This window comes from Nycticebus coucang, chromosome 6, assembly GCF_027406575.1.
Source record: "Nycticebus coucang isolate mNycCou1 chromosome 6, mNycCou1.pri, whole genome shotgun sequence".
NCBI lineage: Eukaryota > Metazoa > Chordata > Mammalia > Primates > Lorisidae > Nycticebus > Nycticebus coucang.
In genome coordinates, this window is record NC_069785.1 from 88,418,984 (window position 1) to 88,490,774 (window position 71,791).

A 71,791-nucleotide genomic window follows, 5' to 3' on the forward strand; every position below is an offset into this window, starting at 1 on the left:
CTTCGGAGTCTGGCCTCATGGGACTAGCTTTTATGGGCAGCATAGGGCTGTGGGTGGGCAGGTACCAGATGGCTGGACCACAGGTCAGTGTGGCAAGAGCCTGGTACTGGGGATTGACAGTGTGGAAAGGACCACCCTGAGTCAGCTGTGACCAGCCCCAGCTGAGCATGGAGATGAGGAAAAGGATACATGGGGCCCCAGAAGGGCACTGGCCAGCCTGCTTCTTACTCTCCACCCTCATGCAGAGGCATTAACACAGCACAGGGCAGGCAGGTACCCACGAGGCCTCAGGCCCCATCACTCTGGGGAGCAGTTCCCATGGGTGACATGATGGGCCTTGGTACTTGGCGGATACATGTGGTTCAGTTTCTGGAAAATACAGGCTTCCGAGGACCTCAGAGTGGGAGGCCCTGGGCAGGACTGGGGAGCCTAGGCGAGAGGCACCAAGCAAATCAGGGGTGTGGTAGGAGCACTGGCCAAGCTGTACACCCTGTCTCCATGGTCCAGCCCTCTGCAGACAGGCCTTCCCTTGGAAAGCCACCCACCCTGGCTTCTGAGCCCTTCCATGTCCACATTAGGCACCCTCCGTCCCCTCATGGGTCAGGTCCCCTGCTAACCTACCCTGAGGGCAGCAGCCTTTTGGGGGGGGTGTGGGGGAGGCAGCTTCTAACTTGAGATTCCCCAAACCCACGATGGAGCCAAGCTGTCCTTTGGAATGGTAGACGCTTATTTATGTAAAATAATAATAAATGTTACACAACTGTCAGAATAAAAAAATACCTTTTCTGAGGGGGACAGGAGGAGATTAGCACCATTAGGGCACAGGGGCCCATGGTGGGCACTGAAGTCTGTGCGTCAAACAGTTGGTCTGTGGGTCCTGGTGCTGGTTCAGGCTGGGGTTCGGGTCAGCGGCGGGCAACCCGCTGCTGGCCCCGGGAGGGGGCACTGTGTCCGGGCAGGGGGCACGTGTGACAGCACTGGGTGCGGACGGTGGGCAGCTGGCAGCGGCCCAGGAGGCGCAGGGTCTCACAGAACCCGAAGGACAGACGGTCACACTCACAACCTGCGAGGGAGGCAGGAGCAGGTGGGACAGGGATGCACGGCCCTAGAGTCTGGCTCCCCACAACCTCACAGAGGCCTCAACAGCCCCTCAAGGGCAGAGGGCCCTCCGTTCCTGGAGGGGCTCTTCTAAACCAGGAATTGCAAACCTGTCCCACCTCTCTTAGGCCTCTGGGCTCATGTTTCTGGAGAAAAGGCCCTGAGATATCCCACCACCACCACCCCAGCCACCTCACATGCCCATGAGAAGAGAAGAAGCCAGCCCAGACAGTGCAGAGTAGGTCTCAACCCTGGCCATCTAAGCCATCAGCAGGGACTGGGACTGAGCCAGGTCTGCTGGGATGGAGGGAGGCTGCAGGCCACTTGGCAGGGATAGAGGCCTGGCTGGGCCCTCCTGCCCCATGTCTATTTGGGGAAAAGGCTTGCTGCCAGCCTCCTGGCTTTGTTCCCAATGATGATGCTGCTGCTGCTGACAGCCCCCAGCTGCTGCCCAGGCCATGCTCACTCCAGCAGACCTCCTGGGGCAGGGAACAGGAGGGCAATAGCCAGCCCTGAGCCTACACATCCCCTGGGCCCTGCAGAGGGCACGAGGGAGCAGCAGGCTCCTCAGCCCCGCCTGGCGGCAGCTCCCAAATACATAGCTGCAAACCTGCCTCCCAGTGACACGGGCCACCTGGGACAAGCCACTTCACCTCTTAGGCCTCAGCTCCCTCCTGTTGATAATCCCATCTCCCAGGGCAGACAGATGCTGTGTCAGCTGCCCTGCCATGGTGACCATACATCCTGGAGTTTCCAGGCTTTGTGCATGTCCTGCCACAGACCATCTAAACACTCTGGGAATTCTAGGGCCTCAGGGTCCAAGATCCCTCTCCGGATGCCCCTCCACCATTCACCAGTGGCAGAAATCCTGTCACCGTGGACAGTTCATAGTGCTGTCCAAACTCCTTACATGCCCTCCCTGTAGCCCAGCCCAGGACCTCTTGGCCAGGCCCGTCCTTTGTTCTAGGCCTGGGGGCCCTCAGTTCCTGTGCTGAGCCTCACCGCCTGTGTCAACCACTTTGGATCTATAACTACCTAAGCCCTAGCCTTGAAGGCAAGAACAGTAGGCCCAGCACTAGGGCACGGTGGGGGCATTTCCACCAGGCCTTGAGGTAACGGGATGGGAGGCAGGGGTACAAGGTGCAGCAGTGGCCACTCTGGGCCTGAGCCAGTGCTGCAGGAGAGAACACTTGCAAGGGCCAGGGGATGGGCAGGCAGGTGGGCAGGGGACGGATAGCCCCTAGAGACAGGCTCTTCACAAACAGTGCTGAGCCTCTGGGTGCCCTAGACTGGAAGATGCCAATAGTGCGATGGGGGACAGTGGTGACTGTGAGGGGGGTACCCATGCAACACTGGGTTCTACATAGACAGACCTTGATTCTGCAGTGATGGGGGTTACAGGAGGCAATGAGGGCGCAAAAGGAAATGGAGCCCAAGGCCACAGCGGTTGTGTGACCCAAGGCCAGCCCAGGTGTGATCCAGGGCCATGCAGTTTCCTGCAAACAGCACTGCTGGGGTGGCCGGGCCAGACGAAGTGTGTGTGTATAGGGGGTGTCCAGAGACACCTCCAGCTCAGGCCTTTCTGCCAGGAGGTCCCAGCTGGCCCGGAAGCCACCGGCAGCTGGGAGCTAGCAAGACCCTGGGAGGGGCCCCTTCCTGCAGCTCCACTGTTCACCTCCAACCATCCTCCTCTGGCCAGGAATGGACAGGTCAGAGCTGGGGATGGGGTCTTAGCCAGGCCCAGCCCTCACACAGCCTTGGGGCCATCTCTAGTTTCACTATGGGGACACTAAGACCCAGAGGGAAAGAAAGCTTACACAAGGTCACACAACCACCAGGGGCCAAGGCCTGTCCTTATGCTCCCAAAAGGCTAAAGACAGCTGCCTGCAGGACACCCAGGTAGCTGAATTTCCCTCTGCTGACTCCTGGCACAGCCCCAGCTTCTGCACGGTGTCCTATGCCTTATATTGCAACATGGGCCAGCAAGTGCCATTGGGGTGATGGTGTCTCCCCACTTCCCCGTGTCCTTCCCAACCCACCATAACCCTGGGAGGGGGCACTCACGTGGAGGCTCAACCAGCTCACGGTCCTCGGTGCCACATGGCCGGGAGCTCTCAGGCCAGACCTCCTGGCCACACTGGTCACTGTCTTCCTCAGGCAGCCCTGTCTGGGTGTTGACACACTTGACCAGGTGCCGCTGGATGCCACCGCCACAGAGGGCTGAGCACTGCACAGAGTGGGCAAAGGAGTGAGTGTCCCACATGTCCCCCACCATGGGGAATCAGGCATCCTCAGGGGCAGTGCCACTCCTCTAAGAAGCTGTCCTTGAGCCCTGTTCCTGACTGGCCTCCCAGCCCCAGCTCTCTGCCTCCATGGAAGGCCCAGTCCTGCTCCCAGGGCCCACTGGTCACTGCCACCCCCTTTACTGCACAGTCTGCTCCTGCAGAGGGGTAGACATAGGGACAAGGGCAGCCCTCAGGGTCAAGCTCCTCACACAGGACATGCCTGATGAATCTGGGCAGGGGCCCTAGATGGAACCTGGATGCACCAGTGGGCAGAGACTTGGGTGGGACCCCTTGTGCCCAAGGGACACAGGGGAGGTGGTAGAAATTTTTTATTCTTTTCAACTAGGGTCTGATATTTTTAAAAAGCCTTAAAAGTAAGTTTAATCTGCCAGTGTTTTGCCAAGCCTTTACTTCACTGTGTTACTTTATTAATCCTTGCAACCCTCCCATCCCATTCTACAGATGAGAAAACAGTGGCCTGGCAAGGCCAAGCAACCTGCCCAGGGTCACTCTTGGGCCTGGGTCAGGGCCAGACCTGTGATTCTTGATCCGCTCAGCAATAAACAGGCCTGGCAGGAAGGTCCTGCCCACCTGAAGCCCCTTTGCCAGTTCACCATTCCTGCCTCAGGAAGAGATGTACCAGCTGAGGCAGGGCTGGGCCCGACAGCGCCGGTGGGCAGGTGGCTTGGCAGGCCCTGGCTGGCAGTGGAAGGGCCGCAGTGGCCGGAGGTCCCGTGTGTCCACACACTGTACATCCCGCACTGAGGATCCTCCACCACAGCTGCGGGAGCACTGTAGACCAAGGGACACATGTGACACACCCTGTGTGCATGCCACACACACCACAGCCAATCCCCCTCCCCCACCCAGGAGAATCCCTGAAAAGCCCCAGGGAGAGGCTGGCTCAGGCAACAGGTGGGATAGGACAAAAGGAAAAGACAAGCAAAGGACAGCTGGTGAAAGAAGTCTAGAGGAGGCCGAAAAATGCAGAGAAACACACCAGGCCAAACAAAGATGAAACAGTTCCCAAGAGATTAGGAATCAAATACGATCTGGTGCAAAGTCGTCCCCTGCCACGGAGAACACAGGTCACAGGGACGTAGGGCTCCACCCTGCCCAGGGCTGCCCGCCTAGCTCCATCCTCACACACCCACCTTACTCCAGTTGCCTGGGTGCCAGGCGGCACCGGGCCGCAGGTGGCAACGGCGGGCAGGCTGGGGCCGGCCAGCGGGAATGCAGTCCTCCTCCCGGCCTGAGCTACAGCGCAGAGGCCTCCAGGCAGCGCCCAGGACGCAGGTGGTAGAGCACTGCAGGGTGCAAAGGCTGTGAGGGCCACGTCCCCTCCAGGCCTTCCTCACCAGCCAAGCCAGGGCCCTTTTTTAGGACCTTTGTTCCTTATCTGTGAATTGGACTCTTCCACCCACCTCCCAAGGACACCGTGAGAATAAAAAACGAAATCCTCCCAGCAACTAAGTGTCCCTAGGGACCCTGTAGCACCAGCTATCCTGATTGCTCCCCACATGTGGTAGGCAAGGAAGTCTGGGTTGTAGTCCCAGACACCAAACTGCTGGGTAACCCAGAGGCACAACCAGCCCTAGTGGCCTCAGCCTGCCCCACCCAGCTCCAAACAGAAGGGGCTGAGTTTTCCCACAGAGACAATCTGGGGACTCCCTGTCTGACCCTCATGTGTGCCTGCCACTACCTTCCCAAAAGCCCCTGTATCGCCCCTCCCCACTACTCAGAAGGGTAACTGAGGCCTGATGGGCAGATTGGCCCCAGGGGCCTCTGGAGGGCAGAATAGTGAGCTGGACAGTGTTCTTCCCACCTCACCGGGCCTCCACCCACCACGGGCGGCCAGTTCCCTGCCCCCCCAGGAGACAGAATGGCCAGGGCCTGTGTCTTGCTCTGCTCATTTTCAGATGAGGAGGTTGGACTGTTGGAAGTCTAGCACAAACACACAGCCCTCCTGACCTATGCCACTTCCCTGGCTCCAGTTTCCTACTTGCCAGCTGGCATTCCTGGCAGCTACCAGGTCCATGGGAGACCCCTCCTCGGCCAGGCTGGGGTCCAGAGGCTGGGCCTCAGGGGCTCTGCTGCTGTCGGTGATACTGTTCTGATCTAGTGTGGACAGTAGCCCAGAGCTCAGGGTTGCCTCAGGGCTGGGGGACTCAGCCTAGCACAAAGGTCCTGGGCTCAGGGCAGTCAACCAGGGCATGTGCCCTGTGCCAGTCAGGGTTGTCCCAAGGAAGGTCCCCGGTGTTGCCAGAGTCTGTAGGTTCCATAAGCCCAGTCCTGAGGGTGAAGAAGTGGGAGTCCCCAGCCCCAGGGGGCTGTCCCCACTCTTAATCTCTGGTAGACCAGCTGTGGAAGGAAGGAGGTGAAGAGCCACAGTGGGCCACAGCTCATTGTCCACAGGCCCCGGAACACCCTCCAGAGCTGGCTTCCAGGCCACAGTGCCCCCTGTCCACAGCTCTGGCACATCAGGTCTAGGAGAGGAGGGCGTGGGTCCAATGGTAGGCAAAGGGGGCAGCATGGGGCTGGGTCTCGGGGGCAGGAGGGGTACTCTATGGCCCACGGGTTCCTCATCATCCTTGGAAACCTCATTGGTCCTGTCCTGCCATGGAGGGGGCAGCTGGCTCTGGCTGTCCTCCTCTAGTAGGAGCTCATCTTGGCCCCCAGGGGCAGCAGGTGTAGGCATGCCAAGGACTGAAGCAGGAGGCCAGGGCAAGCTGGGGAGCCCAAGGCCCGGGGCCCCCATAGGGGTGCCTTCCTCAGGCAAGAAATTGGCCAAGGGGATCTCAGGGGTCTGCTCCAAGGGTGGGGGCAGAGTGGGGCTGGCTTGCCTGGGCCAAGGGCTAGGGGACTGAGATCCCAGCACTCCTTCCTCCCCAGCCACAGGAGGCTCTGTAGCAGGCATGGGGGTGCCCACAAGGGGCCCTGATGTCCTATGCCCTGTTCCCACTGGGACTATATGGGGCTCCTCGAAGGGATCATAGGACAGATCCTCATGGAAGTTAATGAAATTGTAATCATAGTAGAAGTAATCGACAAACACAGGCCCTGGCAGGTCCAGGTCGTCCTCCTTGATGGCATTGCCCATGCTGGCTGGCTCAGGGGATGAGCGAGGCACAGGGCGTGGGGCCAGGTGGCGTGGGATGAAGTCGACCTCACTGAAGAGCTCATGGCTGGAAGAGCCGCTGCCTGAGCCTTCAGAGCCCAGCATGTCCGGAGGCTGAGGGCAGGGTGGCAGAGGGCAGGTGGCTTCGCTTGCTGGCTGAGCCTCATCACAGGGGACGCCGGTGTCATTGGTGCAGAGGACACTTTGGTGCTGAGTGCCCACCCCGCATGTCACTGAGCACTGCAAAGGAGGCCAGGGTGAGGGGCTTAGGCCAGCAGGGGCCTGCTAGGGGACACTAGGGCAAGGCAGGGTAGTCTGTCCACTGCCCCGTGGCAGAGGCTTCAGCCAGCTCTCTCTGGCTCTTCCCAGCTCAAGACCATGGCTTGTGGCCATGACTTGCCTAGAGCTTCCTGATCCTGGAGGCTTCAGGGTCAGGGGCTGGGTCCTAAGGAACCAGGCAGTAATGACGGCACAAAAGCTGTCTGCCTGCCTGTAGCCCAAGACCAGGTCAGAGCCAGGTGCTGGACTCTCCCACCCTAGCACTCACCTGAGACCAGTTCCCTATGGCCCAGGTGGCTGGACAGGGCACATGGCGGTTGCAAGGGGTTTCGGCGGGGGGCCGGGAAAGGTGTTCACAGGCCAGTGGCTCCAGGGCGCTCTATTCATCCAGCCCCACGCTGCGGATGCAGAGCACAGTCCGGTGGGAGAGGCCCCTAGGCCCACAGGAGCTGGAGCATAGCTGCCACTCACCTGCCCACCACCTGGCAAGGGGCACACGGGTGACATCAGACAGGTGACACTGATAGGCCCACAGCAAGGGCCAGGCCAGGACCACAGGTACTCAGGGTGTAGGCAGAGCCTGGACTCGGTCTGGCGTATGGCTCTTCAGAGCCCCAGGCCCAGGTCAATGGCCTGCCCCCGAAGCCTGGTGAAATGGCACACAGCCTCCTCCATTCTACTACCCTTACCCCAGGGGAGGTGGTCAAGACCTGAGACCAATGTCCACATCCAGGGACCCAAAGAGTAGTGACCAGAGGTATCCAGTCTGGTGCTGGCTATACAGGGGCATTCCAGGTCCTAGATGGGGCAGGGGGCAGCCAGCCCTGGGGGTTTAGCCTGGAGAAGAGGCCAGAAGCCTGGCTGCCACAGGTGCCCATGGCAAGCTCAGGATGCCTGGGAGTCAGGGGCCTGGTGGGGCCTGTGCTTGGGGGTGTCACCTGGCAGGGCAGGGTTCCTCACTGCACTTCCGCTGGTGGTCATCTGGCCGGCCCAGGGGGTCACAGTACTCCTCATCCACGGGCCCCACCTGCCGCTCTGTGCAATACACACTCTGCCTCTGCACACCTGGGAGACATAGGCGTGCAGAGCTGGGACCTGGGCACCCACTGTCCAAGCTGCACTGTATCCAAAGACACCCTCTGCCCAGAACCCTCCCAGAACAGGGCCTCACTGCATATGCCAGGATGAAAGCAGGGCCCTTCCTCCTCCTTACTTCCCTCCCAGGGCTCACCCCTAACCCACCCCTGGCAGGTGGCAGGGTGTGAAGGTTTAATGGGGTGGGTGCCCAGCCCCACCTCTTCCTAGCTGAGAGGCCTTGGGCAGTAAGCATGGCCTCTCTGAACCTTAGTATACTCATCTGTGAAATGGGAGCAACAATAACACCTGCCTCAAAACTGTGGTGTGATCATGCCCGTGCAGGCTCAGCCTATGCCTGGCACATCCTACAAGCTCAGGTTACAGGAGCATGCAAACCCACCCATGGCATCAAGGCCGCTCTATTGTCTACACCCCTCCCGATGCACTCAGAAAAAGTCTGGAGAAAAACCTCAACACCCAGCTGGCCATGCCTCTGCAGCCCTGAAGCCCTGTAGCCCCCCAGTTTTGTGACTGTTCCTGGCCTTCACAGCCTTTTCCAGGGCCCGCCCTAGGTCTTTGCAGACCCTTCACCTGGGATAATCACTTCCATATTGCCCATTGAAGCCCAGTGGCAGGACCACCACTAGCAGGATCTGTCTTCACTCTGCCCCCTGCTCAGGGAGCCCTCCCTGAGCTCCCAGCCCCACATCCACGTCCCTCCTTCCTCCTGCTCAGGGAGCCCTCCCTGAGCTCCCAGCCCCACATCCACGCCCCTCCTTCCTCACCAGCAGGAGGACTCTGACTTTGCCCTGGGCAGTAAGGGGACCTACTGATGCCATGCCCCACTGCAGCTCCTTTGCAACTACAGGGTCTGGGACACAGTCCCAGCGCGGGAGAGAAAGGCCTGAGTCCCTTTCCGGGGACCCCTTCTCTTCTTCTTGCTCCTGTCTGGAGCATCACAAGAGGCAGGGGGAGGACAGCCCAGCAGCAGGGAAGGATGATGTGGTGATGAGCTGAGTGTGAGGGTTAGGTCCCTAAAGGCACCACCAGTCCCGCCAGTGTGGACTGAACACGCTGGCATGCACTTCCTGAGACAAACAGCCCTCATCTGCTCCAGCACTGGGCAGGTTTTAGAACTTACCTCTAAACACATTCCTAATTGGTCTACATTCAAAGCTACCAATTTGCTGAAAGAGAAGCCCTCTAACTTCTGGTGCATCAAAGGTAGTTGTTGGTTTTGACCTCTGTAAATTTAAAGACAGAGAGGAAGACCACAAAGAGGGGGAGAGAGCAGGAATGAGCGGAGACCCAAGGACAGAGCAGGAGACACAGGTACACAGCGACCTGTGTGTGTCAGGGGAAGAGATCAGGGGCAGTGGGAGACTGGGGTCATGAGGGAATATTGTCAGATGGGGGAAGACCAAGGGTCTGGGGAGACTGAGGGCACTATGGGGAGGGAGTAGGACCGTTGGTATACTTTTCTCAAATGGTCAAGGACTAAGTCAGTGTGGGAGGGTCACGGGGGTGAATCTGTAGTTGGGTGGGGACAGCCTTGCCACTGTTCTTCCTCTTGCTCCCTGCAAGCCTCCCCGGGGCAACGGGAGGTGCCTCAGGTTCTAGGCCTCCGGAGGGCAGGGACAGCCTCAACTATGGCTTGGGGGGATGGGTCAAGTGTCCGATGTGGAGCAGAAGTACAGGCATGAGACCAGTCACCAGTGAGTGGGGAGCGCAGAGGGGGAGGACACCAGCAGCTGAGCCCTCACCACATGCCCACACTGTACCTCTTCCTATCTACCCTCCCTGTGGACCTATGAGCTGGGACCATCGCTAGCCCCATTTTACAGATGGGGAACTGAGGCTCAGGGAAGCAAAGTTCCAAACCCATGATGGCCTGACAGATAAGCAGCGTCCCTGCCCGAAGACAAAGCCCTTGCTGGCAGCAGCTATGCCTGCCCCTCTTCTCACCTGTGCCACAAGTGACCGTGCACTTAGTCCAGGGCCCGTAGTACCAGGAGAACTCTGGCGGTGTGGCCTCGCCATGGCCATGGACTTCCCTGTGGATGGTGTACTCATAGCGCACCCCGGGGTTGCTCTCCTGGAACAACAGCTGGGGCGGAAGGCAGGGACCCCATGAGTGCTGGGCAGCCTCACCATCGGCCCTCCCAGTCCTGCCACCTAGGCTGAGCACCCTAAGGGACCTGATCCCAGACAACCCTGGCAACTGGGGCTACACACAGGGCTGCTTAGAGATGAGGAAGCCAGGCCAGAGGTTCCAGCAGTAGGGCTGCCCCAGGGCTCACCCCTCCAGGGTCACACCCTGCCCCAAGGGGCTGGGTCTAGGGACTGCACCTCTGCTCCCTCCACTTGGGCCTCAGGAGCAAGTACCTGGATCCAGACAGCTTCGTTGGTGGGTCCCGGGGACGTGAGGTTCTCCCAGTTGCCCATGCGTGAGTAAGTGAAGGTGGTCCCTGCCACCTGGTAGTCCCCATTCCACTGGATAGTCCAGCCACCATTGAGGAAGTACTTATCTGGGTCCTCACTCTGCAGCGCTAGGAAATTGGCAGCCTCGGCTACCTCCACAACGCGCGCCAGCTGGGATCAGCCCTATGTCCACATACCCTGTGGCCAAGGGTAATGCACAGGTTGTGCCCAAGGCCAGAGGGTTGGCTGCCTCCCCCCTCCTTTGCCTCTCTCTCCACCTGCCACCTGCTGATGCCACTGATTCCACTATTTGAGCTCCCCTAAAACATAGATGCTCAAATCTATCTTAGGTCACCAAAAGCTCACAAAGGTCCCCAAATCCTGCCTCTATGGCTCATACCCCACCACCCCTCTCCTGGGGACCTAAACTAGTCTTATTGTCATAGGCTGGGTTCATCTCCAAACTCTGGGCCAGTAGAACCTTAATAAAGGTTCTGGGCCTCAGGACATGCTCCGCATCCCTGCACTGCTGCTTTTGTCCCTTCGTGGAACGCCCCTTGGGCATCTGATACCACACTAAGCTCTTTAGGTGTGTTAGCTCATGTGTAATAACCCACAGTACAGGTATCCTGTTAGCCCCATTTTACAGATGAGCAAACAGGCACAGAGACATCCTGCTGGGATATGATGCAGCCTCCACACTGCACTGTTATATCCAGGATGAAATCTACGTTTGTTGGCTTGGCAGTCAAGGCCTCCCTTGCAGCACCCAGACAGGGCACATGTTTTCTGATCTCCAGGCTTTGGCACAAGCTCTTTCCTAGGTTGGAATGCCCCTCCCGACCTCGTCTGAGCCCTTTATGATTCAGCTCAACCTCCACCTCATATAGGAAGTCTTCCCTGACTCAGCGCTCTCACAGCCCTCTGGGCCTACCTCCACTGCCTTTGTCACACTAATGGGCTATCATCCTGCCAGGCTGCAAAGTCTTCACCATTGTGTCCCCACCACCCAGCACACAGTCTGGGGCAATGTCTGCAAAACAGGCCTGAGCCCAGGGAGTAGAGCTGGAGGGTTTCTGAAGAGTCACAAGAAGAGAACAACCCCCTAGGGGCAAGGAGTCAGGGAAACACAAGCCTGGCTGGCTCTGCCTGGGGCCCTTAAGACAGCAGGACACCCCATGAGAACAAGTCTCTGCACCTGGGCCAGGGAACCCCTGACTCCTATAAGAATCCAGACCATGCAAGGAGGCTTCCCTTTGCCATCTCTAGCCCTAGTGGGGCCACAGGGCCAAAGGTTGGGGCTTGGGAGAGGCAGGGAAGGGCCACCCAGTTAAGAGAACACCCATCCCCTGCAGTGGTCCCCCTCATACCTAGGCCCTCAGCTTCCTCAAAGGTCCTGCTCACGGTGTGACAGGTAGAGCCGTTGCCATGGCACACACCACAGCGGTCCTCCATGGCGCCCGAGTCAATCTCAAAGTCACAGCCCACATTCTGCAACACACAGGGAGGGAGGCCCTTGTGCTGGACTGAAGCCAGCCTCAGGGGACTGCCCCAGCCTCAGGGGCCTGCCAGGGGCAAGGGGAACCTCCACCTTCTCTTAACTGGGTGGAGCCCTCACCCTGACCTGGGCCCTGCCCTGCCACAGCTGTGTCCTCTGACCCTCAGTTTCCTCAGATGTGACCAAGATCAATCCGTCCCTTAAAAGCGTGTCATGACACTTGTACTAGACTGTTTATTGAAGCTCAATTTACAATCGCCAAAATGTGGAAACAGCCTAAATGCCCACCAACCCAGGAATGGATTAACAAGCTGTGGTATATGTATACCATGGAATACTATTCAGCCATTAAAAAAAATGGAGACTTTACATCCTTCGTATTAACCTGCATGGAAGTGGAAGACATTATTCTTAGTAAAGCATCACAAGAATGGAGAAGCATGAATCTTATGTACTCAATTCTGATATGAGGACAATTAATGACAATTAAGGTTATGGTGGGGGAGGAAAAGCAGAGAGAGGGAAGGAGGGAGGGGGCGGGGCCTTGGTGCGTGCCACACCTTCTGTGGGCAAGACATGATTGCAAGAGGGACTTTAACAAATGCAATCAGTATAACCTGGCTTATTGTACCCTCGATGAATCCCCAACAATAAAAAAAAAAGCGTGTCATGAGCAACATGAGACAAGAAATGGGGAAATTTTTACAGAAGGCTGTGGGTGGGTGGGGAGTGGGCACACCATTGGCTCCTGAGCAGAAACAGGATTCAATGTCCAAAGCACTGGGTGTGAGACTCAGGAGCTGGTGCTCCTCTGAGCAGAGGCCTCACACCCCTGTGGCTTATAGAGCAAGAAAGGGGCAAGTAGGTGGCTGGGGATGTGAGCAAGGAGCAGTGGCCACCACTGTCACTAAAAATAAGAATAGGAATTGTTACCAAATGCTGAGCACTTCTCTGTGGCTCAGGGCCCTGCCTGTCACCTGGACTACCTCACTTCACCCCTTTCTGTCCCCCAAAAAACTGCTGCCCAGGGTCAGCCAGCCCAGCAAAAGGTTGAGCCTCTGCCTATTTCCTGGTGTCCTGGTGGGGCTGTGCCAGCACAGGCTTACAGGGAAAAGCTGGAGGCAATGGCGGGGGTGAGGTGGGAAGGCAACGTTGCAGAGGCAGAAGCGGGGGGCAAGGGTGTGAGGCCCGACTGGGCGGGTCTCCAATGCCAGCTTTGCCTTAGATGTCGCGGTGAGGATAGGGTTGGCTGGAAAGCCCAGTGGTACAGCCTGGGGAGGGTAGCCAGAGGGGGACCAGAAGGGACCAGAGGAGAACAAGCAGACCTGGGGCAGTGGTGCTGGGAGCCCTCTTCCCACCCAGGCGCACCTTGCAGATGCCATTGATGCAGAGGTCCCGACTGGCCTGGCCCTGGTAGCAGGGTGTGCCATCAACCACGGCATCCCTCAGCTTCTCAGCAAAGTACTCGTTCAAGGGCCGGCAGTGTAGCTCGCAGGGGTTCACTGTGGGCCAAGTGAGGAGCCATGAGGGACAGCCAGGGCAGGAGTTGTGGAGCCACCTGAAGACCTTCCATGACACACCTCAACCAGAGGCTCCCGAGCCGGGCTGCAGTCTGGCTGGGCTGGTGGCTCTCTACAAGGCTAAAGCCCCGGCAAACAGTGGGAACAGCCCAGGGCCAGGCAACTGGGCCTCCCGCCTACACCAGCCCTCTGAACCTCAGTGTCCCTGTGGGCAGCAGGACTCACCGTCACTGACCACAGGCACCCATGTGTGCAGCTGGCCCTTGTAGAGCATGGCGTCAAACTGGCTGCACTGCATGTGGCAGAAGGATGGGCGGCCAGGGGGGCAGGCTTGCAGGTTGCAGAGGCGGAAGCGTTTCCGCTCACCCACGCAGTATTTGCCCTTGTTCTTGGGCCTGTGGGGGGAGCCAGGTGGGGGCCCAGTGAGTGCACAGTGGGTGCCTCCCACGTGGCCAGACCAGGAGTGAGCAGCTCCCTTCTGCATCCCTCACACCCAGAGGCCTCTGCTGCCTGTCCCTGCTCAGTCCTTGCTCATGCTGCCCACCCTCTGCCCCCCACCTGCTGTGTGACCATGGGCAAGCATTCAGCCACCCTCTGGGCCTCAGTTTCCTCATCTATAAAATGCAGCTGGGACTGCCTGGGCAGAGGGCTGCTGAGACCTGAGACAAGCAGTGGACATGACCGGCACCGGCTGAGGGGGCTTCTCTGTGTCTCCAGCCAGAAGATCCAGTGTCCCAAAGACCCCTGGAGTCCTCACACTCGCTGCTGGTGGCAGCACTCCAGCTGGGTCAAAAGGAGTCCCCCAGCCAGCCAAGAGGTCTGCCAGAGCATGGTACCTGAGCTCTCTGTCCCCCTAGGCCAGGGCAGCTGGCCCAACCCAGGTCCACACCTGGAGGCCAGCAGGCAGGGACGGGAAAGCCACTGTCTTTGCCAAGCACCAGGCCCCAGGTGGGCTGGTTCTGAACCATGTGCCTGCCCAAAGCAGCCTAGTGAAGAGGAGCTCAGCCAAAGGGGCTGGCAGCCCTCTGACACATGACACTGCTGGCCACTCACTGCATCTTCATAGCAAACCTTTCATATGGGGAAACTGAGGCCCAGAGAAGTGAAGTCACTTACCTCAGGCCACACAGCCACCTATCAGTGCTATCCAATCTCATCCTGGACCCATGGTGGCAACTCTGATGCCACTAAGCAGCCCCAGCTGTGTGTTGCCTGTGGCCTAGGTGCAGGGCTAGACACCTTTGCTGTGTCAACTGCATTTATACCTGATAATGACTTCATCTGCTCCATTAAACAGACAGGGAAACTGAGGCCCAGAGAAGGGATGCAGAAGGCCCTTGCCCAAGGGGTGAAGAAAGGATTTGAGCCCTGATCCATCCAGGGGCTATGCTCCTAACCACTGCCCTCTCCTGTCCCTCCAGCTGCTGCTTTGTTGAGTGACCTCTGGATGAGTCCCTCCCTTCTCTAGACTTCAGTGGTCGCAGACCTGCAAGGGAGACCCTGTCAGCCTCCGAAACACTCCCTGGAAGTGACCAAATGTGGCCTAGACACTCCAGGCTTGGCCATTATAGGGACACTCCTAAGAGCTGGTGGCTGGGACATAGCAAGCTCCACACAACTGGCTGACTCTGCTTGAGTCCCTCGATCCCACACTCTGGGTGCCCCAGGGCCCCACACTCACGCAGGCTGTGTGCACTGCCGCTCAGCGCTCTGCACACCCACGCCACAGCTCCGCGAGCAGACGGACCAGGCACTCCAGCCAGACCAGCCACCGTCCACAGCCTCGGGCCGGGAGCCCACAGGTACACGTTCCCCATTGAGACACCACTACCGAGACAGACAGAGGTAGAGCACCCTCACTCCCAAGCCTGTCAGTCACCTGGATCACCAGTGACCCTAGTGAGAACAAAGTGTGAGGGAAGGCCCCAAAAGGCACAGAGGAGAAGGATCAAAGGCGTGAGAGAGGCCTCCTCACAATCACCCGTGCCCCAGGCCACACGGTGGAGCTGAGCAAGGAATAAAATAAGGTCCACATCCTGACTCTGAGCTGAAGACTTCTCAGAGAGTCATGGAATCAAGCCCTGCCCGCAATGCCTCAGTTTTGCAGATGGGGAGTTGGGCCATAAAGAGCTGGGGTCTGCTGAGAGCACAAGCAAGATCGCAGGGTAAGGTTGACCTGAGGTACAGACATCCCCACAGCTGGGGTTGGGGACATCCCCTACCTTGCTCTCCCCGCACCTGGTGCCGTCCACGGCTGCATCCAGCTTGGAGTGACAGGTGGTCCCCACGGAGCACCAGAGTGTGTGGCAGACATTCTGTGAGGAGGAGGGCACACTCTCACCCCCTCCCCTGGGTGCCCCAGGGCCCCGCACTCACGCACGCTGTGTGCACTGCCGCTCAGCGCCCTGTCCCCTCCCTGTCCCCAAGAGAGTCCTCTAAGCACCCCTCCACATGGTAGGGATCTGCTGCGGACATGAGCACCCCCAAAAGCCCCCACTTACTTTCTTTTTTTTTGAGACAGAGTCTCACTATATCGCCCTCAGTAGAGTGCTGTATCGTCACAGCTCACAGCGACCTCAAACTCTTGGACTTAAGGCAATTCTCTCGCCTCAGCCCCCCAAGTAGCTGGGACTACAGGCACCCACCACAATGCCTGGCTATTTTTTTGTTGCAGTTATCATCATTGCTTTAGCTGGCCTGGGTTGGGTTTGAACCCACCAGCCTCGGTGTATGTGGCTGGCATCCTAACCACTGAGCTCCGGGCACCACCATCCCCCACTCATTTTCTGTCTACTCCCACCTCCCACCCACTTCCTTTCTAGACCATGTGGGTTGTGGGGTCCCTGGGCTGGGACTGAAGCAAACCCGAAGAGCAGGTTTGCAGCTCAGAGTAGCCCTGCCCACTCCTCTAGAGAGACCCCATTAGAAGACCCCTTCAGGCAGTCTCAGGACCCACAGCACAGCTTGTCCTTCCCTCTGCAGGCCAGCACCAGCAGGGTTAAGGGACTTCCCCTAAGTCCCACAGTTCGCAAAGGATTGACCCAGAATTCAGACCTGTGGCCACTCATCCTGGGCCTCTCCTGCAGGCCACTTTGTGTCTTGAGTTGTCATACAGGGGGACTAAGCCCAAGCCAGACAGGGCTCCTCCCAGGCTGGTACGTGTAGGCCACTGAGGGCTATGATCGGAGGCTCCTGTCCTTTGGGTCCCCAAAACCCCCCATGCCAGATGTGCTCACTCACATCCATGTCATCACAGAAGGCAGAGTAGGCCCCGTACTGAAGGCGGCACTGGTGGCTCACATCATAGAGGACACCAGGTGGTACTGCAGGGAAGTCAATGACGTCCTTGGCAGGAGGGTTGTCCAGGCACAGCCCCCACCCACGGCTAGAGAGGTCAGATGGGAGAACATGGTGAGGGGACAGTCTGTGAAAGCTGCAAGAGGCCTCGGTGCCCAGGAGAGCAGGTGAGGTGAAAATGGCAGAGCCCTGAACTTTTTGGGGACTTCCAGGCATTCTTGCCCCCTCTATGCTGCCCCCAAGCCCAGTGAAAGGCTGGACACAGGCTATTTACGTACCCTTCTCTAGCCCCACTGACGAAGCCTCTCTCCTTGAAATGCAGCCAAAGGGCTCTTCTCTCAGAAGGCCTCCTAGACCATCAGGCCCTCACATGGCCTCGCTCTGAGTCTCTGAAGCTCCTGGCCCCAGCCTAGACCTTGGAGCCAGGCCAGACAAGGGTCTGGAGAACATCATGTCACAGCTGATTTGACAGAGAGCTTCTGACAGCTCCACCCGGGCAGAGGCCTAGGGCCATCTGTGGAAGGACAAGCTCCCTGCCCTGGGAGAAAGCCCACGGGCCATTGTGCCGACCCCTAGCCAACCGTGGGGCTGGCCCCTGCCTGCCACCCCCTGCCTTCCTCTAGCCAATGATCCCTGGCAGCAACAGGGGCAGGGCAGACCTGAGCAGGCACAGTTTGCATCCATCACAAACTCCAGCTGGTAGGGTGGTGTGAGACAACGCTGCTCAGACAACGGTACAGAGCAGGGAGTGTGGAGGTGAAGGGCCTGGCCTATGTCTGCTTCTGCCACTGCCCCGCCCTGTGCGCTCAGGAACAACTACTGCCTCTGGGACCAGGGACCATCCTGCTATCCTTGCTGGGTCCCGGGCAGGCCCCACTATGGTGACACTTAGGAGCAAGAGTGCCCTGGCACGCTGACCAGCCCACCCAGGACTCCCTGCTGTCCTGAAGAAATTGGAGGGTCTGGGAACCTTCTGGAGGCTGCACTGACTATGGAGAATTGAGCCAGGAGGACAGTCAGGATTTGGGGGAGACCCAGGCAGCAAGGACGTGGACAGAAGCAACAGAGGGAGGCAGGACTTTTGGAACTTGAGGCCCATGGTTGGGCAGGGGTGGGCAGCACAAACCCTCTGGTTCTCTAGGTTGGGAGGCCTGAGGGCAGCTAGTGCCAGGCCAGCAAGCCAGGATGCGCATACACTCATGGTTGGGGCAGGCAGGGCTAGAGGAGGCACAGATAAGGAGGGTAGGGGGACAGATCCTGGGGTCTAGCAGGGAGAGGAGATACCACAGGGTGCAGAGAGGCTTGGGAGAAGGTGACGGGGTCAAGAAGCAAGGCCAGTGCTGCTAGCAGCAGGTGTGGGGCCAGGCTGGGGGGAGGCCAGGCCCTGGAATCCTAGATTCCAGGTTTTAGCCTGGAAGCTGGGAGGCGAGGGGAGGGCTGGGAGTTTTGTATGGTCTCTAAAGTCCCCTAGCCAGTGACAGGCCCCTGGCTCCCAGAGATACAGGGAACAAAGCCAGGTGACTAGACTCTGAGTCTAGGGGATCCTCCTGGAATTAGCCGGACCTGTGCTGGCTGGAAATGGATCCCTCTAACATGGGAGTAGGCAAATGACATGGGATGTAGCCCTTGTGTCTCAGGTGAGCACAAGCTAGGCTTGGTGTGTACCCTCCCATTTGCGCCTCACAAGGTCCTGAGCAGAAGACTCTAATTAGTATCTTTTCTACACACACAGGGCCCAGAGCAGAGTCACTTGGCCCAGGTCACATGAAAGGAAAACGATGGCCAGGATCTGAAGCCAGCGCCACATCGTGTCCATCTCTGGGCTGCCCCCAGCACAGGGCTCCTCCCCTCTAGCCACAAACCCACCTCAAATACTTCACCCCAAATATAAGTTCAGATGTGTGCCAACTGAGGCCTGGAGCTAAGAAGGGAGTATCCAGGGTGTTCCCAAAGCTTGAGGCTCCCAGGGCCTGGACCCAGGACAGAGTGTCAGCTGTGGGTGGTGGGGTCAGCACAGCCCTGGGTTTCCTCCTCCCCTCTAGTGAACTGTGACTCAAGGATGTGGCCCGAGGCTCACCCTCTGTGACCCAGATCCAGCCAGTGGGCTACCTGACACACGATGAGATCTCTGATGTGCCCCAGCCCAAAACCACCCTTTGCTTAGGGCTGGACCCAGTGCGTAAGGGCCTGTTCCTAGGCAGCTGGAGTGACAACCTGTCAGGCCCACGCTGCATGTGTGAGAAGGGAGGGGGCATGAGGCAAAGACTCTAACAGGCCCCACAGGACCCATGGCCAGAATCAGGGCCATACTCAGGACCAGGTACTGCTTGGGACACTGGAAACCCAAATTTCACTCTCTGCTCAGCTGTGGATGCCTGCAGCCCTGGGCCACCCCTCACCCTCTCTGGGCATTCAACTACTCATCTGAAGAGTATAAGAGGCTGATTCCAAAATAAAGATATAAATAGCACTGTCTCCTTGGGAAAAATCACACAGGCAGCCAGCAGCCGGCCCTTCCTTCCTGTGGCTGGCCCACTGCCAGGTTTCTCATGCTGCTGACACATGCCAGGGTCCCCAAGCCAGTCAGCCTTTCCCCTCTGCCCCTCTCCTCATGCTAATTATAGTGGGGCTGGGCAGTCCCACAGAGATCACAGAGTCGCCCACCTCCTATAGGAAAGACCTGAGTGCCTTCGTCTCTCACCACTCCCGGTTCTGAGTGTGGAGTTGTAGGTGGTGAGGCCACAGGGCCCCACACACGATTGGGCCTGCCTCTTTCCCTCAGACACCCTGCTGCCAGGGCCTCTCCTCCACAACCCCCATCCTAGCTGAGGCTCAGGAAATGCTGTGACCTCTTCCCTTAAAGCAGTTCTCAGCCCAGAAAGGTTCTTGGAGTTTTTCAGGCTAACCTAGGACTGGCTCTGGAAGCTTCCCTCCAGGCCTCTACTGCCTGCTGAAGATGCTTTATTCTACCCACATTCCTGGTCCCTGGCAGGCCCTGCCTCCACCGCAGCACCCTTCTTCCGCAGGCGTTCCCACAGGCCTGTGGAGGGCAGCTCTAGGGCTCCTTCGCCAAGAGGCGTTCCCCTGATCCCACATCCCACATCCCACCCACAAGAGCTATCTGCCATAATTTGTTATCTGCTAGTTATCCCGAACTGTCATCTGTCTTTCCCCCCCAGCTGGTGAGGGCCTTGAGGCACCACATCTGTCACCCTTGCCACTGTACCTACACAGGGCCTGCCGTGCATGGGTGTCTGTGGACACAGCAAGACCAAGAGTTTGCATTCAGCCTTGTCTGGGTCTACGCAGTCCGATAAACGTCTATTTGCAGGAAGCCGGGGGGTGTACGGTCCAGTGGGGTAGGGTCTATGGCTGCCTCTGAGATTCCCCTGAGCCCCAGAACCACTGCCCAACCCCCACATTTGGCACTTTGTATAAATCCCACTCATTCTGTCCCCCAGCCCGCTGAGATGGGGCCTGTCCTCTTTCTTGTCCCACCCTCTGCTATGAGAGAGACTGGTACCACTCTGCCCACCTGGGCACCCCCTTGCCTTCCACCTTCTTCTGGGCCCAGGGAACATGCTGCTCCTTGATTCCCAGGATGCAGAGGGGAAGACATAAAATGACCTGGGGCAGAGATTCTCCCTCCCAAGCACAGCTCCACTTGTGGGGCACACATCTTTCTTCCTAGTGCCAAGGCTCTGGGAGGCCCCAGTGCCCTGGCTCTCACCCTGTCCCCCACCCTCACTCCGGGCCCTGTGCCAAGTCCCTCACACATTCCAGCAGCTGAATGAAGACAGAGACTCATCTGTCTGTCTGTTCTGGAGCCAGGGTGCTGGGTGGCACCCTGAGAGGGGACAGCTGGGAACAACCCCTGGGGCTGTGAGGGGGTGGCTCTGATTCTGATTTTCCAAACTTTCTCTCATTCTCCACCCCTCTCTGGGGGAGGAAACACACTCTTCTCCCCATCTTTGCAGGACCGCTTCCCTGGTTCAAGTCCAGCATATTAGTTCAATACATAATAGATACTATGTATTGAATACTTAGCACATGGTTGGCACTGTGCTAAACATTTCACAAGCTTGCTCATTTAATGCTTGTGTAGGGTACATGACACCCCTGTCTTTGGAGGCTTAAAGGATAAAGCAACTTGCTCGCCAACATGAGTGAGCCAGAGTCTAGCTCTTAACCATCAAACTAAACTTCTTTCTCTGCTCCCAAACCCACTCCCCACTCCAGGAATCCCCCTCCTACCAGGGGGCCAGCATCCTTGCTCGCTCTTCTGCCTCTAATGGATCTGGTCCATCCCTGCTTAAACCCCACAGTGAGTGAACTTTAAGAAAAATGTGGCACAATGAGCAGATTTATCTCTGCTCCCTTCCAAAACCCCACTACAGTGAACATGGAGGAATAAACTAGGCGCAAACCCACAAGGGCAAAGGGTAAGGGAGAAGTGATTATGGCAAGTGAGAGATTTCAACAAAGTTCTGGAGGCTAGAAAGCAGGAGGGGTGGGGGGAGCAGTAGCAAACTTGGTGGAGTACCTGCAGGGAGAAGCCACCCACAGCAAAGCAGGAAAGATTCAGGAATTAGAGTCCCAGGAAACCCAGGGGCCTGGGGGCCAGTAGGACAAGAAACAGAAGGCTGGTTGAAAGTCTGTGAGAACCAGCCAGACTCAGGGTGCCCTCCATAACCCTGAGTGGCCAGGAAACTGCCACCTCCCTGCCCAGTGAAGGCCAAGGGTCACTCTCTGGAAAGCTGAACCAAAAGGATCTGGCCTAGGAACACCAGACACAGATGACAGCCCAAGGCAGAGGGATTTTACAGAGAAAAGTGAAACGTCAGGACACCTGCCTCTTCCCTATTTGGATGCCTAAATGCTGCGGCCACACCTACACTCTCCCAGGAAAAGACTAGAGGAGTTTCAAGCTATAACCCAGTTACAACCTAAGAATAGGGAGAAGGGGGAAAGGGAGGGGAGGGAGGGGGGAGGGACGGGGAGGGAGGGGGATTGATGGGATTACACCTGTGGGGCATCTTACAAGGGTATATGTGAATCCTAGTAAAAGTGGAATGTAAAGGTCTTAGCAAAATAACTAAGAAAGTGCCACAAAAGCTATGTTAACTAGTGTGATGAAAATGTGTCAAACGGTCTATGAACCAAGTGTATGGTGCCCCATGATCATACTAATGTACACAGCTAGGATTTAATAAAAACAAAAAGACTAGAGGAGTTGCCCCCCACCCCCACCCCAGGAAAACTAACTCACTGAGAACAATGACCCCAGAGACATTTTAGGATCTCCTAAAAAACAGCCCTATGTGTCCTGCCCGAGTCCATAGGCCTCCCACCGGCATATCTATGTCTCCTTCTCACAGGAAAAAAATGTCCAAGACGCTTTAAGAAAAACTTTAACATGAAAGAAATTTAATTTCAACTCATTTTATTATTTTGGGGGACAGAGCCTCACTCTATTACCCTGGGCAGAGTACCGTGGCATCAGCCTTGCTCATAGCAACCCCAAATTTTGGGGTCAAGTGATCCTCCTGCCTCAGCCTCCTGAGTAGTTGGGACTACCGGCAACTGCCACAACGCCCTGCTAGTTTTGATTTTTTAATTTTAGTAGAGATGGGGTCTCACTCTTGCTCAGACTGGTCTGGAACTACTGAGCTCAAAGGATCCTCTTGCCTTGGCCTCCCAGAGTGCTAGGATTATAGGCATGAGCCACCATGCCTGGCCCTGAATGCTTTTGTAAAAAACAATCCATGGGGCGGCACCTGTGGCTCAGTGAGTAGGGCACCAGCCCCATATACTGAGGGTGGTGGGTTCGAACCTGGCCCCAGCCAAACTGCAACAAAAAATAACCAGGTATTATGGCGGGTGCCTGCACTGCCAGCTACTCAGGAGGCTGAGGCAGGAAAATTGCCTAAGCCCAAGAGCTGGAGGTTGCTGTGAACTGTGATGCCACAGCACTCTACTCAGGGCAACAAAGTGAAACTCTGTCTCTTAAAATAATAATAATCCAAAGGAAACAAAAATATTTCAGAGAGAAGAAAAAAATAAAATCCATTTAAGTAATCACTTCAGAAAGATAAAAGACTGTACCAGTGAAAGAGGAACAGGATTTAAAAAAAGGAATATAGGTCTGCCATCTCAAATCTGAAAATGTAAGATCTGAAATGCTCCAAAACCAAAATGTCCTCAGTGCCAACATGATGCTCACAGGAAATGCTCACCAAAGCATTAAGAGATTTTGGATTTTCAGATTTGGTATCCTGAACCTATAATGCAAACGCTCCAAAATCCAAAAAAAATCCTAAACCTAAAACACCTTTGGTCCTAAGCATTTTCACATTATGGGTAAAGATACTCAACTTGAATTCAGTGAATAAGAAAGTTTAAAATTTTTAAAGTAAAACATAAAAAAAATTAATAGAAGGGTTGTAAGATGAAAATAAAGTGGATGTCTCCCAGAAAATAGAAAGATAAGAAAGAGTAAAATAAGAAAGTGAGAAAACAGATGAATATTAAGAGTTCCAGAAAAAGGGCAGCGCCTGTAGCTCGAAGGAGTAGGGTGCTGGCCCCATATGCCGGAGGTGGCGGGTTCAAACCCAACCCTGGCCAAAAAAAAAAAAAGAGTTCCAGAAAAAGAAAACAGAAGATAGAAAATGATCAAATAAATAATACAAGAACATTTCCAAGAACTGAAAGACATGAGTTTCTAGATTCAAAGGGCCCAATGAGCAGCCCCCCAAATTAAAATAGACCAAAGCACATAATTGTGAAATTTAAAATCAGAAGGAAGGAAGGAAGGGAGGGAGGGGGCGAGGGAGGAAGGAAAGGAAAAGAGAGAACAAGTGAAAGAGTGAGAGAATCCTAAAAGTTTCTCCATAGTTAAAAGGTAATATTCAAAAGCTTGGGAATCAGAGTGGCATAGGACTGCTCCATAGCAATGATGGAAACCAGGAGACATTGGAAAAATACCTTTGACATCTGAGGGAAGTAAATTCTAACCTGGAATTTGATCTCAAATCAAACTATCAATCAGATATAAGAAAAGAATAAAGATACTTTCAGAGAGGCAAATTGCCCCTCTGCACGCTTTCTCACAAAGTTACTTCAGGATGTGCTCCACCCAAACAAATAAAAAATCAAAAAGATACCCTCCCAAAAGTAGTTCCAGGGATCTGGCTGTGCGCCTATAGACAGTGGTTAGAGTGCTGACCATATACACTGAGGCTAGTGGTTTCAAACCCAGCCCGGGTCAGCTAAACAACAGTGACAACTACAACAAAAAAGAGCCAGGCATTGTGCTGGGCACCTATAGTCCCAGCTGCTTGGGAGGCTGAGGCAAGACCATCCCTTAAGCCCAAGAGTTAGAGGTTGCTGTGAACTGTGACACCATGGCACTCTACTGAGGGTGACATAGTGAGATTCTGTCTCAAAAAAAAAAAAAAATAGTGGCAGGTATCTAGGAAACAGGAAGCCCCTCCATGACAATCTTAGGGTAGGCCTAGAAAGCAACCAGTCCAACCCGGAGGACACAGTGAAGTTGGGGTTAAACCCCAGGTAAAAAAGGGAGCTGGATTATCTGGTAGAGATTGCTTTCTAGAAAATTGGATTAAGAGACATTATAGAACTGTTAAAAGACATGGAAGACTTAGAGAGGCAAAGAAAATCAAGTAAATAAAAAGACTTGTTCTTAAAATGAAATGTCAACATTTGGTTCATGGATGAAGACTTACACAATCATAATAATGAAAACAATGACTATGGACCTAAAGTACTTAGGTTAACACTATACTGAGATGGGAGGGGACAAACATTTGTGCAGGAAATAATGTGGAGTGCTAAATGCCAACCTTCTAGGTGATATCTCAAGAATCAAAAAATAGCAAGCGAGGAACGCTTTCTGGAAAAGGAAAGTAAGTATTTAGAAAAAGCCTTAAGAGTTAAGCTTAAAAGCGAGTGCCTAGAGAAAAGCAATGGAGAGTAGGGAGGGGCAAGGCAGGTAGGTAATTTAATGCTCTGCCACTGGCACCTCGCTTAGTATCTTTGACTTTGTGCTTTGCAGGTAAAGTCTTTCCTCTGATGGGACAAAGGGGCATGTGTGTGAGCAGACACCGCCAGGTCCGTATCCACCATTCCTTGCCACCTCACTTGTATCTAGCATCCAATTTGCCCCAAAAGCACAGAATCTACAGTGTGCAGGGTTCAGGGAGAATCACAGCAAGAAGACAAGCATGTTGTGTCTAAGCCACAAAAGGGGGAGAGGGATGCTGAGAGGCCACACTTGCCATTTGAATCAGAAATGCAGAAAGAAGGTGATGACCAAGGAGTTCTGTCATCCTTTTTATCATGTTCTTCTCTATATTAGCCAATGACTACACTGAAAATGATGACTACAGGAGGAGAGGGAAAGAGAGGGTACCCCGTTATTCCCTTTCAGTCTTTCCTTCCTCATCAGTAAGCTGAAGGTAGACAGTGTTGGTAGAGTGTGCATGTGTCAAGGAGTGAGATGAAGCCCATCCAGTTAATTGGCTTTCTTGTTTGGGGGGTTATTTTTTTTAGATAGTTTCACTCATTTGCCAAGGCTGAGTGCAGTGGCATCATCACAGCTCACTGCAGGCTCCATCTCCTGGGCTCAGGTGATCATCCCACCTTAGCCTCCCAAAGTGTTGGGATTACCAGCATGAGTCACCATGCCCAGCCAGCTGTATTAGTTTTGTGTAGCATTTCCACTGTGGTAGTATATATGAGCTATGGGAGATGAACGGTACAATTTCGGTGGTTCTATATATAAGTTAAACGCTCTCATATTTGCACCTAAAACTGGAACTGCACAAATAGAAATGAGAGGTAAAATATAAGTTTCTTACATAGAACATTAAATGGCAAATAAAATACACCACAACAAATTAAGAGAACGCAAAAGAAAGGTCAAAGCTTTAGAGTTCAGCCCTTGAGAAGCACTTTCTCCCTGCATTTCACTGGCCCACGGGCTGGGCTGCGCCTCCTCTGGCTTCATCTCCTTGGCCTACCTCGCCTTTCCCTGAAAACTACTCTGTTTCTACATGCCTGCAGGTCTCTGCACAGGCTTCCTCTAGCAGAAGGAATTTATCTCCCTTCTGGACAATTGTGAACTTGATCAGACATCAAGATTTAGCTCAACTGTCCCTTCCAGGAGGATGACTGGGACCCCAGCCCCACATCTTTATCAGGTACCCCTCTAAGCTCCCCTCCCATACCCAACACTGCAGTGACACTGCATCTCCCTCTTGGACTGTGACCTTACATAAAGTGTGGGTGCCCCAGGCTGGGTGAGGGACTTACTCGAGGAACCTGGTGACGTACTCTCGGCTGCAGCGGGACCAGGTGAGGGAAGCAGCGTCGTACAGGAGCTGTGGAGACATGATGAAAGGCCGTTTCCCAACAGGCTCACAGTCATTGCCGCTTCCGTCATGCTGAATGCCAAAACTGTGTGAGAGCACAGGCCCCAGGGGCAGGTGAGCCGGAGGGAGGCTATCAGCCTGCCCCTCCCCCAGAGACCTACGAGGTATACAGTGTTAATTCCCAGGGCCAACTCTGCTACCCAATGGCTACGGTCTTGAGAAGGTCACATGCCCTCTCCGAGCCTCAGTTTCCTCAATGCAAAATGAAGGTATGACAGCTAGTGTCCCGAGGGGTTCCACTTTCAGGTGTACCCGCCTGAGCCAAAAGTGAGGGCCAGGACCCAGAGCAGCCCTCTCTTGCCCAGGGGTTGGCCTGACACGACCCCTGCAACCTCGCTGACTTAAAAGCAGTCCAACAGGACCCCCCAGACCCCACCTCCCCGACACCCAGCTCCTATCCCAAGCCTGTGTGCTGGAGTGAAGGGAGATAAGCTGCTGCATCACGGAAAAGGCCCAAGAGATCATCCCCAGGAAGGACAGGAAGAGAACAGTGGTGCCAGGCACCATGCTGAACACATTCGGAAACGCTGTCTAACTCACTCTTCATGATTATCCCCAGAGAGGCCAAGGAACTAACCCTGAGAACACAGCCAGGATATGGCAGAACATGGCAAAGTGAATCCTTCTATTGCCATGAGCAACTTCAGGGACCCGCAGGAACGGCCATCACCCGGGGAACCCACACATCTGAATGGATTACCCCAACACCTCTGACCAGCAGAGCTGAGAACCTGCCTTCATCAGCTTGCTGGACAACCTAAGATGCTGCCATATTCACCAGATAAACAGGGTGGGCACAGGTGGCTGAGGCTGGGGCCACACTCAGATGTGAGGGCCCCAGGCAGCAGTATCAGTCAGAGAGCTTTGGGCATGACTGAATCCAACCCCCTCAATCTATAGGAGGCACTCAGAGGCCCAGAGAGGGCAGTGAACTGGCCTAGGGTCACAGAGAAAACAGGAGAGGGATGGAATAGGGACCAGGATGGAATAGGAATCAGGAGTGAAACAGATAAGCACTAAGGGCGCTGGGGTGAGACAGCCAAGGACCTACAATGACTTGGGACTTCCTGTCCCATCTCAACCCCCTTCACACAGGGCTCACTCCAGGCCAGTCCCAGAGGTACCCTGCAGGCCTGATTGACAGTGAAGCAGCCTGGCTGTGGGTGGGGACAGTGCAGGGGCAGTGTGTGTCCAGATCAAGATGGAATTCCTTCCCCAGACAATTTTCTTTTTTGGGATTTTCTGACCCATGGGCTAGCTGCCCAGTGCCCCCAGGTGGGGAGGGTGAAGCCAGGCTCTTGGCATGGCAATGAGGGCAGGCATAGTACCTGTGCCCAAGCTCGTGGGCCACAGTGAAGGCCAGCGGCAGGCCTGTGTCCTCGTTGATGTTGCAGCTGCGGTGTGGCTGGCACATGCCCGCCACGTGGGACAGGCCCAGGGTCTCGCAAGGCTGGTTCATGGCTGCACACAGGTCCTTCCTGCACAGGTAGAGAGAAGTGGCCTTCAGGCTACCCAGACTAGTGCCAGGCCTATTGGAACTGAGGAGACCAGGGAAGGGCCTCCACTGACCCAGAGTAAGAAGGACATCACCTCCTACACTCTGTGATGTCAGGCTGGCACAGTGGCCATCTGGGGAAGTGGGTGCCCTCATTGACACACAGCACACTGGGTTCCATTTGGGCCTGGGAAGCAGCCTTGTGCACAGAACAATGCTGGTCACTGTTCTGACGAGGGTGCCCAGCAGAGGGCCAGTAACTCTGCCTGGAGTTCACAAACTCTGCCTGTGAACAGGGGATGAGGAGAGAGGGTGAGGTGGCTGTGACTCTCAGGCAGGTGTCCTTCTTACAGACATGCTCCGTATCCAGACTGCGAGGGTAAATGTTTGACTATACAAGGGATAAACTGCGCAGAACTGAATGTGCCGCACGTGCATCCAGAACACATACATGCATGCACGCAGAGAACTAGTGAGGGCTAAGCAAGTCCGCGGACCAAATCAAAACCAAGTTCCTGGTTGGGATGCTGTGAGATGTCATCACCAGGACAAACAGAGCAAGGGCACATGGGGCCTCTGTGCTAGTTCCACATGAGAATCCACAACTATTTCATTATTTCAAAATAAACAGGTCCCCCTCCCCCAAAGGGTGGTGGAATCCAGCCTCGTAACGAAGCTGTGCAAACTCTCTTCACATGGGGCTCCCCTAGAACGGGTTGTGTCCCCCAACCAGCACTTCTCCCTCAGGGTCAGGGAGCACCGCCCTAGGCACGGCTCTCCTGTCCCTGAGCCTGCCTCTCCCGACTGGGCACCTGGTGAGCAGGATGGCAGTGTCGTGGTGTAGGGGGTGGGCGTCTCCCTTCATGTTGATGCTTTTCTGCCACTTGCAGAAGCTCCGCAGGGTGTTGTCAGCATGGTGTGTGATCTTTAGGTCCTCCTGCAGGCAGATAGAGCTGCTCATGCTTCCCCTGGGCTCCAAGAGAGTCAGACCCAATTCTTCTCCACAGGAAGGCAGGAAACCAAGGCCTACAGCGGCAGTGCTGGACAAGCAGCAGGCCAGTGGCTGCAGTCCATCCTCCCGTCTCACCACCCCTCCCGCAGGCACCTCCTAGGAAGGACCTGAGACCTGAGAGAGACCCAGCTGGAGAGCGGGGGGTGACAGAAGACACTGCTCAGGCCAAGGAGGCTATCCCTATGCCTTTCCATACAGAGCAGCTCAGGCAATGGCAGGAGAGCTCTGGCAGCTGATGCCCACTGCAGGGACGGATGGGGCCACAGGCCTCTCACCTCCTCATCCTCCAGCAGGACCAGGCGCACAATGGTGATGTGGATGGGGTTCCCAATGCTTGGGTCATGAAACAGGCCGGCCACCTGTCCAAGAGATGGGGGTCAGACTGTAAAGAGGATATAGGATATGGGCAGCCCACCCGGGGAATGCACACCCATGCTCACACAGGGTGCTCACAAGGTGCACACAGGCTACACACCAACACGGTGCCCATGCAGCGAAGCATGTCCCCACATCTGCACATGTGGTGCTTCAATCCAGCAAGGGCAAAACCTGGGGGGGAACAAAGCCTCTCAGGCCCCTCTTAGGACCAAGTGAGGCCTTCCTGAGCACTAGTGTGGAGTCTATTTGCAAGTGTCACCTCCTCTCAGCTCCGACTACCCAGTGCTGGCTTCTTGGCCCATCTCAGGGTGCGAGTCCTGCTAACTGCCCAGGCAGTCAGCCTGGCAGTCCTTCTTACCCTGGGAATGTCAAGACCAGCAACCTCGAGGTGATCCCTCCCTGAGGCATAAGACCAGGGTAGAGCCTAAAAGGAGGTAGGGTGGGGCAGGCACATGCCACTTGAGGCTGCCCACTGATTTGCTGTCCCATCCTCCCTGGGGCTGACAGCCATGTGGCCAACGGGGCAGGTGTGCACATCTGGCTACATGGGGGCTCTCTACAGAGCTCCAGGAAAGAGGGCCACCCCGAGGGATGGAAGGTATACCAAGACACAGGGAAATGGGTGGGGAGAGATAGCTTCCCTTTTAAAACTCCCTCAGAACAAAAATGAGGGACAGTTATCAGTGGGCAGAGATAGCAGGACAGATCAGTTATGAGTTGACTTCTAGAAGTGCATAAAGAACAATTTTATATATATGTATATATATTTTTATATACATACATGTATACATATATATTTGTTTATATGTACATATATAAAATATATATATATATATATATATGTTTGGGTTTTTGGGGGATTTCTTTTTGGGAGACAATCTCATTCTGTCGCCCTGAGTAGAGTCATAGCTCACAGCACCCTCAAACTTTTGGTCTCAAATGATCCCCTTGCCTCAGCTTTTCTATTTTTAGTAGAGACAGGGTCTCGCTCTTGCTCAGGCTGGTCTTGAACTCCTGAGCTCAGGCAATCGACCCGCCTCAGCCTTCTAGAGTGCTAGGATTACAGGTGTGAACCACTGCACCTGGCCTAGAAAAATAATAGTTAAATAGGAATCGATAAAATAAACACTGTTAAGAGGCATGAATGTCCCTGGTAATGGGGATGAGCTGCACTTTTAGACAGGAGTTCAGAAATGGTGAAGCTAAACAGTGATGTATCAGAGCTCAGTGCTAGAAGCCTCAGAGCTCCTTCATTACTTTCCCCCCCACAGCCAATCAATTTTGCCTCCGAGTTGCACTTGAATCTGTCTCTTCCCTTCATCCCCAACACCACTGCCCAGTCCAAATCTGTATTGCCTCTTGTCTAGTTAGCAGTTATGGTCTTCTCTGAAAAATCCCATAATTTTGCATGGCCACCTGCAGCCTATTAGTTCAGTCATCTGTCTTTGAAATGCACACCCAAGGACACCATGCCTTTGCTTAAAGCCATAGGTGGTTATTCACTGTCCACAGGGAAGGGACAAAAGTCCCCTGCCCAGCCAGCAGGCCTCTATGGTCTGGCTCCTGCCCACTTCTCTGGCCAACCCTATCCCTCCAGACCTCCTGGCTCCCTGGCTCCAACCTTTCAGTCTTTTTGCATCCTGTGATTCTTCTTAATGCAGGGCCTGTGCAGGAGCTGTGCTCCTAGGCCAGATCAGCTTTTCAGGCATCTTCCCCAAGTTGTCTTCTCCCCTCTCTCCAGCTCTCAGTCCTTCACTGTGTCCTCTGGGAACCTTTATTCTACCCCACATTCCTAACGCACCATGAACTTGTCCTTCCTTGCACTTTCCTCTATTGTATATTCATAGTCATCAAGGTGACAGTTTTATAAATGTCTGTCTCCCTGGCTGGACCACAAGCTCAGTGAGGACTGTGTCTGTGTGGACTCCCTCTTACAATCTGGCACAGGATGGGCATTCAAGAGATATTTTTTGAATGAACGAATCTTGGGCACTAGCTTAGTATTATCTAATTAAAAAAAACAGTGGAAAATAAGAAAAGTATCTTAGAGAAAGTCAGATCAAAAGAACAAGTCTTTGCTGGACTACAGACACATAAACTTGGCATCAGTCCCCAGCAAAGGCTTCTGAGGACTCCAGGCCCTTGAGGGTCTGCTAAGACCTGCCCAACAACTGGGCCATGCTGTATCCTGAGTCAGAGCTTAGTGCCATCATGAAGCCCCTCCATCAGCGTGCATAAATAACTTTCTTGCTGTCTCCCAAGAAAGATGGGGCAAAATTGGCACCAGGAGACACTGGAGGTAGGTAGAGTCTTGACTCAATGAAGAGATGCTTGTTAATGGCATCAGGTCAGTACCAACTATTTTTTTTTTTTTTTTGGAGACAGAGTCTCACTATGTCACCCTCAGTAAAGTGCCATGGTGTCACAGCTCACAGCAACCTCCAACTCTTGGGCTTAAGTGATTCTCTTGCCTCGGCCTCCCAAGTAGCTGGGACTACAGGCACCCGCCACAAGGCCCAGCTATTTTTTGTTGCAGTTGTCATTGTTGTTTAGCTGGCCCGAGGCCAGTTTCAAACCTGCCAACCTCGGTGTATGTGGCTGGTGCCATAACCACTATGCTACAGGTGCCAAGCCAAATGCAGAGTATTTTAACTAGATAGATGACACCCAGGGAAGTTGAGCCCTCTTGCAGGCTTGGAGAGCAAGCCAGGGCTAGGCAGTGTTATGTGAAGGCAAGATCTGGAGGTTACAGGTGACACAGTGACAAGTGCTCCTCAAAAATGGCCTGTGACCTCAGAGAGAAAGAACAGAACGGGGAGTAAAAATTGGGGTAGAGTGGGACCTGTCTTGCTATGCTTGAGATAAACCCACTTGAGCTCCACGACTCTGATCTGGGTCTGCCAAGGAGAAAACACTGTTATCTGGGGCCTGGGAAGCACTGGTCAGAGAAGTGAGGCTGTCCTGTAGGTGGCTGTGGGGCTGAAGGTCAGATACTACAGCTGCGAACATTGATCCAAGCTAATATGTACAGTCCCTGGGCTGGGAATGTGATATGCATTATCTCCTTAAAGGTGGGCAAAATTATCTTCATTTTACAAATGAAGCAACTGAGACTCAAAGGAAGGGTAATGCTGGGATCAGAATCCAGATTTCACTGCTTTATAGTCCTTGCTCTTCTTAAATTTGGAAAATGCTGCCTATTCTCTCAGGGATTCTCAGTGCATATCAGCTTTGAAGGCTCTGAGAAGTCCTGCAGCAAAAAAAGTCTCTTTTACTTTTTTTAACCCTGGGAGGCCAAATTTACTCAACAAACTTACTCAACATGGCTCCAGCCATGTTCTTGAGTCTTTCAGGCTGAGAATGGGAATGAGAGGCCCTCAGGGCCTAGACACCTGGCTTACCCCACCCCCTAGCCCAGGGCCAGACCCTGCTATCCTGCAATCATCCCTCCTAAAGCCTGGCCTTAAGTGGTTGCCCTCTCTGGGCAGATAGGGCTAAACAGAGAGGCTTGAGCTGGAACTTCAAGGCCTGGCAGAAGGCTACAATTTTTATTCCACATGGAGCAGGGAACCAAGAGGGGAATAAAGTCATGGAGACCTGGCCCAGAGCTGTGCTTGTTGAGGAGGACTTAATAGTGGGGATGTGATACCAGAAGAGATGGACAGGGCCTTCTCTTCTCTATGACCCTGGGCTTTAGGGCGTCAACTAGGGGGCAAGATACTAGATGAACTCACAGGGTCTTTCCTCCAGGGTTGCAGGAGATGAGCTGCTGGCTTGGGGACAAGCAGCACATAGGACTCCCTTAGATGTCATCCTGCCATAGAACACATGCCCTTACCTTGCCCCAGCGACCCAACCCAGAAGAGAGACACGGTTGGGCAGTGGCCTGCTGACCAGGAAGCCTGCCAAGAATGCCAACAACAAACACATTTCTCCCAGGGGGCTGTGGGCAGCAGCTTGGCAGCTTGAGACCTCCCGCCTGCACATCCAGGGCTCTGTTGTCAGATCCAATCAGGCACAGAACTCTGAGTGGGTTGAGGAGACCTGGCCTCTCATCCGGCTCTGCTCTACCTTGTATGACCTAAGCAGGTCACTTACCCTCTCAAGCCTCTGTCATCTCAACAGTCACATGGGGTCAAGAACAGTTTGCCAACCCCACAAGGTACCATCATCATGCCTAGTTCACAAATGAGCAAGGTGAGGCTCAGACAAGGAAAGTGACTTGCCTAAGGCCACGGGCCAATGGGCAATAGAGCTATACAGATCCTTCTGACTCTAACATGTACGGCTGTCTCGGGCAGGGGCTGGTCAGATTGGCATTTCTGTGTCTTCAGCATCTAGTCCAGGTTCTGCCACAAATGAATGAATGAACCAACTAACCTGTGAACTCCCCGGGCAGGCACAGGGCCACGGCTGCCTCAGCCTCCCCCTCTGTCTCCCTCTCCGTCTCCCAAATGCCAGCTGAGCTAGTATGGTGACATGACACACTCTGCCCAGGTTCTCTCCTAGAGACACCCAGCCAGCAATCCCCTCCTAGACTCAGGAGCTTCAAGACTCTCCTTCCTATCTGACGTCCAGACCTGGGTGTGAGGTTCAGCCTAACAGCCTTCCTGCTCTGTACCCAGCCCTGGTAACCCACCCCCCAACACCAGCCCCCGAGGTCCCTACCACACCTGTTGCCTCCTGCCTACAGCAGCCTCACCATGTTCATGATGGTCAGCACATAGCTCTCGATTTGTGGCTGCCCGTGGTACTCTACCATTTTGGCATCGGCAACCACCAGGGTCTCTACCCACTTCTCCTTGCTGACCGAGCGCTGGTGTAGACGCCTTGACCGCTGCTGCTGCCATTGCTGCCGCTGCTCCCAACGCTCCCGTCGAGACTCCAGGTCCAGGGATGCTGTGGGCCCCAGACAAGAGGGTTAGCCACCAGTGGACTGGCCCTGGGCATATGTCATCTCCTCACTGAGCCCCCTCTGGAGCAATAGGAACCTCCCTGGAACCAGAGGTGAGGAGCATGGATGCTCCAGACCTAGGTGTGTGGCCTTGGCCTGGTCACTTTTCTTTGCTGATCTTCCTCACAGAGTGACCTCCAGGGGCAAATGAGATGCTGGGTATAAACACAGTAAAGGACCGAGTCTGTGTGAGGAGAGCTTCTGGGCCTGATAGCTCCTGTAGCAGGCCCTGCATCATTCCCTCCCCCACTGGGAGTTAGTGAATCCCAGCAAATGCAGACCCCATAGTCCAACTGCTAGGCTGCCCTCTGATCCAGGCCTGCCCCCAGAAGAGGAAGTACATCTGTGAAGCTGAGGAAACTGAGGCCAACAAGCATGCCTCCGTGGGCATCTGCTCAGCAAACAGAGCTGTGGGCAGCCTGAGGCTGGAGTACCAGCTGAGCAGTCCCCAAACACCAGCAACCCTTAGTGGACAGCTCCTCATGGTGACCGCCACCACTACTGCCATCTCCAGAGGATGTGCTGGGTACCACGCTACAGCTCTCAACCACAGAGGTCAATTATTCTGCATGGGAGCAGGGTGGGAGGAAGTGGGATCCTCGCTAATGCACACTGCAGGAAGAATGGTTACTAGAGTCAGAGGTGCTACAGGCAAAGGTGGGGAGGAGCAGTGGGGGATGAAACCCTGAAGTGGGGAGGCCGGTGAGGTGGGAGTGAGGGAGGGCAGCCCAGGCATTGGCTGGGGCACACCTGACCGGCAGAGGACATAGCTCATGGCACATTTAAGGGCACAGGCTACGGTGATGTGTCTGTCTGTTTATCCATCTGTTTTCCTCTGGTACAAAGAAAACTGAACATGTTGAAAGGGGCTTCTAGAAAGGGCTTTGGATATCCTAAGCCCATTCGCTGCACTGGAACTGGCAGCAGAGGAGCATACTTTTCACCCCACAGGTGCCTGGAGTGCTGAAATCCTCGCTCTGTGCTGGCCTCTCTGGTGCTTGGTGCTTATACACCACGTGGGGCTGCGCGTGGCCAGGCTGGGCCGGAACACCTTCCAGGGGCTCAATGAAGTAGTCCTCGCTGGAGAGCTGGAATACACCTTTCTGGAGAAAAAGCACCAGGGCCAAACAGAGAGGGCTGGCTCTCAGGTGCTCTGCCCACCCTTCCCAAGGCCCACCTGCCTCTGAGCTCACACTGTGCCCACCACCCCTGATCTCAAGCCTTTGCTTACACTGCACCCTCTGTCTGGAGCATCCTACCCTGCCATTTCACCCAAAGGCTTCAAAGTGGAGCTCAGAAGCCACTGCCCTCAGATGCTGTTCCACACACCCACCCCATCAGGGGTAAGATCTGACAAAATGGCCTCATCTGTAGAGTTCCAGGCAGCCATCCTAAGTCCAGGCTATTTTGCATCTCCTTTGCATGCCAGCCATCTCTAGCCACTGTGCCCCTTCCCAGGTGACCAGCTTCTGACCTGCCCTCAGTCTCCCTGTGTGATGAATCACTCCAAAGGCAGCTCAGTCCACAACCAGGCCATAGAGATGCCCATGGCCATCAGGACATCCTGTTCCCTGGGTCTAAGGCCAGCTAGAAAAGGGAAACTGGCAAGGATGTCTTGGGCATATCCACTGGCATTCAGAGAGTCTAAGGAAGAGAGGGGCTTGGGAAGTATCTTTGGGCAGCCGGCCACCTCCTGAGGAAACTCAGGACACCAACAGGGAAGAAGGTTTTACCTTCCTCAGACCTCCCCTCATTGGCAGAATTCTGCCCCTTGGATCGTACAGGGCCAAGGAGCCTGGATTGCTCCAGGATCTGAATGCAGACTCCCCCACTGGGTAACTAACTAGATGACCTTGGGCACGTTCTCTTAACATGGGAATGACCGTCCATAAATGAGAATACTTTGCTGAGCAGACAGGCCTTTAAAGGCCCAGACGTTCCACAGCCTGCAGTTTGGCCTGTACTGCCATCAGGCCATGCACCACCACAGCCCATGGCTTTTGTCTAAAGCAGGGGTCCTCAAACTGCGACCCACGGGCCACATGAGGCAGTGTGATTGTATTTGTTCTTGTTTTGTTTTTTTACTTCAAAATAAGATATGTGCAGTGTTCATAGGAATTTGTTCATACTTTTCTTTTTTTAACTATAGTCCAGCCCTCCAGTGGTCTGAGGGACAGTGAATTGGCCCCCTGTTTAAAAAGTTTGAGGATGCCTGGTCTAAAGGCTTTAAGCCGAGGGCCCTGCAGGAACAGGAACAATGACTGGCTGAGTGTGCGCATGTCCCCCACTCCTCCCACACCCTTCAGAGCTGGGAGGGCAGCAATGGTCACCTCAATAGGCACAGAAAAGGCCCCACCCTGCTGGGGTAGGAGCTGCTCTAACCTGCACATGATCAGGGGTGGCAATTAGGGCTTCGTGCAGAAGCCAAAGGAAGCTCTAATGTGGGCAGAGGCACTGGGAGGGGCTTCTCACCACCCCCTGCAGAATGGCTAAAGGGAAAGGGGTGACTGTCCTGGAGAGGGGTCTGTGAAGGAATGGTCCTGACACCCTAAAGGAAGGGGCTCAACTACTCTCCAATTACATAATCCAAACAGCAGTTCTCAAAGTGGGATCTCTGGACCTGCAGCTTTAGTGTTACCTGGAAATTTTTCAGAAATCCAAGTGTTTGGGCACCATCCCAGGAATACCGTCAAAAACTGCGATCCGCCAAGGCCTACGGGATCACTCCCATCTTATAGTAGATAATATAGGGGCAGAGGACACACGCACAGGCAAGGCTGGTGGCCGCCCCCCATCCTGCCACCCCCACCTGCCTGCGCACCCTCCGGGCGCACTCACCATGCCATCACAGGCGCTGATGGCCGCCAGGCTGCCCTCAAGCTCGGGATCCTGCACCTCGCCAAGCAGGTGACAGGCGGGGGTGCGGGCCCGGATGTGCGCTTGGCCCAGGCCACCTCACTGCCAATTCTCACTCACAAAGCCAGGCGCCAGCAGGTGAGGGTTGGCGGCAGGTTGAAGTGCAGCTCGCATCCGCGGTACTGCAGCTCATAGAAGGCGGGAACGTCGTGGTGCGTGGACACGTCCCGCTTTCGCAGCGCGCGGGGCCACAGCTGGTAGGAGAGGAAGGAGCCCCCAGCGTCCACGCGCACTGGGTGCACGATATCCAAAGTTGCCCGGCCCTGGGTTGGGTGCCCTGCGAGGAGACAAGCACAATAGCACCTAGGTCCAGGGCAGGGCCTTGCGGGTCCCCAGACACCAGAGGGGTCACTGCCAAGTGCGCAGCTTGAGTCAGTCAGAGCACCTGGATTCAGATTTTAACTGTGCTACCTGCTAGCTCTGCTAGTTTAATCTTTCGGAGCCTCAGTTTCTCCATTTGGATTATTGCAGTAACTTTTTTGGGGGGACATAAGAGTTGCACTCTATTGCCCAGGCTACAGTGACATGGTAACAGCCTAGCTCACAGCAACCTCAAACTGCTGGGCTCAAGCCACCCTCCTGCCTCAGTCTCTCAAGTAGCTGGGACTACAGGCACCTGCCAGGACCCTGGCTAATTTTTCTATTTTTAGTAGGGATGGGTCTCCATCCTGTTCAGGCTGGTTCCCAACAGCTGAGTTCAAATGATCCTCCTGCCTTGGCCTCCCACAGTGCTAGGATTAAAGGTGTAAACCACAGTGGCCAGCCTACCTTTTCTATTTGTCTGTTTTCTTCACCTCCTCCCAATGTAAATTCTAGGAGGGCAAGAATCTTTAATCTTAAATCTGTTGAAGATTTAAGTGCCAGAAGTGGTGTCTGGAATGTAGGCATTTCTCAGCCTTTGCTGAGTGAACCTGTAGAATGGGCATAATCGAGATTGTGGGGAGGACAAAAGGAACTAGCACTAGCTGCTCCATATACAGCAGGGCCTCCTGCTGATTGAACATGATTGCAATTGTCAGGGTTATCATTAGCCTGGAGAGCTTAAACGTGTGTCCTCAGGTGCCTGCAGTTCCGTGTTTCCAGGCTTCCTGGGATGGAGAGATGGAGAGAGACCACCCAGGCAGGGCTCCCTGGCCCTTACCACCATCACTTCAGTGGAGTAGCTCTAGGATCTATCTCTTGCATGCAACAGTTCATTTGAAGAAAGCTTCCAGGGATGGAAAGAATTTGCAGACCTCTATTCAGGCCCTTACAGTTTAAAAACCCTCTCCCTGTTGCTCTGTCCTCTTGGATTTCCCAGTAAGGATTGGATTCTTAATCGTTTTTTTGCTATACACTCCCTTCTCAAAATAATTTTCTAAATGCATGAAATAAAATATATTGGAGTATCAAGGAAATAGCTATCAAAATTATTTTAAAAGTGGGGTGTGTGGCTTGGCACCTGTAGCTCAGTGGCTAGGGTGCCAGCCACATACACTGGAGCTGGCAAGTTCAAATCCAGCCTGGGCATGCCAAACAATGACAACTACAACCAAAAAATAGCTGGGTGTTGTGGCAGGCACCTGTAGCTCCAGCTACTTGGGAGGCTGAGGCAAGAGAATCGCTTAAGCCCAAGAGTTTGAGGTTGCTGTGAGCTGTGATGCTATGGCACTCTAGCGAGGGAGCCATGATGAAACTCTGTCTCAAAAAAAAAAAAAAAAAAAAAGTGGTGTGTGGAATTATATGGTCCTTTATTACTGCTTTAAACAAGGTCTAGTAGCAAATTTAACTATGGTAATTTTGAAGTAGTGATGACTGGGTATAAACCTTATTTCAAGACACTGAAACAACTGTAATGAAATAGAAAAATCTTTTTTCTATTGGTAGCAAATCACAGGTGCTATTAATACTACTGAGAATTGTTGATAATAGTCACAATACATGGAAATGTAAATTTCACTTAGAGGTTAGAAAAATTAAATATGTAATATTTTCCCATCTAAGTTAATGAATCCCCTGGATTCATTGTCCCTTAGGTTGTGGACCCCAGGTTAGGATGCCTGCACCAGCAGTAAGCTCTCCAGACTGCTTTGTAGGTAAGAAAGCAAAGGGAGGCTCAGAAAGGGTGACAGAATGACCTAAAGCCACACAGCAAGGGTGGCAGAGTGAGCTGAGACAAGGACCCAAGTCTCCCAAGCTCTTCAGTCATATGACTCTATATTCTTAGCAGTCCATTCCTTGCTAAGCCTGTTTCCTCATTGTTAATGTGAAGAAGTTAGATTAGATCAAGTTTTTCAAATTTCTTTGGCCATCAGTCTTCAAAAGAAATCTCAAGTGGACACACACACAGATCAGAGAAGTGCTACTGAAGAGGGGGATGGTGTAGGAAACCTAAGGCCCACGCCTTTGTGCCCCTTTTCCCTTTCTGCAGTTCCTAGCCTCTGGGGAGCACAGTTAGGAAACTCACTGATCTGGAGTTTCTACCAACTCCAGGTCTTACCCAGAGTGACTGGATTTATACCCAATTCCTGAAATCCTGGCTGTTCATGACAGTGATCCCTTCGGCCCAAACGAATGCCTGGCTAACCTGCAGACGTCCTACCAGGGCTCTTTCTGCGGCTGCCTGTCAGTTAGAAGGCAGCTGAGCCCTACCCCAAAGATCCATCCTAGCCAGGCTAAGAAACCAGACCATTCCTCCAGGCTGTCCTCTGCCAAGCCACATGATGAGTGCCCTGCACACACCAGTGGTGTGCCCCCTGCTGAGGACATCTTCCTCTTACCACAACTTGAGGTTCAGGACTCAAAGATCCTTTTCCAAGGGTTATGAGGCTGTGTTGGCTGGGTAACTGTCTGGCACTGAGCAAGTCTTCCCCATCATTGGTTATCAGGGAGCCCAAGTGCAAGGAGTTTCCAGACTTCATGGATAAGAATTTCTTAAAAACAGATCGCTCACAATGGCTCCCTTTGGCCCACAGCCAAGCACTATTAGCTCCGTCTGGCTCAACGGCTCAGACTGGGGCCCCAGACAATGGCCAAAGTTCTCCGCATTCCCGCCCAGGCTCTCCCCAAGGCAGCTCAACTGAGTGCCCAGTCCAATGACACCAAAAAAGTTCACAGGGGTGATGATAGGCAGATCCCACCAGCCAGAGATACCTGGAGTCCTATCTCCCCAGACTCACGGTGCCCAGACGCAAGGAGGCTGTTGCTCGGCCACCATCTTGCTCTCCTCCGTGTCCTCTACAAAATATTTCAACTTCATCAAAATTAAATTTTTCTACTCTTCAAGAGACACTGTTGGGAGAATGAAAAGACTAGTAATAGTCTGGGTGGAAATATTTATAGATCAGGTATTTGACGAAGGACTTATAAAGAATAGAGAAAGAACTCGGCAAAGCTCAGAAATCAAAAACAACTTAACTTTTAAAATGAGAAAAACGTCTTTTAACAAAATATCTTTTAACAAGATACTTCTCAGCAAAGATGATATATACATGGCAAATAAACACAGATCGACACTGTTAGTCATTAAAGAAATGCAACTGAAAATCCCAAAGAGATTCCTCTACATAGCTATTAGAATGCTCAAAGATTGGAATTCTCATACACTGCTGATGGAAAGGTAAAGTGCCATAGCCAGTCCGGAAGTCAACTTGGCAATGTCTTAGAAAAATAAACATATACACAGTTGACCAGGCCATTCCACTCTGGAAATTTTACTCACGAGAACATGAAAGTGTATGCCTACGTGAAGACCTGTACGTAAATACTCATAGCCCCTTAATTGCAATAGCCCAAAACTGGAAATAACTCAAATGTCCTTCAATAGATGAATGAATAAACAAACTGTGTCTCACCTACACAATGGAATACTACTCAGTGGTAAGAAAAAAAGATGAACTATCGATACCTGGATAAGTCTCAAAATAATCACGCTGAGTGGAAGAAGCCAGACCAGAAATAGTACATAGTGCCTAATTCCATTTCTATACAATTCTACGAACTTGAAACTAATCTACACTGACAGAAAACACAACAGTGGTTGTCTAGCAAAGAGGGGCAAAAAGGGCAGGAAGAAAGTCTTGTTATGCCTTCAAAGGGGCACGAGGAAACTTCTACAGTGGACGGTTATGTCCATGATCATGCTTGTGGGGATGGTTTCACAGTGTGTAACATGAGTCTAAAATCACCATATTCTGTATTTTTTATTGCATGACAATTATATTTTTGTAAAGTTGTTAAAAAAAAAAAAAAGAATTTCTTAAAAACAAATACCCAGGTCTCATCTCAGACTAACTACATCAGCATCTCCAGGAAGCCAGGACTAGAGACTAGGAAGCTGTGTTTCTACCAGAAGCTGCAGGGAGCTGTGATCATCGGAAATTTTAGGAAGCCTCCTCTAGAAGTGAACCTGGCTGATCATGAACAGTGCTGGGGAGCTCTGAAAAACGCAGGTGCCCAGGACCCAGCCAAGATTCTGTTTCCAGAACAGGGTTCCCAGAATCTGAATTTTCTTTATTTTTCTAGACTTTCCCAGGGATTCTGATGTAGCCATTTCAGGGGCTTGCCTTTGGAAGTCACTGGGCTGGAAGATTTAAGGCGATTTCTTGCTCTGACAACCTAATAAGGGAATTTGGGACTACAATGCCATTACTACAGCCTGCAGACTTGCTTTTGTTTGTCAGTTTATTGATTGGGTGGGGTTGTTTCAGCTGGCACAAATACTGAAGAAACATTGTAATCAATCACCAGTGTTTTAGAATCACATGATCTTGTAAAAAAAATCTCAATTTTCAGCTTTCCTTGAAAAATCTATCATCGATACACATCAGGCCTAAATTCCTACCTGGCAGAAGGAGCTAGAATCAAGCAGTAAACCCCCCCGCAGAGGGCTATGCTCCCTGAGACATCACCAATCCTCCCTATCATTTCCCAACACTGAGGATGAGTGTGGATGGACAGCCCACTGGCATCCTGTGTTTTTTCTCACTCAGTAAAGAATTGACTAACAAAAATGGAAAAACAAGAGATTTTAAGAAAAATTTGTCTCCCTACCAGCCTTTTTTGCTCATTTATGTTACCTGCCTGGTGCTTGGCATTTAGTATGTCACTCTGGGTTACTAATCGTGAGGGAGCATTAATTGCTCCAAAGTCCAGGAAAATGTACGAGACATCATCCTTGCATTTGAAACAGCAGCATGGGTGACAGGGCACCCAGCCCCGGCACAGTCCTGAGGAAGTGAAGCAAGGGGAGGGGACTTCCCATGGAAAGACTAGGATGAAGAAAAGCTTCATCAAGCAGGATGCACTTGAGATGTCACTTGATGTGTGGGTACGAACTCAACTGTGGAGATAAGGAGGATATCGGGGTAGCAGGCACCATGTGGTAGCCCCTCAGAGATGTGGGGGAAAAGCTAGAAGTGAGAACCAGCATCTTGAAGTGAATCTCAGCCAGGCATATGTTTTGTGAAGTGACACACAAGGGAGTGACAAAACAATGCACTGTCAGCCAGGTACGGTGGCTAACCCCTATAATCCTAGCATTTTGGAGGCCATGGCAAGTAAATAGCCTGAGCTCAGGAGTTGGAGACCAGCCTGAGCAACAGGAAGACCCCCAACTCTAAAAACTAACCAGGTTTTGTTGTGGACTCCTATAGTCGCAGTTACTTGGGAGGCTGAGGCAAGAGGATGGCTTGAGCCCAAGAATTGAGGTTGCTGTGAGCTATGATCCAATGCCACTCCACCCTGGGTAACAAAGTGAGACTCTGTCTCAAAAAGAAAAAAAAAAGTACTGTCAAGAGGCATTTGAAAGACCAGGGTCCCAACTGGGCCACTTAATATTTGTATGACCTGGGTCATACGTCTGAGTTCCAATTTCCTCTTCTGCTCAGAGAATCCAGGCCAGAAAACGCGAGTAATGAAGCCCAGTTTGAGGTGGTGAAAATGACAGAGATAGAAAGACAACAGCTACAACTCCAAGGCTTTGTTTAATTGAGTATTGACACTGGTTCCCGGTCATGGAGAATCATAGCCCATCACCTAACGATAAGCTGAAGCACAGGGGGAACTGATGCCAACCAGCCCTGAAGTTCCTAACTGCAGGAGCTATGCAGCATGTTTCTAGGCAACGATGTTGTCCTCAAATGCATGTCATTGGGGAAGAGATCACCTATGTGACTAAGAGCTTGAAAAAGTGTCCCTGGGGAGGGACCCATATGTCTAGGGATGTGCATTCTGATTAAGAATCCCTGCTCTAGACCTTGGGCAAATACTGCAAGACAGAAATTCAAGGTGACTTACAAAAAAGCATCCTATGAAGTTCAAAAATGTGAACAGGGTTAAGCAGAGCTCTCCTGCACGTAAAAAGTATTCAGATTAGTGTTCTCTAGAGCTGACTGCCTGAATTTAAATCCCAACTCTGCTACCCAAAGCTGTGAGACAATGGGTGAATTATGCAACCACTCAGAATCTCAGCTCCTCCATCTGTAAAACAGCAATGACAGTAATTATAACTTCTCTTTCACTGTGAGAAGTAAATGAGTTAGTACATAAGTGCTTAAAACAACAATAGTTGTCACATGGCAAATGTGAGTCAATAGAAAATTAGCAAGAAAAGTTCTAAAGTATTCTTAGTTATTTCTTTAAAAACTCATTTTATCGCTTTGCCTAATGGCTTAACAAAATATTTTTAATCAAAAAGAAAAAATAGGCTTGGTGCCTGTAGCTCAGCAGCTAGGGCGCCAGCCACATACACTGGAGTTGGGTTCAAACCTAGCACAGGCCTGCCAAACAATAATGACAACTACAACCAAAAAATAGCCCAGTATTGTGCTAGGTACCTGTAGTCCCAGCTACTTGGGAGGCTGTGGGGTAAGAGAATCACTTAAGCATTTGAGATTAAGAGTTTGAGGTTGCTGTGAGCTGTGATGCCACGACACTCTACTAAGGGCAACACAGTGAGACTGTCTACAAAAAAAAAAGTAATAATAATAATAAAAATAAAGATTTATAGGATGTTGCCACTTTTATTGCAATAATTTTTATTTTCTTGCTCTGTTTAGCATTAATTTTTTTATAATGAACTTGTATTGTTCTGCCACTAAAGTATTTTTATCCAGGTGTGGTGGCTCACACCTATAAGTCCAGCACTTTGAGAAATGAGAGGAGGCCAGGAGTTTGAGACCAGCCTGGGCAACACAGTGAGAACCCCATTTCTCAAAAAAATTAAAAAATTAGCCAGGCATGGCTGGGCACACTGGCTCACACCTGTAATCCTAGCATCTGGGAGGCCGAGGCAGGCGGATGCTTGAGCTCAGGAGTTTGAGACCAGCCTGAACAAGAGCAAGACCCCATCTCTACTAAAAATAGAAAAACTGAGGCAAGAGGATTGCTTAAGCCCAAGAGTTTGAGGTTGCTGTGAGCCACAGCACTCTACTCAGGGTACTAGAGTGAGACTCTGTCTCAAAAAAAAAAATAAAAAATAAAAAAATTAGCCAGGCATGCATGCCTATAGCCCCAGCAACTTGGCATCCTGAGGGGGGAGAATTGCTTGATCTCAGGAGTTCGAGGCTACAGTGAGCTATGATCTCACCACTGCATTCCAATCTGGGTGACAGAGCAAGATCCTGCCTCTAAAAAAATAAAAATGAAAATGTTTAAGGGCAGAAGGGGTGAATTAAAAACTTTGTTTCACTGTCACCTATAGTTGACACTGGTAAGAGATGTTAGTGGCTGAACCTAGCGCCTCTCAGTGCCAGCAAGGCATAATTGCAGGTTCTAGTGTCTTGATAGGTAGGTACTTGCATCAGAGCGGAAGCTGCCAAGCTAAACCCACAGTGGGATGGCAGCAGGTGCCTGTCTGCAGGAGTGCCAGCAGTTCTTGGCTGAGTCTGTTCTGCTAAGTCAGGAGGTCTGTTTTGATTGGACTGAGCTCTTGCAACCCTGGGTGCTAAATACTTTGCACATCACCCCTGCAAGACAGAACTATCACTTTGGAGCTTCTGCCAAAGAAATGCCAACATTGTGTTTACCCTCACCTCCTTATTAAGAACATGAGTTACAATCCAGCCCTTCAGACGACCTGCAGCTCATGCCAAGGGATGGTGGTGTGGGATTTGCACACATACTCCTCTGCGGGTCCTCCATGTGTCCTGGTGTGCACAGCAGTGCATGGACATAGGGCTGGGGTGCCCAGTAGACCATGGGGGCTGCAGGGAGACACAACTAGGCCCCACTCCCAGCAAGTCCTTGGGTTTGTCACAGGTGGAGAAAAAATCAGGATGTATTTCCTAAAAGTTAGCTCACATTGTGCCATGGTCTCAAAGAAGGGGACATTCAGTGGGAAGAGCCCCAGATTGGAATCCTGGGGCTCCCATGAAAATGACCAAAAGGTCAGAGGCCTCCAGGTCAGGAATCCTAAGTGAGTGCAGAATGGAGAGGGCCCTACGCTAGAGACAGACACTCCACCCTGGCAGGTCATGCCCATATTAGATGGGAAATGATGCTTGGCCTGCCTCTATTACTAAACAGCAGGTCTAAGTTGTAGGATTCAGCAGGGACTCGCTAAACCCACTGGGTCTACCTGACAGACTAATTAAAATAATGGCCACTACATGGTAGTCACTCTGCCCTGTACTAAGCAAATGGCATTCAGTATCTCACTTAATCTTAAAAAGAATCCTCTTGCCAGAATTGCCAGGAGGACTGGACCAAAGTTGAGGCTCCCAGCAGTTCCTGGGGGAACAATTTTCCTGCTGCCTGAATCCTATCACCTGGCTCATCCTCTTTGAACCCCAGCACTGAGCAGTGGGAAAACACTGGTTTCATGCAGGCAACCCAGGAATCTGGTCCTAGTGAGTCACTCTACTCTCTTGAGACTGTTTCCTCATCTGTGAAAGGACTTCCTATCATCTGCCTTGCAGGGGCTGATGTTGAAATGATGAGAAATTAGAACAGGCGAGGCTGGCGCATGGTAGGTGCTCCTAAATGTTCACTTTCTACTCCCTGCCCATGGCTGCTAGACCAAACCTCCTTCATGAGCTGCTCCTCTCAACGTTTAAATACCCCCTACATTCCGGCCCGGAGGCTTTTCCTCCACAATCCCTCCACTGGGGACGCGGGTCGATCCCATCTCAGTAAGCAGGGTCTAACCCGGTCTTGGACTGAGCTTCCCCCGGGGCGCCCTCACACCCTGCACGCTCTTCTAGCCCATCCAGAATTCATTATCCTTCAGTCCAGCCGCAGGCCCCTCCCCTCTCCAAGCCTTCCTTTGGCCCGGCCTGCAGGGGCTCTCCTCTCTGTCCCACCAGCCTCGGCAGACCCTAAGCTTCCTGAACACCCGGCCAGGGGTCTCCTACACCTTCCGCTGCTCCGAACGCGCCAGGAGCGTGCGGATGCCCAGCAGTTCGCGACGGAACAAGAGTCTGGACGCGGGCCAGAGGCTCGTCGAAGGCCGCCCGAGTCAGGCGGCGAGTTATCCCGGGCGGGGGAAAGAAGCTTCTGTTCCCCGCTCCGCTCCCGGCGCCTTCACACTTGGGGGAGGGAAAGGCAGGAAGTGCAATGGCCTCGCAAGACCCGGCCCCTAAACCACCGAGGGCCGCACCGGGAGCACAAATGCGCTGGCCCGGGACTGGGGGCCGGGGGCGCGGCGAGGGAACCGCGTAGTCCTGCGACCTGGCGCGGGAGCCCGCATCTTCCCAGCCAGCCTGCTTCTCAGGCAAGCCACACACACTCAGGAGCCAGGTCTTCGGCTGGCACACCGCGCTCCGTGAAGCCCCTCGGACCAGAGTTCAGAAAGCAATGCGCGCACTGCTGCACCCGATGTGGGGAAACTGGGGCCCAAAGAGAGGAAGAGGCTTATTCCAAGCGACAGGCAGGGGATCCATAGCTGAGTCTCCAGATGGGAAAGGTTCCTAGAGGCGCAGTTTCGCCCCCCAGTCGGACCGAGCCCACCCGAGTCCCTAACGTTAGGGGAGTGGGGAACGCAACCAGCTTCAGAAGCCAGAGCGGAGTCCTCAAAAGTGAGACGCGGCTAAACCTCGGCTGGGCGAAGGGTGGGGAGGCAGGGCAGGGCCGGCCGGGCAGGGGCAGCCACCCACCTGATGCGGGTCCCGAGGCGCCAAGCGCCAGAGCGCAGAGGAGCACGAGGAGGGGGTGCCGCAGCGGCGCCGGGCTGCCGGGACGCGGGCCGCCGGGCATGGCCGGGGCTGGCGGGCCGCTGGGCGAGCCCGCGCCCACACTCTTATCTGTCCGGTCCAGTCGCTGCCCGGTCCCGGGTCCGGCTCAGGACATGCCAGGGCCGCGTGCGGCTCCCGGCGTCCCAGCTCCGACTCCGGCCTGGTGGACGGCTGCGCTCTATCCGCGGGCAACAAAGGCTGCAGGGCCCGCCCCCTCGGCGGGGCGGCTAGGCAAAGAAAAGTGGAGACAACCAAGACAGAAAGAAAGAAAGGGGCAACGGAGGGAGGGAGGAGCGCGGCCGCCCTGCCCCTCGGGCTCGTGGTCCCGCCCCCGGGCCGGCCCTCCCTCGCGGGCGGCCTCCCCTGCACTGCCGCGGTCCGCAGTTGGAAGGGCAGGGCCCAGGCCTGGCGCCCGCAGCGCCCCCCCCCCCCGACGGACGTCCGACGCCCATCGGGCCGAGAGCGCCCCCTGGCGGCCGAGGCTGCCCCAGCCCTCCTGACCCGGGTACCTCAAAACTCCTCAAAGAAACTGGGATTTCTGCCTTGTCCTAAGCCAATCTCCAAGAGGCGCCCTTCGGTTTGCTCCTTGGCTAGGCAGGTCTGCCCCTCAAAGAAAGAGATACGGAGCCTCCTGAGGGCCTAGGGTCACATAACAGGGCAGCTGGGCCACCCTCCCCTGGATCCAGAGGTAGATTCTGCCTCGAAGCTCCAGAGAGAGGCTAGAGTCTTCCTCGAGTGGACAGTCATTTCCCACGCAAGGCAGAGTCTCTGGACTCCTTTCCTAGTGGCTGTCTGCTTGGAGCGGAGCAGAGTTCAGCTCACAGCTGGGGATTGCAGCCTCACCCAGGCCAGAGCCCACAGGCTTTCAGCAGGGGCCGGGAGAGCCTGGAGGCTGGCCAAGCCCAGTCTCACACTCTAGGCCAGCCTCTGCCTCACACACGGATCCTCTGTTCCCAGCCCTGGCTCTGGCTTCCTGCTCCCCTTCCCCTTATGCTCCCCCTCTGCGGAGTACTCCCACTCCCTACCTCCTGCCTTCACTAAACCTGTTCCTGAGGATGTCCACCTTGTCCTTCAGGACCACTTTGGTTAGCTTCCTCTGAGGCCCAGGCCACACTTCCTCATGGTCCAGACTTCTGTGCACTCTCCCTCACCTCAGGAACCTCACTTTTTCAGGCTCCCTCTCCACCCCAAACCCTGCTATCCTCCTGGGGACCTGCGCTGCACGTGGCCGCCCACTGCCTTCATCTCATCTCCAGTGATCTTCCACTTCACCTCAGCCGCCAGGTCTCTTGGCCACAGCCTAGACTGTGTCATCCCTCATCAGAGCTGACACACCTGGACAATCTGAAGATCAGAGGCCCTAGCCTCACAACCACATTTCATTGTTCTTCCCCAGTCCCTCATCACCTTCCTCTTCTCCCCACCCACCAGCTCCCCCCAGCTTCACCTACTTCCCTCCCTAGCTACTTGCACTGCTTGATCCCTGCCCCACCCAACCACCTGCCATTTTTCCTGTGCCCCTCACAGCAGCTGGTCTTGTTGCCCAGTGACAGGGACAATTCAAAGTGCTACATCCTACCCCCACCCCACCAAGAGCAGGTGTCTGTAAACTAGCATCCACTCACTTTTCCCTCACTCTGGACACAATGGAACAGGCACTGCCCCAGTTGGAAACAAATGCTCCCACCCGAAGTTCTGTGGTTCTCTCCCCTCCTGACTTGCTCCGAGTGTCCTCCACTTTCCTTAGTTTCCACAGGAAGGTTTAGTCCTCCTGTGGCTCAGTTGGTGAGGCACCAGCCCCATATACTGAGGGTGGCGGGTTCAAACCCGGCCCCGGCTGAACTGCAACCAAAAAATAGCCGGGCGTTGTGGTGGGTGCCTGTAGTCCCAGCTACTCGGGAGGCTGAGGCGACAGAATAGCTGAAGCCCAGAAGTTGAAGGTTGCTGTGAGTTGTGTGATGCCACGGCACTCTACCGAGGGCCATAAAGTGAGACTCTGTCTCTACAAAAAAAAAAAAAAAATTCTCTTATCCTAGCACTTTGGGAGGCCAAGGTGGGAGGATTAATTGAGGCCAGGAATTCAAAACTAGCCTGAGCAACATAGAGCCTGTTTCTTGAAAAAGAAAAAAAAATTTCAAAAAGATACTTGATAATACCCTTCACAGACTGGAATCGACTCTACTTCTAACCCCTCATATCTGCTCCCTTTCTCAGTCAAACTGGCCCAGAGGGATGTCTAGATTCCTCTTTTTCCCATTTGTACCTCAGGCTGGACTCTCCTCCATCCCCGTCTTGGTGTCAAGAGTCATAGTCCTTCTCCACCTAGATGGCCCAGTGTGTTCTAGAGATTCCCTCCCCATCTACACACCTCAGCTCTGCCCTCATCACTGGCCAATTTTTTCACTTCACAAATACTGAGTATCCACATAGACCCAGGGGCCTGGGGACGCAGCTGTGAACAGATGGACAAGGACTCTGTTCTCTCAAGCTCCCACTGTGGAGGAGGTCACAGGCAACAAGCAAATAGATAGGTGTATAAACAAGGCCAGCTACTGAGAGGGGCTTTGAAGGAAATTAAGTTAGGAATGACAAAGAGTCTACTTTCCATGGGGTGGTTAGGGAATGTCTTACTGAAGAGGTGACATTTGAGCTGTGGGACCAGAGTAACAAGAAGGAGCCATGTGAAGGTGAAAGGGAAGATGAGCACAAACTTGGTGTCCCCGAGACTTGTCCTTTCAGGGCTAGCTTATATGTTATTCCTTCCAGAAAGCCTTCCCTTACCTCTTTCTCAGGGTACCCTGAGTGCACTTTGCCACCGCCACCAAACTGCTATGTCTGTTTATGGGTCTATCAACTCTAATATACTGTGAGATGCTGAAGTCATGTCTTACTGCTCTTTGTGATCCCTTGTTTCTTTGGAAAACTGCCAAACCCAAACAAGCAATATCTAGGCTTTTCTGAAATGCAGCCTTGGAATTTGTGTTTTCAAACATCACAGCTGACAACAATTCCTACTTGCTTCCTCCAGTGTCCTGGTCTTTGCTTTGTCCACACTTTGCTGGGTGCCTTCATAAGCTCCTCCAAAGCCACACTAGACACCATGGGGTACAAAAGAATGATAAGGCTCAGTCCTGCCCTCGTGAGGCAAATAATACTCGAACTGGAAAAATGAGACCAGCCAACTCCAAACACTGGGGGGCAAAGTTTACTTTTTGAGCAAAGCAAGAGATTTGATATTTTACTGTGTTTGATGTCATTGTTCAGAATGTCAAATATCCAATTAGTTGAGTTTTTCCCTCATATATTGATAGAAATTCTTTCATTTCTTTCTTTTGTTTTTGAGACAGAGTCTCAAGCTGGGTAGAGTGCTGTGGTGTCATAGCTCACAGCAACTTCCAACTCAGGCCCAAGCAATCCTCTTGCCTCAGTTTTTCTATTTTTAGTAGAGATAGGGTATCACTTTAGCTCAAGCTGGTCTCAAACTTGTGAGCTCAAGCAATCCATCTACCTCGGCCTCCCAGAGTGCTAGGATTACAGGTTTGAGCCTTTTTCATTTGCTTCTTAAATAATTGTTATGTTATATGACCCAACATCTCCAGTAAAAGTTAATATAGCTAAAATATTATCGAAAGCAGATCAAAATTTAAAAGGAAACTATATTGTTTCTAAATATCATTTTTATATTGATAGATTGCTTACAGCTGAATGCTCTGTATTTAAAATTATAAATTAATAGATAACAATGAAAAACGAGGCACACAATTTTAAAAAATAAATAAAACCACTCTGGGCCTCAATTTTGTTATTTGTCTAATGGAGATGGTGATTCCCACTCCCCTATCTCATAAGTTGTCTAGAGCATCCCCTCAACCAGAGGGGATTTTGCCTCTCTGAAATTTTGCAATTATCTGGAAACACTTTTGATTGTCACAACAAGGAAGAGGGTGCTAGTGGCATCTAGTGGATAGAGGCCAGGGATGCTGTTAAATGATGGCCACATGCAACAAGGAATTACCCAGCCCCAAAGTCATTGGTGGCAAGGTTAACAAACCCTGGTCTACAGTAATAAAGGTGTTGAAGGCGCTTGGCAGAGTAAAAGCCTTTACATTTCATTTTGTGTTTTGTAGTAAGACAGCACAGGATAACAATTCAAACTTCAGCCAGCGGAGGTGGCTTGCTCCTGTAGTCCTAGTTCCTAAGGAGACTGAGATGTAAGGGTGGCTTGAGGCTAGGAGTTTGTGATGAGCCTGGGTGATATAGCAAGACCTCATCTCAAAAACAAAACGAAACCAAACTTTGCAAACATCCAAAATTCTTCCCCCTGAAACCTGACTCTCAGTCCCTTAATTCACCTTCCCCAGGATATTACTATTTCAGTTTCTCTTGAGAACTTCCAGAAAAATTTTATGCAAACACCAAGACACACTTTATACACTATATATGCTAGCACATATATGCTCTACATGGGTTTTTACCCATTTATGATATAGCTTGGCGATGGCTCCATATCCTTGGTTTCAAATCTGCTGTAGGCCTTCAACAGCTACTGGACATACCAGAATATGAGCTCCATGAGAGTAGGGAGTCTTTGTTTTGCTCACTAATGTATCCTAAGTACTTAGAAAAGTGGAATGCATGTTCAATAGCTATTTTCAGTATTCAAATAGATTTTGCATAGTTGATATTCCTGTATAATATGTGCTATTATCTCCTCTCCTACTGATGAGTAAGTTGTTTCCATTCCCTTGCTGTGACTGTCCACCATGCATACATGTGAGTATATCTGCAGAATAAAGTCCTTGAACTGGGATTGCTATCAAGGGCATGTTCATTTATAACTTCAATAGACAGGTTATTGCCAAATTAAAGGCATTATTTTTCATAGGTCCCTTTCACTCCAGGAGATTGAGCTGAGTAAGAGCTGGCCTTGAAAAAGTACAAGATGATTGCTCAGCCACTGTTCTGGAAGCCCTAGAGACATGAGTGTCTTCAATCTATCCCCGTTCTCTGGAACACTAAGGCCTTCACTTGCCAATGCCATGGCCACAGCTGCCTCTGCACACCTTGAGAGGGCGGTCTGCCCCCACACCATGAGGGAAAATGCCACAGAAAGAGTCAGAGCTTTCAGCTGGCCAAGACTGGCCTCTGCTGCCTTTCCAGTTGCCACCTGGGGCATGAGAATGATGAGAGCGAGTATGTGCTATATCATGTGTGCCAACACTATCTCTTACATGCAGGGTCTATGTAAACCTCTTCTCAACATATTCTCATTTTAGAAGTGGAGATGTCAAGTAACCTGCCCAAGTTCCCGAGTTTGAAGATGTTAAGGGCAGGCAGGACTGGCCTAACTCCAGTGCCTGGATGCCTAACCACTCCACACCACTGCCTCTGCAATTTACCAACTTCAGCTCTGTTATCAAAGGGTCTCTCTGTTCTGGTTCTGCCTCTCAGAGTTGTTTCTAAGTCTTCCAGACAGCTAGCCACTGGGGAGGTGGGCACTTCCTCTTCACCAGGGACTGATTGACAAACACCTACTAAGTGCCAGTTGCCGAAAGCCAGGATGACTCCCAAAGGCAATCTCAGTAATGGCTGTCATGTGATTTTCTGCAGTCAAATCTTGTCTTCACCTCTAGCCCATGAACTCCCAGGAGGTAGGGCTGGCACCTAATAGGACCTCAGAAGACTATTGTTTGGGTCTGATTAGGACTAGAAGTATAAGCCAATGTGCCCCACCTAACCCAGCCTTATCCTGGCACAAACCCAACTCTCTTTGGGTCTCTTTACTACCCCTGGCCTTACAGCTCAGTTATTGCCTTGGCTATTTTCTTCTTCTTTTTAAAATTGTGTTTTTATTCTTTTCCATGCATTTGTTTCAATAATGGAATTTTTCATATTCTTGCATCTGGAAATAATTTGAAAACTCTACTTGCTTTTCTATTGTATTTACTGAGTGTTTAAGAGCTTTTGTTGCTCATTGTTTATACCTTAAAAATTGTTTCATGTGTTTTATTAATTTTTGTAATGAAAATACGTTTCCACATTGAAAAATCAGAATCCTTGCTGGTAATAAAATGTTGGATAAAATGAGTTACATGGGTTTTTTTTTTTCTTTATTTAATTAATAAGACATTTCACTTCTTTGTTTATCCAGTAAATACTCACTTCTGCTGCCAGCAGTGGAAATTGGGTGAATAAAAGCAGTGTGAATTTTATTATGAAATTGCTATTGCCAACATTAAAAAACGAAGTTGGTTACATAATTTGGGGATTGGGAAGGATATTTTAAAGATAAAATCAACAGCAAAAACTGTAGGAAAAAAGTTTATAGATATGCTTACATGAAAAGCAAAAATGTATCCATATCATAAAATTCCATAAATCCAACATCTAAAAAATAGGAGACCTACAGAGATCAGAGAAAATTGAGGAAAGACTATGAAGTTAGTATAAACATCTTCTCAGAACCAAAACACATGAATTCCTAGATTGAAAGGGTTTACTAGTACACAGCATAAAAAAGACCCACACTGGGTGGTGCCTGTGGCTCAGTGAGTAGGGTGCCAGCCCCATATACCAAGGGTGGTGGGTTCAAACCCAGCCCCAGCCAAAATGCAACAAAAAAATAGCCGGTTGTTGTGGCGGACGCCTGTAGTCCCAGCTACTTGTAAGGCTGAGGCAAGAGAATCGCCTAAGCCCAGGAGTTGGAGGTGGCTGTGAGCTGTGTGTGACACCATGGCACTTTACCAAGGGCAATAAAGTGAGACTCTGTCGCTACAAAAAAAAAAAAAAAAGACCCACACCAAGATACAACATTTGACATACCAGCACTCTTGGATATTGATTAGAGAAAATTGTTTCCATATTTCCTGGAGAAAAAAGAAGAATGGTCCCAAAGACTCTGTCATAAGAACAGCAACAAAATTCTGTCCAGCAATGTTAAAAACAAGAAGCCAGCAGAGCAATGCCTTCAAAATTCTGAGGGAAAAGATTTCCGCCATAGAATTCAATTCCCTGACTCTCAATCAAGTATGACAAATAGCAATAAGGACATTTTAAGACATGCGAGTTCTCAAAACATTTACCTTCTATACATTCTTTTTTGTAAAGCTACTGGAGGTTGTGTTCCACCAAAATGAGAAGTAATCCAAGAAAGAGAAAGCCGAAGGAACTGAGAAACATGTGATCCAACGTGAACAAAGCCAGTCAGGGTCACAACTGTTTAGAAGGCTAACTAAAAGAGCCGCCAGTCCACACTGAAAGAGAAAGTCAGAGATCCAGAGGGAGTTAAGGAAAGGAATAAAAGCCAAAGAATAGAGGTTACCTCATGTATGTACAAGAACCTGCAAAAGTTTTATTGCAAACCATCTGAATGACCAATTGCAATACTGATGGCTAAGATCCACAGGCTTGGTTGGCTCAGCTGCTTCCCTGGGCTGGATTCAGGGCCTAGATGTCTTCAAGGAACATGATGGAATGAGTGGCAGGCTCTGGGGTTATATGTGGTTGGGTTCAAGTCCCAGCTCTACCTACCATAGCTGGATGCCCTTGGACAAATTGCTTGATCTTTCTGAGTCTCAATTCTTAGTCCTTGGTGAAAAAAAAGGGGGTGGGGTGGCAGTAGGATTAAAACAATGCCCCTGATACCCTGATACTATGAATATTAAATGAGATGATGCATGTGAAAGTGCTTTGTAAATCAATGTTGGTCACAGTGGAAGTTCCTCAGCAACCTCTGCTAACCGTTGTCCTGGTCAAACATCCGGACTAATGCCACAGCATGCCGACCTTTTGCTACTGGGAGCACATACTCTCCATCCCTATATCAAGTGTGGCACTCCTAACCCACAGCAGGGCCTCACATGGGAACGTCTTAGAAATTCAGCATCTCAGCCCTACTGAACCAGATTCTGGGGTGATTGAGGGGCACACTGGTAGGCACCAAGCATTCCTCTTCCCACCCACTCAATTGCAGGCTTCCTAAGAGTTCCTTGGATTTGTTCTCATACCAGTTTATGCTGCTGCTCCTGTTATAATTATGAAACTTAATAGGTAAACCTAAATCTGGTTACAAAGGGAGTGTTGTTTATATGAAAATTAAAATTTTTGGAAAGACATGATTAAGATGAATTGCTAAAAATAATTGCATAGAGTTCAGTATAGGAGGCTTCTGGGAAAGGTGCCCTGGAGGTAGGCTGTCCAGGTGAGGACAGCAGGCCCTCCCTGTTTAGCCCCAGGCAGCTGTGTAGCTTCCCTATGCACCCCTCCCCCAGCATTACAGTAATTCCATGCCAAATCTGACCTTTCTTTTTGTCTTATTAACATTGGAATGCTTTATATGAATTTCCTAATTAATCCTGGAGCAACCCTATGAAATAAGTGATTACTACAGATTGAGCATCCCCAATGCAAAGATTCAAAATCTAAAACACTCCAAACTCTGAAATTGTTTGAGTGCCAACATGACACAAGTAGAAAATTCTATACCTAACACCCTGGCTTTCTAATAGTTCATTGTACATAAACTCTGTTTCATGTACAAAATTATTAAAAATCATACATAATACATGTATAAGGTGTATATGAAACATAAATGAATTGTGTGTTTTAGACTTGGGTCTTATCTCCAAGATAATTCATCATGTATATGCAAATATTACAAAGTACACAAAAAATCCAAAATCAAAAACATTTCTGGTCGCAAGCATTTTGAATAAGGGATACTCAATCTGCATCTCCAATATACAGGCAAGGAAAACACGAATTAAGTCACTTGCCAGGGCGTGAAGGTAGGTCTCTCTGCATCCAGGTGCCAAGTTCACAATCATTACACTGTTCTTGGCAGCAGATACTAAGAGAAAATACAGACAGTGCAGAAACATTTGAGAAATATACAACTTTGCCAGAAATTCAAGGAATGGGGATCCATGCAACTATCCAATGTGCAAAGATGTTTGTTCTTTTGCTTTGAATTGGATTTATATCAAAGTAGTACATGTCCATAGTTTAAAAGAGTCAGATTGGGCCAGGTGCTCCCTGTAATCCCAACACTTTGGAAGGCTGAAGAGGGACGATTGCCTGAGAGAGGAATTTGGGGTTATGGTCACCTATGATCATGCCATTGAACTCTCAAGCCTGGGTGAGAAAGGAGACTGCCTTTAAAAAAAAAAAAAAAACAAAAAAAAAGGGTGGTTCCCCTCGTGAGGAGACTGCTGGGCCTTAGGGACACTTCTGCTCCGGTTCCTCCTACAAAAACTCTCTCCCTCTCTCTGGCTTCCTCCCACTCTTGCTTGCTCTCCCTGGCTAAGAAAGCAGCACAGTGGTCCGCGTCTGGATAGTTAGATGAGCCACCTGAAACAGGCCAGTCTGGTGTTTGCGGCTCTGGCAAGTGGTGGCCCAGATGGGACTGTAGACAGCCACCGGCACAACTTCTTTTTAAAGGAAACTCTGAGTACCTTGGGATATCCTCACAGAGCAAAGAACATAATGAATAAGCCTGAAGTTGATCAGAAACTCACCAAAAAAGCTGTTATTAAGGAATATATGGAAGAAATAGAGTGCCTGAAGAGAGATCTTGCTGCAGCCCATGAGAAAAATAGAATGTACATTTCTCAAGAAAATTTTAAGAGTCATGAATGGAAAATTAACTGTTCAAGAAGAACAGATTGTGGAACTGATTGGAAAAAATTGGTGAGGTTGAGGAGGAACTAAGTAGGGTTACAGAGTTGTTTACGACTAATAAAAATGAACTTGACCAGCGTAAACATGATCTGAAAATAAGACACAGGAACTTGAAAGCACTTAAAAACATTTTCAGGAGGGCGATGATACGACAGCAGAGAAGAGGCGAGCGGACCGCGGAGGGTTGGCTACCCTCTGTTGCGTGGAGTGAGGTTAGGCTCAGGTCACTCCTCGCGGCGGGTGACACCGGAATCCTAGTAGGTATGTGAGCTCCCTGAAAGTACAAAGCAATTGTTTCCACGTTCTGATCATTCAGAGACTGTGAAGGCACAGTGCTTGCCTTTGAGTTCTTCACAGTGAAGTGGAGCAGACAAGTCAACTGTTAACAGTCTATCCACTGTGTGTTCTAAAAGAGATTTATCAGCAGGTTGCAGGTGAACATGGCCTTGAGTGTGGGGATATAGGACTCCAGGCATCTCTGGCTGGTGGGATCTGCCTATCATCACCCCTGAGAGGATACAGGTAGTCAGCGAGAGACTTCTGGACCCCAAGAGGAGGACTAAAACAGTGGAAAACCAGCAAGTGGTTGCGTGTGTTCAATCCGTCTAAACCCACCCGCAACTTCCACAGACACGAGAACTTAAAGAGCAAGAGGAAGTGAAAGGAAAATTAGGGCAAGGAAACAGATAAAAGAAATCACCCATGAGGAAGAATCAGCAGAAAACTCCAGGCAACATGAAGAACCAGTCCAGAACAACCCCGCCAAGGGACCATGAGGTAGCTACTGCAGAGGCTTCCACCTATACAGAATCCTCTGTTAGGAATGACAGAAAGGGAATTTAGAATACACATGTTGAAAATAATGAAAGAAATGATGGAAACAATGAAGGAAACTGTTAATAAAGTGGAAAATAACCAAAAGGAAATTCAAAAACAGAATCAAATAAGAGATGAACGATATGAAGAATATAAAAAGGATATAGCAGAGCTGAAGGAAATGAAACAGTCAATCAGGGAACTTAAAGATGCAATGGAAAGTATCAGCAACAGGTTAGACCATGCAGAAGAAAGAATTTCAGAGGTAGAAGACAAAGTTCTTGAGATAACTCAGATAGTAAAAGAGGCAGAAAAGAAGAGAGAGAAAGCAGAACGTTCACTGTCAGAATTATGGGACTTTATGAAGCGTTCCAACATACGAGTTATAGGAATTCCAGAACGGGAAGAAGAATGCCCCAGAGGAATGGAAGCCATACTAGAGAATATTATAAAAGAAAATTTCCCAAATATCATCAAAGATTCTGACACACTGCTTTCAGAGGGCTATCGGACCCCAGGTCGCCTCAACTCTAACTGAGTTTCTCCAAGACACATTGTGATGAACCTGTCCAAAGTCAACACAAAAGAAAAGATTCTGCAAGCTGCCAGGAGTAAGCACCAGTTGACCTACAGGGGCAAATCCATCAGAGTGACCGCAGACTTCTCTAATGAAACTTTCCAAGCAAGAAGACAATGGTCATCTACCTTTAATCTACTTAAACAGAACAATTTCCAGCCCAAAATTCTGTACCCTGCTAAGCTAAGCTTAAAAATTGATGGAGAAATCAAATCATTTACGGATATACAAACATTGAGGAAATTCGCCACAACAAGACCAGCTCTACAGGAAATACTTCAACCTGTTCTGCACACTGACCACCACAATGGATCAGCAGCGAAGTAAGAACTCAGAAATTAAAGGACAGAACCTAACCTCCACACTGATGCAAAAGATAAAACTAAGCAATGGACTCTCACCAAATAAGACGAATAGAATACTACCACACTTATCAATTATCTCAATAAATGTTAATGGCTTGAATTCCCCACTGAAGAGACATAGATTGGTTGACTGGATTAAAAAACACAAGCCATCCATTTGCTGTGTGCAAGAAACACACCTGGCTTCCAAAGACAATTTAAAGCTCCGAGTCAAGGGTTGGAAGACAATTTTTCAGGCAAATGGCATTCAGAAGAAAAGAGGAGTTGCAATCTTATTTTCAGATACATGTGGATTTAAAACAACTAAAGTCAAAAAAGACAAAGATGGTCACTTTATATTGGTCAAGGGAAAAATACAACAAGAAGACATTTCAATTCTAAATATCTATGCACCCAATTTAAATGCTCCCAGATTCTTGAAACAGACTTTACTCAGTCTGAGCAATATGATATCTGATAATACCATAATTACAGGGGACTTTAACACTCCTCTTACAGAGCTGGACAGATCCTCTAAACAGAAATTAAACAAGGATATAAGAGACTTAAATGAGACCCTAGAACAACTGTGCTTGATAGACGCATATAGAACACTCCATCCCAAAGATAAAGAATATACATTCTTCTCATCACCCCATGGAACATTCTCCAAAATTGATCATATCCTGGGACACAAAACAAATATCAACAGAATCAAAAGAATTGAAATTTTACCTTGGTTACTGCGATGCCTCACTTGTACTTTCTCGCTCAGCTGAATAACTGAATCAGGTCAACGTGGTTCAGGGAACCAGAATCCCTGATCCCCAACATCTTTTCTGGTGCCACAAAACCTGGGAAGAAAACCCTCAACATCATTCCTAGCACAGAAACTCCAGGAAAAAGAACCCCAGAGGACCCCTGCATTCCCCGCATTCACATAGGATCTCAGGATTCAGCAATTCCAGGTTAAGATGAGGGTGATGCAGGGATTCTGGCAAATACTGATGGAACCCTTTGACCAAGTGGCCAGAAAATTCCAACACCTGAAATCTCCTTCAATTAGAGAACATGAGGAGAATCCCTGATAGGAACCAGTTCATGAAGCCATGAAGCTAGAATATTTTTAACAAAGCTGTGATATCCTGAGAACTTAAATGTAATTTCCAAAGTGAAAGTCTAATTTAAATCCAAAGCTTATACACATCTCCTAAAAGACGTCTCTCTTAATAGAATGTTGAAAATAGTAAACAAGGTCAAATGTATTTGTTTTCAGAATAGGACTTACAAAATGAAAAATATATGCAGCCTGAAGCTACAAGGTCTCAAACAAATAAAAAATAAATCCATGTGAATGCAGGAAAAGGGCAGGAAAATAGAGTTCAAAAAATATAGGCCAAAAAATTCTCGAATTCCGTGAAAAGCAACCGATACATCTAAGAAGCTCAAAAGAAACCCACAAAAACCCATGTCATATGAACAAAAAAAGACCTGTTCCTAAAACCATCCTTATGAAAATATTTAAAGACAATGCTGAGAAAAAAATCTTGAAGGCAATGACAAAAGCAATCTATCCCATAAAGAGCACAAAAATAATTAGTGGCTGGTTTTTCATTAAAAAAGAGGAAAGTTAGGGTACATTAGGATGATATATTCAAAGAGACTCAAAGAAAAAAGGGGTGAGTGGCAAAACTATCCTTATTAAGCATAGGCAAAACAGACATTGCCAGCTAAAAGACTAAGGAAAGATGACCATAAAAAGTAATACTGTTTGTTGAAAATAGAGGTGGTGACAAAGGAGAATCAAGGCATCCAATTAGATATGAGAAAAACAACAAATAAGTAGCAACAGGCCAGTTTAAGTACAGCTTTTTCAATACTAGTAAGTTCAGATGAACTGAACACAACCCTGAAATGGCAGTGGTTGTCAGACCGGATAAAGTGCAAGATCCACCTATTAAAGAACTTGCAATATAGGATCTCTCATTACTCTGAAGAAGGTGACAAAAACCCAACTAAGAAAGGGGGGGAATATTTCAGTGGATGTTTCTCCAAAGAAGATGTACAAATGACCAACAGGTACAGGACAAGATGCTCAAAACCACTAGTCACTAGGGACATTATCTAATTTAAGAGATTAAAATTTGGGTGAGAGTAATTTGGATATCAGTGGTGTAAGAGCCACTTCCTATTCACTAGAATGACCATGATCAAATGGCTGACTATAAGACTTGGCATCAACCCAAGTGCCCATCAATGCATGAAAGGATTTATAAACTGTAGTATATGTATACAATGGAATGCTAGTCAGCCACAAAGAAGATGGAGACTTTACATCTTTCGTATTCACATGGATGGAGCAGATGAGCATTCTCCTTAGTAAAGTATCACAAGAAAGGAGAAGCAAGTGTCCAATGTATGTAATAGGAATATGAAAGCAACAGCGAAACAACTACACCCCACATGAGAATAAAACACAATTAAATTCAGGTGGAGGTGGGAGGAGTGAAAAAGGAAAGGGAAGGAAGGAAGGGGATCGGTAAACTCCCACCAACAGGGCACAATGTAAGGTTACATGGCAGCGTGGGAAAACAAGAGACTCAGAGAATCAATATACAACATTCCCATTGCTGTCACATCTTATGAATTTGATATAAAGAATAATTGAATTTTCATAATTATTAATCTTACTGTTCTTTCCCTGTAGTCAGAATAAAATAAAAGACCCAGTTCACGATGAAAGTTCCTTAATAACATACTTAACTCACTTCTGAAATAGTACATATATTATGTTTATTTTATGGAGTAATGTTTCTGGTGAACAGAAGGCCTACAAATGTTTTTTAATCAGTTCCAAATATCTATTTAGGAATATATATATATATATATATATACACACACACACACACACGTATATAATTTCATTTTGTTAAAGGAAAAATGAACTGAAAAGTATTGCAATTATTCTTAGAAGCACTCTTATTGCTTGTGATGGCAGACCGAGTTACTGGACTCAGTTTTCCTGTCTTACTATACATCATAACTTCGAGCTACAACAAAAGGAAAATCATAATTGAAGAGGAAAGCCCCAAGCACCAACATTTAGCAGAGAAAAGTACTATTGTACATATCTAGAAGTAAATATCATGGGTGGTAAAATAGAAATGCAGTGTAAAAACGCATCTGAGTGCAAAGAAATTTCATTGTTCTTCTGAAAGTATAAAGACCAAAATCAAACTAGTGAAAGTATGATAAAGAGAGAAAACTTAGTATCATTCCAATCTAGTTCTTTGTGCTCCCTAGAAAACCTTGGCAAGTCATTCCAAGTGTCAAACCCACAAGCCAGAGCATAGAAGCGCTTCAGTGAGCCGCCATGATGACGTAGGGGTGTGAGAGAAGTACTGGGTAAAGCAAGCTCAGAGGGTAGGCTCTGTGCTAAGCCATATGCAAAGGCTAACGAATTTCCTTAAGCCCTTGGGTAACTTACGAAGTCATAGTCAATGTCTCAACACCTCTAATTCTGATCTAAGACAATGCCCTACTTTGTTACTCAGAGAATAATATTTAGAATAATGTTTAAAATAAGTCACCTCAAATGCCCCTGGAATGAGAGCAAGTGTAAAGGCGACCTACTTACAATCAGACCACCCTTGAAAGAGAATGATTTATACATGATTTATATACATGACACATGATTTATACATAAAAAGGATGAAAATTATCCATTACCTTTTCACTTATTCCATATATGGTAACCATCTGTTTTGCTCTGTTAGTTACATTATCACCATCCCGGGAACCACCTAAATGAAATACGTTTAAAAATATACAACTCAATTTTTAAAAATATCTTTAAACCTACAAACAAAATTTGAACTTAAGGCACTCTTTCAGCCAACCCGTGGTGATATGGTGCATTCCAACTATGAGCTCTGCCACTCTTCCTCCCACACTCACATCAATTTGTTCAAGAAAGGGCTCTGCTTTCATTCCATCAGTCATTCTTAGGCAACAGGGGCACCTAAAAAACTGAAAAAGAATCATATGGTTACCAAGGACAGAACTCCAGATACAATTCTGAAATAGTGACATTGAAAACCAGAATTATCATTTAGCGCTTAAGTGTTTGATACCATGATTCTGAATAAAGAAAGCAGAGAGATAGCTATGACTGATAACAAAACCAGCAGTATAGAAATAATGTTTATAAAGTAAAATTTTATTTTGAAAACAGTAAGTGCATAACCCTGCAACAGGACTGTTTTCTCCCCAATTAGTTAAAAATTTCAAAAATGGCTATAATTGAGGCTGGGCGAGCGGCTCATGCCTGTAATTCTAGCACTCGGGAGGTAGGGGCAGGTGAATTGCTTGAGCTCTCAGGTTTGAGACTAGCCTGAGCCAGAGAGCCAGACCTTGTCTCTAAACATAGCAGGATGTTGTGGTGGGTGCCTGGAGTCCCAGCTACTCGGAAGGCTGTGGCAGGAGAATCACTTGAGCCCAAGTGTTTGAGGTTGCTGTGAGTTATGACACCACTGCACTCTACTAAGGGCAACAAAGGAAAGATATGATGATAGACTTGAAGAAAAAGTCTTAGAAAAACGATTGAATCAATTACCACGGCCCAAAATTTCTCTCTTTTGCGAGATCTGAGAAATTTTAAGAACTATTATTTGGTTCCATTACTCAAATTAAATAATATGCACTTGTAACATAAAATATATTAAGATAATCATCGTTATTAACAGGGAAAAATCCACGAATGCCACCATCCGATTTCAAGATGGCTCAAGACGTTAAAGAAGAATGGTGAATTCTTTTCACAAACATTTCAATTAGCAATTGCCTACATAAACTTTTGAAAGGCTCTATTTGAGAACAACCAAACAAAAACTACAAAAGTTCATGTGTTCCAGTGCTGGCCCTCAGGTCCTCATTGTAGCTTTGTCCATAGGCATCTCATCTTCTGTGTAACATAAGGTAATAATAGCATAACCAGATACTAGTAGTGGTCTTTTTTAAAAATTCATTTCCACACTTCTTTTAGCCCCTCATAGAAAAATTTAATTAAGCAAACCACTGTATTAGAAAGGTATATTTCAATCAGTGAAACCCATTTTTCTTTGCAAATCACAAACCTATTCATGAGGTTTTCATCCATAGATTGGACCAATATTGAAAATATTGGGGAGAACTAATAAAAATATCATAGTTACAAAAGAACAATATAGACTAGCAACTGGTTACATAGCACTTATGTGGTAAAATAAATAAATGTGGGAGGATGAGCATCATATACCATTTTGAATAAGAGACTTGAGTTTACTTAAACTTTAGTATCCATAGGATACTAAATATTTTAAACAGCATAAAGTTTTTTTAAAAGAAAGTGGGTATAATTCACTCCACAACACATGCCACTATAGCAATTTGTATTTACACACCCAAACTGTCAGAACTATCATCTTAATTTTTACATCAAAAGGGAAAGAAGAATTCTATTTCTAGAAAGTAGATGTGGTAATTAACAAGAAAGTTTAATTAGGCTGTTTTTAACATAGTCCAAAGTTTAAAATAAAAATTAAAGAATAAATCAAAGTAACCATCCTTGTTATTAGTAATATTGGACAATAGGTGCCCAGTCATATAATTACATAACCAACTAGAATATATTTGTTAAGAGGAAAAATTTTGTTATTTTCAGGTATATAATTTTATGCTCCCATAACACTTCCTTTTGCCACCTTTCTCTCTTTTCAGTCGGATACAAATGTCTTCTACGAAAGAGACAGAAGAACTAAAGAGTGTGGAGCTAGATAATCAGTTCTACTTCACTAATGAGAGGGGAATTGTCAACAAGATTTTCCTATTCATTGACATTTGCTTGACTCTCAAATTAGGAATTTGTGAAATTATTTATTGCAAAACTGAAATACACTGACAGTTGAGTATTTGATTAAGATTAGATTCAAAACAACTACAGCTTCAGTGATCTGAATAGAATGTTTGCCAAGAAAACAATTAATTATCTAACACATTGAAAAGGAAAAAGATATCAAAGAAAGCTAAAGAAAACAAACCCACTAGAGTTTTGTCTTTGGAAAACTCTAGTTTCTTCAGGGTAACCATTTGTTTTCTATGAACAGCTGCCTTTACTGCAGTTTTGTTCGCAAGAGTCTCCAACTCTGCTCCAGAAAAGCCAACAGCACCTCACGGGTCAGTGGCTGATGTGAGAAGGTCACGTAATACGGAAAGTCCAAGACACCTAAAGACAGTGCTTCCCAGAGAACTGGTGCTCCAAAGGAGAGAGAAAACAGCTATCCTGAGCCATGACTTAAAATAATCAAAATAACTCAGACTTAATTCATTAAAATTCTTAGGGGAAAGAGCTCAAGTCTGTCATTGAGATGGGCACTGGACGAATCATAAAAGTTCTTAAATTGAAGTAACTTTGTGAAGAACCAACGTGGAGTTGCCTGACAGGACTTAGAAACTTCAGATATGCCCTTGATCACTACAAGCACAACCACAAGCTGATGAAGTGACTTGAAGACAACATTCTGTCCTCTAAACTGTGTGTTGAAATAATTTGAACATAAAACCTCCTTTTACAATTGGAAACACATTTAATTTATGAATTGATTCAACCATCTAAAAATACCACAGCTTTTTTTGTAGCTTTATTTGTTACTCAAGTCAGTTCCTAATATTTCCATGTGTTTTGTTTATGGTTTTCTTTCCTCTGTTTTGGCTGCAAACTGACCATGGCAGGAGCTACTGTTCCAGAAAGTTACTGTTCTTGTAGACTATATATATCTTCAAATATTATCTCTCTGAGCACTCTTTAAAAAAATGTTCTTTGGAATCAGAGATTAAAGCTAATAAAAATGGACTTTTAAATGATGTATAAATTGGAGGCAGGGCATAAAAGTGAACTGATCTTTTAATACATTTATCACACACGGACCACAATGGGGTGAGTGAATATTTTACCATTTTATAGAGATAATATTTATATTCTAGAATTAGACTTATACTAATCAAACTTTATTTAGATAACATTTCAAAATTTCTGGTTGACCTTTCTCACGTGTCCTCGGAGGTAAACTTGCATGTTGGAACCACCAGGCCATATCAAGGTGCTAAAGGAAGAATTCAGAGAAAGAACACCCAGTAAGGATCAGACGGGGCTGCAGTCCAAGTTGAACAGGACTGAAACACTAAGGCCATGAGTGGGAAAACAAATGCAGCCAGCGGGTAGGTCAAGTCTGGAACATCAATGTTCAGATAGCTCCTTTTAAAATATGGCTCAACAAGCAGAAGGTAGAACAAGAGTTCACTGAGCTGTGTGTGTACAGACACATAATTATGCAGGCCAATGAGGGAACAAATTACTCTACACCAGACTGTTGTGAGAACCCCATGCCCACCTCAGCTGCTTAATGTGGTATGTTAGACAGGAGGCTTGGGCAGGCCAAAGCAAACTGCTGAGGAAACGACCACATGAAGAAATTCCACGGTCGGTGTCACAGCAGTCTAAAGGCTTGGAGGTGGTAATTTACAAAGGGCAGTTCTGGGATCAGATTTTTATCATCTGTTTCCAACTACCACTGACTGGGGGAATTTAGAGAGGATGAAGAGCCGATACCCTTCATGTGGCTCAGAAAAATCCTAAAAAGGTCTTTAAAGTCTTAATTTTAACTGTAAAATCTGTGGAAGTGATATAGCCTACCCTATGACATCTATGTATCCTTTACTATGAAAACTAACTTTTTGGAGTAATTGTTGTCGGGGAAAATTCACACCTGCAGACTCAGAAACCTTTTGAAACAGGGAAAATAATGCAGTGTCTTGAAAATATGAAGCCAGAAACAATGTGGAGGATGGTTTGATGGGAAAAGACCAGAAAGAAACAAGTTAGGCTGTCCGGTGAACCAGACAATGGCATGGGAATTGGACCTCAAGGGGAAACAGGAATGGAGAGGACAGAAACATCGAGTGCCAGACTGTGACTCTGACTCTTGACTCTAACCTCCCCCCTCCACATCCCCGAGGTTAACACACAGAGACCTACACTCCCAACACAGACCCTGAGCTTTGTCTTGTGTGGGTCAAGGCCTTTGGCCCTTTGGAAGTTCCTTGAAAAGCACTGACAGAAGGCAGATAGAGTAACAGGAGCAGAGGGTACAAATCTGTGTAACCTGCATACACAGGAGCCTGCAGAGTAAGATGCATCCCCACTGCCCCCAGTGAGGGACAGGGGCTTACGTACCATCTGGAGGCAACAGAAAGGATGGGAGCCTGGGACCAGTGTCTGGGAGAGTGGGGAGAAGGGGATTAGGTTGAGGACAATCATGATTACTATGGAGAATGTTTGGCCAGAGAACAGAAAGTGACTTACAAAGAGTTCTCTTTGCAATCTGAATGAGTCTGAGAGGCAGGACTTAATCTCATAAGTGAATCTGGGCAGATGTGGTTAGAGTCCTCCTCTTATGGGGAGGAGAAGAAAAAAACCCATGGTTCTCCTTGGGGGATCTGGATTTTAGGCTAATACAGGAACTTCAGCTTCTTTGGGAGACACTGTGGGGAGGTCAGGTCAGAGGGTGAGGGGAGTCTTCCTCAGTTCAGATGTCAAAGTGTTGTATTTCAGATATCAGTTTCTGAGCCTCAGTCTCAAAGATATTATCAGAAGTTAGCTCCATATGAATGATCTCTGTTTTTATTTTAAATTATCATTGAACAGCCTTATATGGTGTCATCAGTGAATTAATTTAGAGAACTTCTTAATAAGCTCTTCTCAAAACTCAGGGCTGGGAAGAAAAATTCTCATACTAAAGTATACATATGCCTTCTGTAAGTCAATAGTGAGTTCTATTTCTATACGGTGTATTTTTATTTGCCTCCACCCCTCAGAGGTATATATTTGCACTATTTGAGAGGTCATTGTCCAGCCCTTTTTTTTTTTTTGATATTTTGTTTTTTCTGTTCTCATTATTTCTTGCTAATTTTAAGTAAATTTTGATTAATTTGGTAGAACAGCTCACTGGTCTCAGGGAAACATTGACTTTCCTTTACTGGTTTATTACAAAGGACATAGTAACAAACACCCAGACAAAGAGATACAATGGGTGAGGCCTAGAAAGATGCTGAGTGAAGGAGCTTCTGTCTCCTGACATATGGACACATTCTGCTTCACCTCCCAATAAGCCTCCAGCTGTTCCACTACCTGGGGCTCCCCAAATGCTGGTGTGTTGGACCTTGTAGGGAGTGTTAATTGGATAGGCATGATTGACCCACATGGAAGTGTGCCTAGACAGAAGCAGTGTGGTCTAATACTGTTGGACCGAGTGGGGAAGCCCAGCAAGGCCTGTGCATGCCCATTCTGTGATGCTTTCTTACCTACAGCAAAGGGGGCAGGACCCTCCCTGGAATAAGCCAAGAAGGAGATTAGAGTCCCGCCTGAGGCAGGTGTAAGGAGGACAGAAGGTCAGAGAGAGATTGATTCTGTTTTCTGAGGCCTACTTCTGGGCTAAAACACCCAACATTATATCAAGAAATGGTAGCAAGGGCTGTGGGAGTTATAAACCAGAAACCAGGAACCTACATATATATATGTCCACAATGTGTCCATATTATGATATATGTCCTCTAGGCAAACATTCTCCATAATGATCATGAATATCTTTCAAACCATTTAACTATACTTTTTCTATGTTTAGAAATGTTTAGAGACACACATACTTACGGTTGTGTTCCAGTTGTAAAGAGACTCAGATGTGCATGGACATCTGACTTTGCACTGCTCGTTCCAATTTGGCTAGATTAGAAATATATATGTGTGTATATATATATATATATAAATATGAAACACAAAAAATAAATTAGCTTGGCACGGACATTCTTGACTGAGTCCCAGCTACTCAGGAGGCTGAAGAGGGAGGGATACTTAAGGCCAGGAGTCCAGGAACAGTGCAAGAAACATAATGAGATCTGGACTTTTAAAAATGAAGATATTGCTGGAGGTCCCTGGAGGAAGATGGCCAACTATAGGCATCTTGCACCAGAGGCTCCTGTCCAGAGAGGAAGGTACTGAACCGAAGTGGACTCAGTGAAGGGAAAGGGGGGAGCTGAGCATAGAAAGAAGATAGGCAAGTGCACATCATCTCTGCTGAGACAAGCTGCCACTTCCAAAAAAAGGCACCAAGACAACAAAGACTAGGTATGAAGCCCATCACCAAGAGGACAGGAGACCCATCTCCCAAGTGGGAGTCCGGCTGTGGCCCTCTGCAAGCCAGCAGGGAGCAAAAGACTTCTCCCTGAACTCCATGGCAGAGAGCCACTAAAGCCCGGTCCTCCTTCTCCAGGGAGGTCCCACCTGTAAGCCTCAGCATCATCCTCCCTGGCATAAAAACAAACAAATATCTTCCCTGCAAATCTGAACACCCAGTCCATCCTTCCCACCTCGCCTGGCTGTCTGAAGTTGTACACCCTGCAGACCCCAGAGCATGTGGCAATTCCTGAGATGCCCAAGCATTGTATGGGCTGCTGGATAGTAGGACAGAAACTCGTGTGGAAGCAGGAGGCCACTGGGAGAGGGACAAGCAGGAGAGAGGCACGCGTGGAGGCAGTGTGCAGCAGGTATAGGGGCACTGATGCCCCAGTTCTGACTTTGGAAGCAAAATTTCCTGACTCCCTTACCCACCAGAGGAGACCAGGCTCCAGCCCCTGGAGTTTAACAGATGGAAATACCGGTGGATTACAACTATCTGACTGCCTGAGACCCTTTGAACTCTTTCTCATGAGCAGGGATTATACTGCCTCTGAAAAAAATCTGATAGAATTTTTGACCTGGGCTGTTCACCAGGGACCCTTCAAGATTGAGCAGTGGTTATTTTGTGAGGGGGAGAGTTTATCCTCCTGTAGCTGTCGCTGAGGGGCAGTGGGGTGCCATAGGTGTGTGTATATTTCTTCAGATGAGATTCTAGCCTAATACCCAGACTCACAAGGAATGGGTAGAGGGTGGCTGACATCAACCCTGAGCAGTTTACATTATCTCACTCAGCAGGTTGTCAGAGTCTCTGCCGGTAGCTGTAGGGGAAAACCCATAATCACAAGCTCATTGGCAGAGGACTGGTTAGTTCCTGGGGCTGTTAATAAATTTCACCCCACCATTTTGATTGCAAAATTCAGGAAAATACTCATGGGAGAAACCAGCAGAAGAAGTCTGGCAACATGAATAATTAGAGTACATCAGCTCCCACAAGGGATGACAAAGGAGATACAATGGAAGATACCATTCCTAGAGAAATGGCTGAAGTGTCAGAAATAGAATTCAGAATATGGATGGCAAATAACATGAATAGAATGGAGGAAAACATGGAAATGGAAATCCAAAGTAGTTCAAAAGTTGCCTTGAGAAATCAATGAATTCAAAGACAATGTCACCAAGGATATGGACATAATGAGAAAAGATACAGCAAAGCTTACAGAATGAAAAGAGGTATTCGCAGAGCTTTGAAATGCAGTGGAATCCCTCAGTAATAGAGTTCATCAGGCAGAAGAAAGGATCTCAGAGGTTGAAGACAAGGCTTTTGAATAACCCCAAGGATTCAAAGAGTCATTTAAAAAATGAGAACAAGAACAGCACATTCCTTGAGAAGAATTGTGGGATCATTCCAAAAGATCAAACATCTGAATTGCAGTGATTCCTCAAGGAGAAGAGGGTGTCCTAAAGACGCAGATGCTCTACTCCAAGATAATAGGAGGAGTAGATGTTCTACTCCTCCATAATAGGAGGAGAATTTCCAAAGCATTGCAAGAGATACAGAAATTCAGATACTAGGTGGCGCTTGTGGCTCAGCGGGTAGGGCGCCGGTCCCATATGCCGGAGGTGGCGGGTTCAAACCCAGCCCCGGCCAAATTAAAAAAAAAAAAAAACATACAGAAATTCAGATACTAGATAGTTTCTGAACCCCAGCAAGACTCAATACAAACAAATCTATCATCTCCTAGACGGATGGTAATAACTTTGCCAAAGTTAATATGAAGGAGAAAATCCTGCAAGCAGCCAGGCATAAGGAAAGTATCACCTAAAAAGGGAAAAATATTAGGATGATGGCACATCTTTCAGCCAAAACGTTTCAAGGCAGAAGAGGATGGTCATCGACCTTCAACCTTCTAAAACAAAACAACTTTCAGCCCAGAATCCTGTATCCAGCTAAACTGGGTTTCATTTGTGATGTGATGGAGAAATCAAATACTTTATTGACATCCCTATGTTGAGGAAATATGACATAACTAGACCAACTCTCCAGGAAATACTCAGAACCATTTTCCATAATGACCAGCACAGTGGTCTACCACCAAAATAAAGTCACCCGGAATTTAAAGAACAAAAACAAACTTCCACTATGGTGAGGTTAAAAATATGCACTGGCCCTTTAAAAACCAAGATGGCCCACACATTCAATACCTATCAATTCTCTCAATTATGTGAATGGCTTAAATTCTCCCCTAACAAGGCAGAGGCTGGTTGACAGCATACAAAACCCAGGCCAGGTATCTGTTGCCAGCAAGAGACTCACCTTACCTCAAAGGATTTCAAAAGTCTCAGGGTGAGGGGATGGATATCTATCACACAGGCAAATGGAAATCAGAAAAAAGGAGAGGTTGCAACCTTATTTGCAGATACAATTGGATTTAAATGAACAAAAATAAGGAAAGACAAGGATGGACAATGCATATTTGTCAAGGGAAACACTGAACATGAAGAGATTTCGATAATTAACATTATGCACCCTACGTGAATGCTCCTGAATTTATGAAACAAACCCTAATGAATATGAACAATTTGATATCTTCCTGCACTATAATAGTGGAGATTTTGACACCCCTTGGCACTTCTGGATAGATTATACAAGAAGAAACTAAACACAGAAATAACGGACTTAAATTTCACCCTAGAACAAATGGACCTAACACACATTTATAGAACATTTCATCCTAATAAAACTGAATACACATTCTTCTCATCAAACCATGGATCATCCTCAAAAACTGTTCATATCTTAGGACACGAGACCACTCTCAACAAATTTAAAAGAATAGAGATGAATCCTTGTATCTTCTTAGACCATTAGGGACTAAACATTCAAGTCAACAGCCACAGAAATATTCATACCTACACAAAGTCATAGAAAGTAAATAACCTTAGGCTGAATGGCAGTTGGGTCAAAGACGAGAGTACTCATTAACTATCAGTTTTATTATTATTGTTATTTTTGGGGGGCCAGGGCTGGGTTTGAACCCACCACCTCCGGCATATGGGGCCAGTGCCCTACTCTATTAAGCCACAGGCACTGCCCAATTACCAGATTTTTGGAACAAAATGATAATGAAGATACTTTGATAATAAACCCATGGGACAGG

At 49.4% G+C, this 71,791-nt stretch overlaps 1 protein-coding gene across 1 annotated transcript; it reads right to left on the reverse strand.

Annotated features, from left to right (window-relative positions):
* Positions 1 to 618: 618 nt before the first annotated feature.
* On the reverse strand, positions 619 to 37,257 carry LOC128588776 (A disintegrin and metalloproteinase with thrombospondin motifs 7-like). Its single transcript, XM_053595588.1, is given in 24 exon segments — positions 619 to 1,063; positions 3,163 to 3,325; positions 4,538 to 4,690; positions 5,386 to 6,741; positions 7,049 to 7,262; positions 7,719 to 7,845; positions 9,823 to 9,964; positions 10,243 to 10,438; positions 10,440 to 10,476; positions 11,649 to 11,769; positions 13,145 to 13,278; positions 13,522 to 13,691; positions 14,978 to 15,123; positions 15,519 to 15,611; positions 16,537 to 16,681; positions 25,927 to 26,070; positions 27,374 to 27,523; positions 28,353 to 28,477; positions 28,828 to 28,911; positions 33,633 to 33,829; positions 34,822 to 34,987; positions 36,723 to 36,892; positions 36,895 to 37,077; positions 37,212 to 37,257. Coding segments are annotated over 24 exon segments (4,620 nt in total). The 3' UTR covers positions 619 to 905.
* Between the last annotated feature and the right edge of the window lie 34,534 nt (positions 37,258 to 71,791).